Below are 72089 nucleotides of genomic sequence, written 5' to 3'. Positions count from 1 at the left end.
CCAGTTTGGCTCAGAGATTGTCATTCTGGTAGTAGTTAATCAACAAATCTTTTAGTTATAACTGAATTGAGTCTGTGGTCTTTTCCCAGGGATCACAAACTCCATAACACATAGTAGCTATAAAGTAAAGAATAGTCATACATAGTGCAACATTATCAAATTGGGCATGTAAGACATCTAGCAGGAATTGACTTGGTTGGGGAGCCCTTTAAGGCAGGAGCTGGAGTTCCCAATCCCGAGAGTCCCTGGTAGAATGGTGTATCCCCTCAGAGGGGCTTCTAAATAAAAGAATAATTAGCAACAGATATAGACAATCATTAAATCAGGAACTCACAGTATTCAGCAGAAACCAACCGGGGAAGTTGAGGCAGTCAGTTGAAGCTCCCAGTTGGGCTTTTCTGCCATGTATGAGCTTCCCATGGTTGAACATCCTGTCTCTTGTCCCCCTGTAGACATGTTTCTATCATGGGATAAACAATAGCAACGTCCAATGGGAATAGTTTCCCTTTTAGCTGCTCTCAAAAGTATGGTATTTTTATTCTTAGGCTATTCTCTTCCCTCCCCGTCAGAGTTAATAGGGTGCAGCCCATCTCCAGACATGGGGCCTCAAAGGACATTTTGAGTCAAATATGCTTGTGTATAAAATGAGTAGGGGCAGCCCTAGTTCTTGAGCCAGCTTTTCAGTGAGTTCAAACAGCACTTGATGATTTTCCAATACATTAAAAGGAGGGGAGGGAAGAAGAGGAGAGGAGAGGAGAGGAGAGGAGAGGTGGAGGAGGAGGAGAAGGAGGAAGAGGAGGAGGAGAGAAAGAGGTCATAGAGCTGAGGTTAATATATCCTACAGAATGGGTGTGCTATGAAACATCCTACAGAATGGGTGTGGTATGAAACGGAAAAGGAACAATATGTAACATTTCTTTTTTCTGACTGAAAACTCTTAATCATTCTTTTCCAGGTCAGGTTTGTAGAGGATATAGTCCAGGACAAATATGTAGAGGTCTAGCCCCCCAGAGACTCTCAAATATGGGAAAACTCATTAGTTTAGATTACAACCTGTGGAATTTGGTAGTTTCTTCTACCCTAATTTGTTCAGGGGCCAGGAAGAGAATAAATGTAAGAAAGGCGTGGCTATGAGGGTATGGGGGCGGGGTTGTGAATTCTTACTCAGGTGGAGGAAGGTAGAAGAGCCAGAAAATGTTCAAAGCACAAGAGGGGCCCAACTGTTGTATAGTCACAATAGTACACACACACACACACACACACACATACACACACACACACCATTCAAAACACAGTGATGGGATATTCTTCTTTCTGCTAAACAAATATCTTCCCTGCAAGACACACCTCAAAACTAAAACCATTAACTTTTACCCTGGAAATTTGGAAAAGAAACAAAAACAAAGCAATAAAAACTACATTTTGGGGAGTTAGTATTCTTTAAAGAGAGAAGTAAAGTAATATAAAAAGAGTTAGTCACTTAACATGGGAAACACACAGGGAGTCTGGTTCTTATATAGTATTGTGTTGATTTTGAATTTTTTTTTTAATGTTGGAGAGCAAGTAACAGCTGCCGACAGACATGAGATTGTGAACAGAACTTCAAAACTGAACCAACCTAGATACTTTAGAGCTATCTTAACTTTAAAAAAGAAATCAAAAGATACATTTCTCAAATGGAAATAAAAAATGGTTTGGAGTTTTGTTCCCACAGGAGATGAGAAGTTGTGGATTCCTTTAGGAATAATGTGGATCAGGTTTGATCAGGGAAGACCTTCTGAATCTTGACAGGTGATATATATATCAACAATGGTTACCACTGGTCTTCCCAAGACTTGGTAATTATCTCAGTTTTTCTTAGCAACCCTTAAAGATGCTTTGCCCACAGACAACAGGAAGCAGTCCAGAGAAAATGACGTCCACATTCCCAATAAATGGTGTGGGTAGCAATTGGTTATTTGGTGGGTTGTGGATATTTGTTATTTAGGGGAATATAGTATATTGATACAAATTTAAAGTTATTTTTGTTATACTGTATATATGTTTCTACTCTTGTTTAAGGTATTGTATCTTTGCAGTTCATTTAGAAGTGTAAGGTATAATACTAGTTTTTGAAAGCTACTAGTATAAATTATTTAGGATAATCAAGAAACATAGTAGTTAGTCATCTATGACAATTAAATTTATAGATGTGTTAGGTGTGTTTTCAAGATCATATATAGACATATTTCAGATAGATAAATGGTCTTCAAACACTTCAAAGACTTATAGAATATGGCATTTAAAATATTTTGTTAACTTAGGGCTTTTCATGACAATGAGACACATCTGCTCCTGGCAACACCAATTTGCTTCATAAAAGGATTATGGACATCAAAGAAACTCCATAGAAGTTTCTTTCTTTCATTATGGCAAGGTTGGCCATTTGGTTAAGAAACTGCTTTCACCTTGACTGCTTGACAGTATGCTGTATAAACTGGACTTGCAGGACCCACAGGAAAGTGACTGCTGAACTTTGCCAAAATAAAGTGGGACAGTCCTTCAGGGTTCCTGCTTCATGGAAGACTCTGCTAGACATTCTTCAGGACACAGAGGAAAGCTACTGATGAACTTTGCTAATACAAGGCAGGACAGTCTTCAAATTTCCTGCTTCACTGAAAAGTCTGCCAGATATTCTAGGCCTGTAGGCTGAAGATGGATGCCCCAACATTGCAGAGAAACTTTGGGTGTCTGTCCAGGCAGCCAGATGTCTCTGTTGTTAGGTAATATTAATTCCTTCTGGTGTCTTTGATGGAGTTAAAGACTATAATTAGAGTTACAGTTTTCCTTAGTTACTATAGAAAGTATATTAAGTATACAGCTTTAGAATCACTAAGATAGCTAGATAATGGAATATTTTCTCTGAATTTGATAAATACAAATGGACTGAATATTGTACATGTAATTCTTACTTGCTAACTGTTTTTGTTGTATATAGTTTTACATGTTTAAGTTAAAACCTTTCATTTTTATTTAGACAAAAGGGGGAAATGTTATAGAATATTATTTTAAGAAGTGGTACATTTATTTAATGCTGTGGAATATTTGTTTAATGATGCAAAGATGTGTTGCATTCTTTTATGTTGCATTTGTTTAACTCTGTGAAGCTGTGTTACTTTGCCTGTCTAAAACACCTGATTGGTCTAGTAAAGAGCTGAACAGCCAATAGCAAGGCAGGAGAAAGGATAGGAGGGCCTGACAGGCAGAGAGAATAAACAGAAGGAGAAAAAGAGGGATCAGGAAGCAAGAGAGATCTAGGAGCAAGAGAACAAGGAGAAGAGGACATTAGGGGCCAGCCACCCAGCCACCCAACCACCCAGCCACCCAGCCAGCTACCCACCCAGCCACTCAGCCAGCCATGGAGTAAGAGTGAAAGTATGATTACAGAAGTAAGAAAAGGAAGAAGCCCAGAGGCTAAAGGTAGATGGGATAATTTAAGTTAAGAAAAGCTGGCTAGAAATAAGCCAAGCTAAGGCCGGGCATTTATAAGTAAGCATAAGCCTCTGTGTATTTATTTGGGAGCTGAATGGCAGACCCCCCAAAGAGTAAAGAGTAAAGATCCCATAAAGTAAAAACAGCCACCAACAGGGAAGGGTATCAGTGGCAGAAGAAGCACCCACAGGACAGTCCAGAGATAGAGGCACAGAAGTGAGAATGTCCAGGACACATTCTGGAGAGAATAGTGATTTGTTCTGACCGGGTTCTAATAGGGAAGGGGTCAGATGAAGGTCCCAAATATCAGGCTGTTGGTGGGCAACATAGAGCCTTGATTATTTTTGAGTAGGGGAGGGCTGAATTGGAACTTGTTTTTAGTAAGAATCTGATGTCAGCTTGAGAATGCATTAGTATATGTTACTCTTCTCACCCTGCCTTCCCTTTTTCTCTTGATTAACTTCATGAATATGGCACATAGTACTGACTGGGTTAGGCACGTTTCTGTTGCCTGTGATAAAACAGTGTGACCGAGGTAGTACAGAGGTTTACTTTTGCCCTATAGTTTCAGAGAGTCAGAACCTATGAGGGAAGCAAGTGACAGGCATGGTGGCCGGGGCAGGAAGCTAAAGGTATCACATCTTGAACCTCAAGAGTGAAGCAGAGAGATCAAACAGGAAGTCAACAAGGCCTTTTACTCTCAACCCTCCAGCAAGGCTGCACCAGCTGAACCTCCCAAAACTGCCACCAACTGAGGACTAAATGTTCAAATGCACATTTATGATGCACATTTCTAAATCAAACCACCACACCAAAGAGAAGTATCTGTACCTCTCTCCATATGTGTATCTTATCCGTGTAGCCAGGAGAAGATTTATTATACAGTATTGTCTCTCACTATAAGAGACTGAGAAATACCAAGATTTAGTGTCTACAGGATAGAGATCCAGTCTACAGGGTAGAGATCCAGTGAGGCAGATTGGTGTAGTTAGAAGACCGGAGAGCTACAGAGATGATACTGTGAATTGTAGTCTGGGTCTTAGGGCCTGAGAACCATGAGAGCTAAAGGCAGCAAGCCAGAGTCCCAGCTTGAAAGCAAACTGAACCTTTTTCTTTCTGTCCCTTTCAAGCCCTCAGTGAATTAGATGAGGCCTGTGTGGTGGTTTGAAAGAAAATGCCCCCCAAAGGGAGTGGCACTATTGGGAGGGGTGGCTTTGTTGGTGTAGCTATGGCTTTGTTACAGGAAGAGTGTCACTGTGGAGGTGGTCTTTGATGTCTCATATGCTCAAACCCCACCCAGTATCTCAGACTTTCTGTTGCCTGAGAGTTAAGTTGTAAGAACTCTCAGCTCCAGCACCATGTCTGCCTGCATGCTGCATGTCCCATCATAATGATAATGGACTGAACTTCTGAACTATAAGCAAGCCCCAATTAAATGTTTTCCTTTGTAAGAGTTGCCATGGTCGTGGTGTCTCTTCACAGCAATAGAAACCCTAGCTAAGACAGCCTGCCACACTGAGGTGGGCCATCTACTCTACGCAGTCTGTGGATTCCAGTGTTAACCTCTTCCAGAAGCATAGACACAAGAGATCATGTGTAATCAGAAATCTGGGTGTTCTATGGCCTAGTCAAGTTGGTCAAGACTAGCTGTGTGGGAAGTTACCAACAGTTACTGTCATGGCGCTCCTTGGTGTAGTGCCATGAACTGACCCCCCCCCCCCCCCCGGAACAGTTGCATCTGGTACTGCTGGACACTGACCATCAAGTAAATTTAGGGTCATAGCAAGAGTCCTGCACTGGGGTTCAATGGCTTGTGTTCCTGGCCTGGCTCACCACGGTGGCCTCATGTCAATGTCTTTACCTCCTGGACACACCGTTTTCTCGTTCTTCCCGTGGGTGTAATCCCACCAGCTCTATCTTAAAGAGCTGTAGTGGGATCAAATGAGATGTACACACATGAATCAGTGTTCCCACTGTGAAACATCACATATACTTCACTTGGCTCCGGCATCTGTACTATGGAGGGGATTGCTACTGAACGCACATACTATTTACTACATAAAGAGTATTTTTAAAATATCTATCAAACCACTAGGAAAGCTTTAAGGAAAAAAGAAAGAAATGTAAATCAAAACTAGGTCGCAGCTTAGCTCGGGAGCTGGAGCTAGACGTTGGTGATGAAGCTATTGCCATGATTTCTCCTGCACTCAATTTGCTAAAACCAATTTCCCGTTCTTAACCCAAGCAGACAGCCATGTCCCCAAGGGGTTCATTAGCTCATTGTTCCGAGGCAATGTCCTTCCTGCTACCTGTTGGCAGCAGATGGGGAGGGCTCCACCTCACCTTTGTTGTTAATGCTGATAATCTTATTAAAAGCTAAAGAAATACACGTTCAGCTAACTTCTTGTATTACTAAAAACTGATTTACCGGCATCACATCAAATATTTACCTTGCCCTAAGCTACCAGTAATTACAAGTTGATATTGTTCAGGCTCAAACAAACATGGGGTAATGAATTTCTGCTAATTATTAGGCACTGATGAGAAATGTGATTTGCCCACTCCCAGAGCCATCGTGGGCAACTCGTCTCCCCGCATCGGGGACAACTTCAATTGATACGGATACATTCAAGTGCTGCCAGAAAGCACTTTGCCGGTGTCAACCAGAAGTAATTACCAGTGTGATTAAAACGGCTTAAAATGAAGATTTTTGGTTTGCAATAGTTATTTCTATGCAAATAGGCCACATTTTTCAACCGATGTGAGTGTCTTAATTAAAAACAGGCTAAAGTTTTAGAATAACAAGAGATTTAAAAAAAAAAACCCACCAAACCTCACACTATTAAAAATGATTCTGGTGTCAGCTGCAAATGAAAACCATCCCTCTCTTGCTGCATAGCTTACTGGGCTTTAAAAAAAGTTGCCTTGCAGATCGTTAATGAAGCATGCATTTCCCGTGGATTGCAGGTGTTTTGTGTGTTTCCTGTTTAACTGTGGGGAATGGAGTCAGTTTCTTTCTTTCCTAGGAAGGGGCAGGGGATGGCTTCTTCTCCTTCCATGGTTGATGCCGTCAAGGCACCCCCAAAAATGACTGACATTTTCACCCCTAACTTGGAAGGAGGGAGAAAGCAGTTCTTTTTGTCTGTCTGAAAGATACTTTAAACTATGAGTTTGTGTATGCGACTGTAGGTTTGTGCTTGTGAGTGCCGTGCCTAGTGAGGCCAGAAGAGGGAGCTGCAGTTGGAGTTACAGGTAGGTATGAGTCACCGATGCTGGGAACTGATTCCCGACCTCTGCAAAAACAGCATGAGCCTTTAACTCTGAGCCCTCTCTCCAGTCCTGAGGGTCCTCTTCTCTGTAGTAGATATTTCTTCTTTCTTAATGCTCTGGCTTAACCATACATAGGTTTTCCCAAAGCTACACTAGCGAACCGTTGATACTCTGTAACTCCTCAAGCCCAACCTGGGAAGTTAATTTCATGAAGGATGCAGGGAGCCCATGTTTTCTCTCCATCAATTTCTCCTCCCTTTGCGAATCTGTTCAATGTGGATCCTTGCAGTGGTTATTCCAGCTCAGCACCCATACTGTCTAAGGTTAACAGGCAGCGTCTTTATCATATCCAGGTATCTTCAGTGACTTCATCCAGGGGAGGAGCAGGGACAGATTCTAGCCATTGTCTCAAGGTGAGTAGGGAGAAGTCTATACTGGAGAGAAGTTCAAAGGGAAATATTTCTTCCCTCAGTTTGTGTTGCTGGATAGTTTTATATCAACTTGACACAAGCTAATGTCACCTGAGACATTGATTTGAACCTCAGTTGAGAAAATTCCTCCATAACATTTGGCTGTAGGGCATTTTCTTAATTAGTGACTGATGAGGGAGGGCTCAACCCATTGTGAGTGGTGCCATCCCTGGCCTGGTGGTCCTGGGTTCTACAAGAAAGCAGGCTGAGCAAGCCATGAGGAGTAAGTTACTAAGAAGTACCCCTCCATGGCCTCTACATCAGCTCCTACCTCCAGGTTCTTGCTCAGTTTGAGTTCCTGCCTTGACTTCCCTCAGTGGACTGTGACCTGGGATATGTAAGCCAAACAAGCCCTTTCCTCCCCAGATTGCTCTGGTCATGGTGTTTCGTCACAGCAGTAGAAACCTTAACTAGGACAGTCTGCTTCTCTTCCTCCTCTGTCCATGATCCCTGGGCAAACTCAGTGATCTCCACGGCTTCAGCTACCCTGTATATATGCTAATAGCCTCCCAAGCCGCTGTCTCTAGCCCAGGATGCCCTTGTAAGACCCCCCAGATTCATATTATGTATATTGCCAAACGTTTCCCAGTCCCCAAGCTCATCTCCCTCCCCTGGCCTTCCCTGGGACAATCATTAGATTGTTGGCGATCATAATCTTGACTACTACTAAGTCGGTTGCCAGAGGTGGACACTAGGACTCATCAACCATCATCCCCCGATCCTCTGAGTTCTGTTTCCCTTTCTAGCTCCCTCTCAGTTCTTGCCTCTCCTTCCCAACTGGTGCTCACTTACACCTGTGTTTCTGTGTGTCTTGTTGGACTAAGTCTCTGTCCTTTGCCCCCACACTTTCCCCTCTAGTGCTCCCATTACTTCTTTCCATTTGTCTTTTGGTCTCTTGCCTAAGTTTTTTTTTTCCCCCCATAGTTATTCATTGTCTACAGTTAAAGTTCAAGCTTCTAATCATGCTGTGGCGAACATCAAAATTGTGCCTCCTCTCCAGTTTTAGGAAAGGGTGTTTTCTCTCTGTTCCTGAAATCAGTCTTCAGGCAAGCTCCTGAATGGTAAGTGGGGTGTATGAGGTACCCCATGACCTGGCTCCTCCTTTCGCTTCTCTGGGGCTATCCCTTGCTGTGCATCTCATTTCTCAATCACGCTGCAGAACATACCAGTCCACGAGCATTTGGGGCTATGTATCTGTATTTGAGGGGCTCTGTCCTCCAAGAACGTTTCACACCTTCTGAATGCTTCAAGAACGTTGGTCTATCTAGCTAAAACGTACTCAGGCTATAACATATAATTTAAACATCACCTCCCACATTTTTTGTCTGTGTGTGTGTGTGTTTATGTTTGCATGAGTGTGTGTGTGTGTGTGTGTGTGTGTATGTGTGTGTGTGTGTGTGTGTGTGTGTACATGTATGTGTGGAGGCCAGGGATCAACATTAGGTGTCTTTCTTAATCTCTTATCTTTTGACACAGGGTCTGTCATTGAGCCTGGAGCTCACAGATTTGACTAGATCAGCTGAACAGTGAGCCACAGAGATTCTCCTGCCTCCTCTTCCCTTGTGCTGGGGTTACAGGAGTTTGCTGCTGTGGTGAACTGTGTGTGGATGCTTGGGATCCAAATCGGGTCCTTACGTTTATACAGCCAGTACTTTACCAACTGAACAAAATATTCCCAGCCCATTTCTTTCAGGGTTTTAGAAAATAATTCAAATACATGAAATATAATGGATCCAGTTGGAATCCTACTAAATTCCCTCTCTACCCATCGCCCTTACAGGAGCAGATATTTTCTTCCAGAACTCCATCTTACAAAATATAAAGCATTTAATTGTAGAGATAAAACTCTCAGAGCACCATCATGGTGCCAAATTCTGGAAGCCCCTTCAGAGAGTCCATGGATGTCTCTGCTCTTAATATATACCATCGTGATAATGGAGATGTCATAAAATAAATATGATATTTAATAACATAGATGGTGAATGCTTACAGTTCTGTATTTTAGCCAGTCCTAGAAGCCTCATAACTACGGGGGAAAAAATGAACAAAGGAGAAGGGTTTAGATGGCCCTAGACATCTGTCTGAGATTTAGGCACCATCCTCCAAAGAACGTTTGGGCGCATGAATTCACAATTAAACACACACAGATTGTAAACGCTGTAGAACAGCCTCTCCCCCACTCCTGTTTTACATTGCATGCTTCACAGCCTTGGAACAACTGGGCCCCAGCTGCTGCAGGGGGAAAGAGTCAAGTTTTTCACGGCATCTGAGACCCACACGGCATTCCAGACCCTCCACTTTCTCTCCTGTAGGTCTGCATTTTGCAATGGGATGTCCTAGATTACCGGAGCGTGGTGAAGACATCACAAGAGAAAGGCCAGGTGGGCACTTAGGGGTCTTTTCAGAGACCCCAGGGATTGAGTTTCAGTGACAGAGCCCTTGTTCAGGTGAGGTCAGGTGCATTCTGGGTGGAGGAGCTGCATACTCCAGCTCCTGTTCATTACTGCACTCCCCCATGCCTTCATGGTCTCTGGTTCCCAGCTGTGACTCTGCTGGCGTGCTGGGCTTTCCCCAGCCATCCCTCAGGGTCCCCTATGTGAGGGGAGCAGGCTCTGCTGGGACTTCATGACACTGGAGTTGGCTTCTGGAAAAAGGAAGTGGGAAGAGGGATGGAGAGTTCAGCTTTGGGGGGATTTTGAAGTGGATCCCTTCCCGGATTCCTGACTGCATTCCTGATCTTGCCATTTAAGGGTTCTCTTTGCTCCACCAACTCACGCTATCCCCTTCTGTATAATGCTTCTCACCCCAGGGCTCCATGAATCCTGTCTTCAAACGTACCTATGCTCTGAAACTACCCTCCCATTCTTCCTAGGAAGCCGCATCTGTTAGTGTTGGGGAAGACATAATGGGTCATGTTGTCAACCCACTAAAGTTTCACACCTAAGAAACCATTTATGTTTTTGATTTCCTTATGAGGTTAACAATAATGTAGCCATGAATTACAAATTCATCAGAAGGTTTTTTTAAAAATCAGATTAATGTTCCATTGATCAAAAAATTTCCCACATCTGTTAAGATAGTTATGAGGTATTTTTCCTTTAATTCATGAATATTACAAATTATATTTACGCATCTTCTAAAATGAAATGGCTCTTGCATACAGGGAAAGCTCTAACTTTATAAAATATTAGAAGACAATGTGAGGATCTTGTCTATTATTATTGTGCACAATGTAACTGTTGAGAAGTTGGGTACCAACCTTTCTTGTTCTGTTGTGTAAGATGAGGACTTTTTTCTGCTTTGGACATGCTGAATGTTTTCCAGAAGTGAGATTGTTCTGTCATCCCTGGCATTGAAGAATAGGCTGGGCCTACTCTGGGCCACTCTGGGTATGGCTGTAGCTGTCAAGCTGTTCCTACCTCCAAGTTATCCCATTTTACAAGGCAAACATTTTGACTCAGATTACTGAGTCAAGTAAGTGCCAAGAGAAAATGACTCTCCATCTTGTGTATAGATGTGCACAACCACTGTCTGCCAGTGCAGCAGGAGGCACACACTGATAATAACTTGCGTGTGCCAATAAATAATTATATCTATGATTATATAAACGCTCTGAGAAACACCAGGGCTATAAGCTTATCAGTCACACCAGATGTGACCCCCCTTACCTGGAGCACCCTAAGACTGAGACATGGCGGACAAACTCATCCATCACCTTGTCACTCATCATGAATCTGGCCTGGGAAGACGTCCATAGTGGAGGACCTCTGCCTCTGTCACCGTTTCTCTGGTCCTTGACAGGAAACCCGCTTTACCATGCCAGGGGCACTCCAAACAGTTCGTCAACCATTCTTCATAAAACTTTGGAGACTCGACTCACCCGTCTGTCCGCGAGTACTCTGCCGTCAGCTTGGTTGGACCTCTCTGAACTCTGCAGCCCTTTAACACGTTCTTAGCTGTCCGACTGCATCCTTTATTATTTCACTGTCGTATATTTTGTATCTCCTACTTCTTGACGGTATGCCATCTCCTCACAGGTAAAGCACCTTTTAAAATGAGAGTGTCATCCTTACAGCCTTTGGCAGGAACTCTCCCTCCAAGACTCTCACGGTCAGAGACCAGATGTGGGCAGCTGTAGAGGAGCAGTGGCCTGGGACAACTCATTTTTAACTTAGTGTCCTCAGCTCCTCCACGTAAAGTTCCTGTCTGGCTCTGATTTCACTGTGAGGACACCAGCGTGAAGGGACTTTGTCCTAGTGCAGAGGTAACGATGGTGGGGGAGAGCAGAGTCCTTCAAACCCAACCCCATTTGCCCTTTCACGGCTCTGCCAAAGCCACGCTACCTCTCAAGCACTGGTTAAAGGCAGCGGCACTCCCCCCTGCCAGGTCTTTAGAGGTTTTCCCTGTGTGACTCTCAAAATATTTGTTCTTAGAGGACAGGGCCCGCAGACGGGCTAGCACGTTGGCTCGCTAATTAATTTTTGCGCAGCTTTGATGTCTAACTCCAAGTGGGGCTTCCCAGAGTTGAAAAGGGCCCTAGGCTGACCTTCAAAAGCTACTTCTATAATAAAAATGAAAAAAAAATGACTAAGAAGATTTCGCTACTATTGTGTGTATATGTGTGTGTATATGTCTGTTTGTGTGTGTGCAGGTGTGTAGGCCAGAGGACAGTTTTTCAGTCATGATATTAGTTAAGTTTTATTGCTGTGATAAAACATAATGAGGAACAAGTTTCTTTTCTGGCTTATGGTTCCAGAGGAAGAGTCCATATGGGCAGAGAAGGCACCAGGTAGCCGGAACAGGAAGCCAAGAGACCACATCTTCTGAGGGGGCCAGGCAAAAATTATGACAGCCTGCTCAAATAACTCAGTTAAGAATTAGGCCTCAATTCTTGTCTCTTGAAATTGAGCAGGCTGTTTCTGAGGAAGCCACAAATGAAGAATAATCAGTCTCCAAAATCCAGACAACAAGGACAAGGAGGCCTGGAACATGTGGTCCAGGCCTCAGCCATAAAGAGCTCCAGGTGATAACCAAATAAAGGCAAAGCCTAGGACTTGTCCAGGCTTGCCCCCAAATGGGAAAACTGTAGCCCTGACCAGCCCTTAACTAGATTTAGCCAATTAGAACTTACGAACACGATTGCACTTGCTTAAGCCAATCATATCTAAAATGACCTAACTGCTGTAGGACCTCCCGATGGGCATGCTTAAATGGATCCCACAGGTCCCTCTCAGAGTCTTCGCCATCTTGCCTTTGTGTGGGATGGCAGGCCCCAGCATGCTGGAATAATAAATGCTCTTGTTGACTGCATACGCGGATGGTGGTCTTTTGTGGGACTTCTCCAGGACCCTTAACACTTCAACTGTAAGCACAAACTAGAGAAAATGAACTGGAATTGTAGCAAGGCTGCCAGCTCTCAAAGCCACCTCCCCCTTGCTGTGATAGACTTCCTCCAGCAAGGCTCCACCTCTTAAAGGCTCCACAACCTTCCCAAACAGCGCCACCTACTGGGGAATCAAGAGTTCAAACTCATGAGCCTATGGGGGACATTTCTCATTCAAACTGCCACGGTTGCTGTCCACTTCGTTTATTCTCTCACTGGCTCGGGGCTCACCAAGTAGGGTAGGCTAACTGGTCAGTGAGCCCCAGTGAGCCCCAGTGAGCCCCAGGGATCTGCCTGTCTTGGCTCCCCAGCACCAGGGTTATGGGTATAGTGGTGCCACCATGCCTGGCTCTTTTATGGGTTCTAGACATTGAACTCAGGTCCTCACACTCGTGCAGGGAGAACGCTTGACTTGCCAAGATGTCACCTCAGCCATAGATCTTAAACATTTTCTTTGGATGTAACAAACACGGAGATTCCAGTTTACAGTTAAGCTGGAGACCAAATAGCCAATCTAAGTGGGAGCCTGTTCTCTATCTGAGGTCTCTTCTTTTCCTTATCTGTGAGAGCCCTGCACCAGTCTGGTGAGAGTCTGGTACTCAGCCACACAATTAAGTCATCGGGATCTTCTTTTTTATTGAGCTTTGTTTGGTAGCACTTTAAAGAGAAACAGAGGCTCTCTATTTGTTACAGCTTCTTTGGGGGGGGGCTCCAAATGTTCCAAGAAAAGGATGTAAAATAAGGCAGTTAGTTTGGACCTAAATTTGCCTCCCACCCCACTCCGTCCATGTTTTTCTTTATCCATTGTCAAACAATTCTCTTAACCAAGGCCTTTCCTTGGTCTTTCTCTTCCATCTAGAAGTTATTTCTACCTGAGGCCTAGCCACTGGCTATTGGTTCTTGAAGCTTCTGGCAGAGTCCTTGGTCAGCATTGACTTAGTGTGGCACGTCACTGCGTTTCCCAGGAGGCTAGCGACCTCATGCCGGCTCCCATCCAAATGACCTAGCTCATAGACCTTTCCTGGATTTTCAGTGAATGTTTTGACCTCTAAGCAAGGGGTCAAGTTCAGTTATCCAAAGACAGAAAGTTTAAAAAAAAAAAAACAAACAAACTGCCAGGCATGGTGGCCCACACCTTTCATCCCAGCACTTGGGAGGCAGAGGCTGATGGATCTCTGGGTTCAAGGCCAGCCTGCTCTACAAAACGAGTCCCAGGACAGCCAGAGTGGTTCCGTAGAGAAACCTTGTCTCGGAATGAACAAACAAAAACAAAACAAACCCCAACCAAACAAACCAAAACATCAACACTGGTAAGTTTAAAAAATGGCAATTGTATGTTCTAGATCTGCATGGCCAGTTCGTGATTTCTGTACCTTGTGTTCTATACCAGTGACAGATCTGAGGCTTAGGGAAGCTGTGACAAGTCCCAGATGTATGTGCTAGAGAGTGATGTCTGGAGCGGTCAGATTCTTTTTTTAATCAAGGTTTTCTATGAGTAAAGGTCAAAACACTTAATGTGGATGGTACATCTAATTCTCCAGAAGATGAGAAAAATGCAAACCACTTTATAATCTCAAAGCTGCTGACCATGGACACTATACCTTGTTTATTTGCTAATAAAAGAAAAAGAAAAAAAAGGCTTGGGGAATTTAGGGGGGAAAGATGTGTTCCTTAGTCTCTTAACATACCTAAATATTTCAAGCATGAAATTTTAATAGGCAAATAACTTTTACATACTTTGTTTTCTATTTATGTACTTGAACAATGATTTTGTGCCTGTCCTAAATGTTTATCTTTATCCACAAATTTCAAGGTCTCCCTTTAAAAATTTCCCAGACTGTACATCCATGGTTCCAGAACTAACTTTCTTTATCAAGACTCCTTTATTTCAGCATTTTTAATTTAGGAAAATAATCTGATAAAAACCAGTTTAAGCTTCCTTTGGACCATGCACCGGTGTTTCTGCTTGACCACATGGGTCTCTTTAAGGGCCCACGTGTTGAATGGTGGGAAAGGCTTTGTGTGTGTAAAGATGTCACAGGTCCAGATGCATGAGTTACAGAGAGTCGCAGGAGGAGGGGCTTTGTGGCAGGATTCTCCAGTCAATGCACTAATGACATTTGGGGCCAGACAGCTGTTTGGGGTGGGGGCTGTCCTGTGTTTGGGCACACAGTGGGATGTTTAGTTGACATTATCCCTGGCTCTACTCAGAGATCAATAGATGCTCCAGTTAGAGCAACCAAAAATATCTGCTCACTGTCCTTGTGGGTATGGGTGTGTACATGTATTTCCTGCAGGTGTGCTGAGGGTAGTGGTGTAAGGTTTTTGAAAGCATGGGAAAAGCATCCTAAGGTCTCTTTTCCATGTTTCAATGCATCTCTTTTTTCAGTCACTTAACTTTCATGAGTATCAGTTTTTTTTTTTATGTGAAAATGAAGGTTCAATAATAGCAAAACAGCACAATTTTCTCTGAGAACTGAATCAGGTGAAATTTCATATAATATGCCTGTCAGTCATTGTGAATGTTTCTCCAGTTCTGAATTATCACTACACGGCAGTGTGACAATTGTATTATTAAGTGTGTGGTAAAACCTCTGCAGACGTGTTGCAGCTTCGTTATCCGTGTGGCTGGGTTCTCAGGACGTAAAGTAACGTGAGGAGTTAAAGTGAAAAAGACTCCACTATGAGCGGGCCACTAGTGGTGAGAAGGTAGACGTGAACTCAGAGTCCATCAAGGAGACCGTCAAGCAGTTTTAACTCCGGGTGTGTGCCAGCATGTGTAGATAGCAGGGAAGGGTGTCCTTGAAGACAAGGAGTGTGGTGGGGTACTGGTTTGGGGATAGGTCTTCCTGCTCTGCAAACCCAGAAACTCATTCTTAATGAAGACAACCATTTCACAAACTTTTCCACAGCTCATTTTCCAATCAACATATTTGGGGGGGAATTATTATAATATTTTATCAGTGTATGGAGCAAAATCTAGGAAATTTGAAACTTGCTTAGAATCGCAGGCCTGTGACAGGCTAAAGAGGCATTTGTGACTTACATAGTCTTTTGGCACTGTGCCCTGCAACCTACCCCTCTAATCATTATTAGGGGGCCATTAGACCCCAAGTGGCTAATTGGGTAAATAGAAATGCACATGAGACTGATTTGACTATTAGAAGATAAACTTACTAATCTGCAGTGAGAAAGAACTTCACAGGAATAGACCCTCGTTCCTTATCGGATTGGAAAGTTGCTCAAAATCAAAAGAGATTTTAGTTCATCTCAGGAGAAAATCCTTAAACTTTTCTCCAGAGGATCCTGCCTCAAGAGGCATTTAGCCTAATATTACCATATGAACTTTATTTAGGGGACTTGACCAGTTATTTACCATGTGGAGACTCTCTACCTGTTAGGAAAAGGGGCTTTGAATGGTTAAAAAATGCACTTCAGAGCTCAGATCTCAGGGAGATACATTTATTTTCTCGGGAGAAAGTTTCTGTAGTCTTACAGGAGCAATGAGATGGATTATCTCATTATAAAGAGTAAAGCCTGTATCTGTCTGTATCTATCTATCTATCTATCTATCTATCTATCTATCTATCTATCTATCTATCTATCTATCTATCTATCTATCTATCTATCTATCTATCTCAATTAAAAAGTGTTTGTAGGTCCAGTTAGATGTCTTGGAGGAGGATAAAAGTACCTGATGCAAAGTCTCTGAAATCCACAATGTTGGAAGGAGAGAATTGACTTCCCCAGGTTGTCCTCTGACTCCCACAATGCATGCCATGTAAATGTGGGTGCACACTGAAATAAAAAAGTATAAATGTGAAAAATGCTTATATACTACAAAATAAGTTACATACATGTTTATTCAACTTTGACCAACTAGTCAACAGCGATAGTTTGAGCAAATTCTAGGTTAACTGCTGTCTTTTATTGAAAAAAAATTATGAGACAAAATGTCATATAGCCCAGGCTAGCCTCACACTCATTACATAGCCAAGGCTGAGCTTGAATTTCTGATCCGACTGCCTCTGCCTCTCTCTCTATATATATAGATGTATAGGCATGTGACACCACACTGGTTTCTGTGGTGCTGGAGACCAAACCTAGGGCTTCATGCATGCTCAGCAAGCACTCTGCCAATTAACCTAGTCCCCCAGCTCCCACATCTGTTTTTTAAAGTAAAAATTTCAGACATTTATTGAGCTTTTATTAGTGAGAATAATTTAGCCATTATGCTCTGGAATAAGCCTGTTAAATATTTATAACTGGTGTTTTTTTCATTCTGACTGGTTGGTGACTATATTATACTGGTAAAATTTTAATATTTCTGGTTTCTGCCAGGTTCTGGGTGCTGTACTCAATGCTTTCATATAAGTTGTCAGCTGCCTCTCATGATGTTAAATTATATTTTATACTACAGTCCTGATGGCTAAAACTGGCACATTTGAAAGTTTATTTTCTACTCAGAATCTATGGTATTTTAAATATTAGAAGTCACATAAGAGGGTTGTTCTTGTGTGCTAACTTGGTTGTGCTAAGCTGTCCACATTGCTAGTCAGACTCTATTACTATTTCTGTGAGGGTGTCTCCAGAAGAGGTAGATTCCGGATTAGTGCATGAAGTAACGCAGATGCCCCTGCCTAGTGTAGGTAGATGTCAATGATATTGTTGGAGGACCTAATAGAATAAAAAATCAGGAGAAGAGTCTGTTGTGAATTATCTTTCTGTGTGAGCTGAGATATCTGTATTCTTTTGCGCTTAGAAAATACCGTTCCTGCTTAATGGGCTTTTAGGTTCAGATGAGAGTGTATATTACCAATTACCCAGTTCTCAGGCTTCAAACTTGGGACAGTTTGTGTTGTGAGACTTGCTGGCTGGCCTACATAACTTTGTGAGTGGATTTCTATATTCAAATCTCCTCTTGTAGATATCTCTATTTCTCTGTAGAGCCCTGAGTAGCACAGTGATATTCATGAATGCATGTATGTATGTGCATGCACGTATGTAAGATATTTGTGGGCATATAAAATTCATGATAGATTTAAATGAAGCCTAAAGATGAGAGACCCTCCAGAGAGATCAGTCTCATCCCTCTGACCACAGCAAGAGAAAGTTTGATATTTTTTATTTTATGTGGTGACCTACCTCGGTTCAGAATACTTGAGGGGTTGACATCCCCCTAGGAGGCCTATTAAGAATCATTTCTTGGCATCTAACTATATTTTATTCAAAGTGAATTCAAAGTATGTTGTAGAATTTACATCTTGAGCTCTGAGCGCTGGGAACAAGATTGACATCTGGTTGCACAAGAATTTCCCCCATCAATTTACAATGCAGAAGCTGTCCTCTAACTTAAATACAGTATTCAGAACAAGAAATCAGTCCGTAAGGATGATGAGGATGGGCGCACTGTGTATTGGAATTGTTTGACAGCCTTCCAATTTTCTCTGGAGACAAAACCACCTTTCTTACCAGCAAGGGAAGTTCCAGTGGGGACAGTAATGGCCACAGCTATATTTCAAATTAGAGTCAATAGAGATATTTTTCTCAAACCGAAGGTAAGGGTATACATTTGTTGATTTGGGTGGACCTCCTTCCCATATTATTTGAATGACTTGATTAGCCTTTCAAAACATGAAAGACAGGCGCAGTCTGGGAAATTGAAATAAGAAACCACAGTGTGACGGGAACAATGCCATTTAAACTTACGGAGCTGTCAGTCAGAGGAGAACACGTCTTCCTCAGCACAGTTTTCTGGGCTGAAGAAGGGACAGTTAGACGAAATAATTCTGGGTGTTCTTATCAACTTTTAATTATTTCATATAATGATTTATAAAGAGGATGTGTGAACACTCTAGAAAAAAGGGGTACACCAAGTAACACAAACGGCAATATTTGCTTCAGGGAAAACAGTAATAGTTTGAGGTACATCATTCCAGTTTTATTTCTGTGAACTCATGCTTATGGTGTTTGTATTTATGCATGCTTGCTTGCTTGTCTGAAGTGAAGTTATTCTATAAAATGTGTCTGTGATGGCCTCATTTAAATTCAATGTTCTAAAATCACTGAGTGTCAAGTCACAAAGGACAGGGATCCTGGAGAGAGAGGAACCACACCAAGTGAACGCTGGTTGCCATGGCTTCCTGCCTTCGGTGCTTGGTCAGACCCTTAGCTCACCTGTGGTGTTGCAGATGTACATGGAAATATGGCCATGTGCTAGTGGAGAGTGCAGGAGAAATGTCACTCTGCCGAATGGAGAAGGCCTTTCTTTCTCTGCTTGGCAGGGAGAGCAGAAACATGAAAGGTGTGCCCAAGGCCTTCATAGAGTGCATCTTTTCATGATCAAACTTAAAAAAAAAAAAAGGACTGCAAGGAATATTTGCAAAAGCTAGTCGAGGCACAAGAAGACTCATGCTGGAACACTTTCATACCTCTGTTTCAGGAACTGATAGAACAGGGAAATTAAAAAGAAGTGAGATAGAAAGGGTGTGAATGACCCAGTAATGCATTTTCATACAGCTGGTATTTGCAACGAACAGGTTAAGGGTAACATTCTTCTCAAGTGCTCATGAGGTTTCCATGTCACCATGGCCAGCGAGGATGGTACCAGGCATTGTCACAGGGAGTGTTTATTGAGTACCGACTGTGGCTCAGGCATTGGGTCGTGGCGGTGTGGTCTGTGCCCTATGAGTTAAGGTAAATACAGTTATTAAAGAGACTAACTTCTAGAGGCCTCATAGCACCACAGTTTAAAACATTTAGAGAAAATGTTCCATTTTGCAGAAATTGTATAAAAATCTGGCATCGAATGTCTTCCACGTTCTTAAGCAAATGGTCCTTTCCCCATTGGCTACTTTATATTTTACCCCATGCTCTTCTGTGTTCAGCTTCCTTATGTCTCTGTGGACAGGAGTGATTTTTATCTCATCTGTTTTGGCTCTCGTACTTCTTAGCTAATAATCACCAGAGTAGAAGAGACCGACTGTGTGCATGCTTCTTTTATCTTGTCTCCGGTGAAATGCCTGTGGTTCACCTCTAAATGCTTCAAGGGTCCTATCTGGGCCAGCTGCTTTTCTTGGTGCCATGGATTTAACATTGTACATGCGTTGAGCATGCCTAAACCGATGCCTTCAAAGGTACATATGATCAGTATCTACTCAGTGATCATTGTAGACAGCTGGATGCCTGTCAGGTGCATCAGCCTGAACATCCCAATGAAATGCTCGATACCCACTTCCTGCCCTACGCCTCGAAATCGTTTCTCTTCTGCTCCACTCCATCTTCACTAGAGGAAACCCACCAATGTCCATCCAGATTCTCTGCCCAAAGACCCAGTGGCCATTTTTGTCTCTTTCTTCACATCCCATGGACAATGAGTCAGTAGATTTATTGCTCAGAGAGCAAAGGCCAGGCCTGGCTGATCAAAGAGGAAAGCTGCATGTCATTCAGAAATCTGGAGGTTGGATTTAGAAAGAAAGAAAATGAAGAACGCAGAGAGCTTCATGCTGCAAAGAAGGGAGTCCATTCCTTATATCTTGAAGATCACGTGCAACCACTATTTACCGCATGGCCGTCCAAACACTGAATATCAGTCAAGCACCCTGAGGTGAGCCGGTTTGTCCCCAGGCACTCCCACCAGGGTGGCTGCCTCACTTTGGGCCCTGAGTCAATGGAAGCAAGCAAACACAAATGGAGACCCCAGAAACCACAAGCCGAAATCCAATTTCCCTCTTTTACTTGACATTCTCGGGTATTTTGTCCCAGCCATGGAAAGCCGACAACAGGCTAGATCTTGAACATAGAAGTCATGGATTTGCTCCATTCTGCAGGCATCTCTCTTCCTGCTCTAATTTATGTTGCTGGTCAGCTGTGGGTCTGGAACCACCTTTCCTAGTATTGTGGAAAAATTCTTTACGTCCTTCCCATGTTAGGATTCTTACTTTCCAAACTCCATCACACCATTTTTCATTTTGGCGAAGTGTATATTTTAATATCCTCTTAAATTTAGTGCATGAAAGACTCTCTCTCTCTCTCTACCTACCTATCATCTATCTATCTATCTATCTATCTATCTATCTATCTATCTATCTACTATCTATCTATCTACTATCTATCTATCTATCTATCTATCTATCTATCTACCTACCTACCTACCTATCTATCTATCTATCTATCTATCTATCTATCTATCTATCCCAAAGAAGTAGGATCTAATGCCAGTGGAGGAATGGACTTGCCAGCAAGAGTAAGGACAAGCGGGCAAAGAGCAAACGCTTCCTTCTTCCGTGTCCTTTGTATAGGCTGCCACCTGTATAGACAGCTAGATACTTAGGATAAATAAGTGAGAGAAAGATAGGTGATAATAGACAGACAGACAGATAGGCAGGTCGTTTATGGGCAGACTTCTCTGATGCTGCTTTAAATTAGCTGCCATGTATATATGTTCCAAGTTTCTGAAGTATTTTCTTGTTCTCTGATACTTCTTTCTACAGTATTTTTTCCACTAGTAGAAAAAATATTTTCTATTATTTAGCTGAAACTATACATTATATATACCCTAAAACAATTTTTCTTTCTCCTGAATTGTTTCTTAATCAATCCCCCTCCCCCCCCCATATTTTACTTTTCTGTGTTACTATAATAGAATTTCTTTAACTTTGGACTATTTGTGTCTGAGATATCTCATCCTCACCTTAATGCTGTGTTGGTCATTCTTGTGTGTTAGTCCTCCAACAGTACCTGGCACGAAGGGTTAAAAATATTTGTTTCATAGGTGTAGAAACCTTATGACTTAAAAATGTTTAATAACATTCACATACTATATAACTCACCCAGTTAGCACATAGGATTTTGTGTCTTCAGGTCTATTCACAGGGGCATCCAATCATCATTGCAATTGGGTTTGGAACATTTTCTTCATCCCCAAAAGAAACCCTGCCCCCATTAGCGGTCACACACCTACCCGCCCACCTCCCCCAGCCTAGGACAACTATTCGATTTGACTATTCTGGGTATTTCATACACGTGACATTAGATCATATTTAAAACTTGCTTCTTTTATTTAACATGACATTTTTGCTTTGTTTTGTTTTTTCTTTTTTGAGACAGAGTCTCACTATATAGCTCTGGCTATCTCAGAATTCACTTTGTAGATCAGGCTGGCCTTGAGGTCACAGAGATGCACCTGCTTTTGCCTCCTGAGTGCTGGGATTAAAGGTGTGCGCCACCACACTGGATTGTTTAACAACACGCTTTCAAAGTTCGTGAAAGTTGTGGCATGAATTAGCACTTCATTCCTTTGTACGAGTGTGTGTGTGTGCGTGTGCATGTGTGTGTGTGTGTGTGTGTGTGTGTGTGTGTGTGTGTGTGTGTAAGTGCATGTACAGAGGCCAGAGGTCAAGCCTAGGTGTTGTTCCTCAGGTGATATCTACCTTGTTTTTTGAGATAGAGTCTTTTCCCAGCTTGGAATCCTCTCAGTAGGCTAGACCAGTGTTAGGACTGCAAGTGTGTGCAACTATACCTGGCTTTTTACATGGGTCTGAAGACCAAACTCAGGTTCTCAGAAGTACTTACTGACTGAGAAATCTCCTCAGCCCCGTAGGTCACTCTTTTTATAATGGCCTTATAATGATCCATTGCACAACTATCTTACATTTCATTTATCCTTTTATTATTAAATAATGGAAATTTGGCTCGTTTCCACTTTTTGGCTGTGATGTTGCTGTATATGTTTTTGTACAGATATGATTTGATTCCCCTTGGGTATTTAGCCAATGGAATAATTGCTGGGCCATCTAGTTACTTTCTGCTAAAAATTTCTTGGAACTGTGACCCTTTCCCAAAGCGGTCTGACCATTTTGTATCTCTACCAATCACACGTGAGGGGTCACGTTCCTCCGTATTCTCTTTTTCCATACTTGTTACTGTTTGCCTTTTTGGCTGTAGCCATGCTGGCCTATGTAGAGTGGTTCCTCATTGTGGAAATGTGTCTCTTGGTGTGCATTTGCACGTGTGTGTGCACACATACACACAACCAGAGGTTGACTTTAGTTATCTTCATGTATTGCTCTTTGTCTCACTGAACCTGGAGCTCGCTAAATTGGCTTTCCAGCAAGCCGTGGGGATCTGTCTGCCTCTGTCCTCTTCCCCACTGTGGTAGGAATTCCAGATGTGTGCCACCATGCTGTGAGTGTGGGGATCCACACTCAAGCTCTCGTGCCTGTGCAGCAAACATTTTACCCACTGAAGCCTCTCTCCAGCCTGGCTTGTGTGTTAATCTACATATACATTGCTAGTCCTTGCTGGCTGCTGTGACCTGGAAGACTGAAGGAGATGGCTTCTTTAGAGATGGCAAACACAAGGCATTTGGTGGCAGCTGCTTTGTGTGTGTGTGTGTGTGTGTGTGTGTGTGTGTGTGTGTGTGTGTGTGTGTGTGTGTCTTCACATATATGGGTCTGTATGCCACTGTGGAGGCTAGAGGTCAACCCAGCTAATCTTTTGAGGCAGGGTCTCTCACTGGGACTTGAGGCTTGCTGATTCAGTGAGGTGGGCTGACTGCAGCCATCCTCCTGTCTCTACCTCCCTATCATGGGATTGCAATTGCATGCCACCACACCTGGATTTTTACTTGGGTACCAAGGATCAAATTCAGGGCCTCGGGTTTGTGTGGCACAGGCTTCATCAGCGGAGGCATCGCCTCAGCCCCTCCTGTAGCTTCCTGGTGAGCTTTCAACCTGGTGGCACTCAGCATGTCCTTACAGAGTGAATACTGACTAAACTTGCTTTTCATTAGGAAACCAACATTTTTATAACTCTGGTTTCCTTTGTATCTATTATGGAAACTGTAAGTCTGAAAATGACTAATTATAAAAATTGTAAAGCTATGACATTTTACCACATCTCCTGTGATATCTTCTGGCATCGCAATTTCATCATGGTTCGGATGTGTCTCTGGGAGTTCACTTGGCTCCAACCCGTCGATTCTTAGTGTCTGTGTGGAAAATACACTTCAAGTGCAACTCACTGGTTTACAAGATATTGAACACAATTTACCTGTAAACACAGAGCATCATATGGCGTCAGGAGGAAGTCAGTCTCTCTGGCCTGTGGTCTGTTAGCACCAACAGGAAGGATAATCTGTGAATGACATTTTACTCAGCGAATTTCAGTCGGAAGTCTCTGTGGTGCAGCAAAAAGAGGATTGGTGAGGAGAGACATCGTGATGTTGAGTCCCATCATCCTTTCCAGAAAGTGCAAGGGCTGCATGAGAGGATTTCAAAGACCTCTTACAGCTTTAACAGGCTGTACGATATAAGGACCAAGGTCCCTGTATTAAGTTTTGATTTTTTTGTTACAAGTTAAGATCTTTTGTTTTAATAATTTATTTTTCTACTTTTTAAACAGATTTATAAAAATAGTATGGAAGGTAAAACCCGACTCTGACTCTCCAGCACAGCCCAGCAAAGCAAGTGTGACCTATTCGAGGCTTTCCACTCATCTGATCATTGGCCATAGTTGTCCCACACAGCTTTATCCTTTAAGTCACTGGGTGGGCTGCTGGTCAACAGAGTGGAGCCCACCTGAATAATTTACCCTGGTTGCTATTTTTTTTTTTTTTTTTTTTTTTTGGTTTTTCGAGACAGGGTTTCTCTGTGTAGCTTTGCGCCTTTCCTGGAACTCACTTGGTAGCCCATGCTGACCTCGAACTCACAGAGATCCGCCTGGCTCTGCCTCCCGAGTGCTGGGATTAAAGGCATGTGCCACCACCACCCGGCGGTTGCTATTTTTATGGTATAATACAATAAACAGTTCTTTCCTGTGGATGGAATCATGGGTGTATTTGCTTCATCTGGGAATGAAAGGTGAGGAATGCTAATAAAGTGGACCACTTATTTGTGCTCACAGGCTGGAGTCCTGTGGAAGAGCAGAGCGGCTGGCCGTTCTTCTGATATAGTGGTGTTTTCCGGTTCCCGTTGGAAACTTTCCCCTGACAATGTGACCTCTGTTGCAGGAGCTCCTGGGATGTTTTCAGCCACCTGCCCCTTTCCTCTATGTCAGGCTAAGAGGATTAGCATCAGGGTGGTTTTCTGGTCTGCAGCTGTGTTTTCTGAAGCTACTAATTATACTTTACTTTGCCCCCGAGGGAGTGCCTGGTCTTTGGCTTGGCAAATGACAGTGAATTTGTCGGAATGTCTGGATGTTCACGTAAACAAGACTAAAGCTCTGTCTCCACACTGATAAGAGTCCCCGAAGAAGGTGGCATTCAGCAGAACATGAGACTCTTGGGAGAAATGCTTGCTGGTGACCATTTACATGTTGGTGCTTTAAGCGAGGGTAATTCTGTGCTCAGGACAGAGGTAGTGTGTTTGAATTTCCACGACAATTCTTAAGGCATTAAAACATTCTAGAGTGATTTAGTTCTGGGCATTTTTAAAAGAAGCCAAGACACAGTAAGGTTCTTAGTAGAGACACTGGAGGCCCCCATGTCACAGTCAGAGGGACCTGGGAGACTGAAGGGGACAGAAGCCTGCAAGGGTCAATTAAAGGACAACATGGCACCAGACTGGGTATCTGGAATGAGTAAAGATGATGAACACCGGATGTCTAGGAAAGTACCAACAAGTAGCTCATATACATGCATAATTGTGAATTACATCATTATTTAACTAGGAATCATGTGACAAAATGCCACCTTTGTGTGAGTCTGTACAACTATACCTCTAAAACTAGACGAGGCATTTGTGTGTGTTCGAGTGTGCGCCCACCTGCGTGCTGGTGTGAACAAACTATGCCACATCTACCTACAGTACCTCACGCAGTCCTCAACCTCTCCGCTTCCTGTGACTCTCCTTTGGTTTGGCATTTGGACTTCTCATCAGTGTGGTCCATCCAAAGCTGGGCCTATTCACATTCATGACTCCAGGACCCACAGTCTCTGTTCTAAACAGAATTATTGTTCCCATCAAGGTGAATATTCTCCCCCCGGAGAGCCTCTGTCCCATATCAATGACTCCTGTGACTGCTTGTCTCTGGATTTTCTTCCACGGACAGCAGCATGTCTGCTCTTGACCGTGTTCTTCAGCCTCTCTCTATATATCCATGGGTTTCAGTCCCATGACATCTTGTGTGTGTGTGTGTGTGTGTGTGTGTGTGTGTGTGTGTGTGTGTATAGATAAATAATGTAAAACAATGTCTTTAGTTTGATATAGGAAATGCGCTGACTTTATCACATGTAACAAGGATACCAGAGAATGGTCATAAATGTGGCCATTTCATTTTGAAAAATGGCACCTAAGTTAGGTTGCCATAGATACATAATAAAAGGCAGAACATGGAGCCATAGAACAGGAAGGGTCTTGTGTGAGGCACAGAAGTACATGCGGCTAGAGAGGCTATGTAAGGAGTGTAGAATTCCTCATCTTGTCCCTAGAGAGGGAAGCCCATTTGCCTCACTTCCAACTGTCGCCAAGAACATGAAACAATGCCTGAATCTCCTTTAGTTCCTAGGTCCTTGTTTGACAAACTGCAGAGGAGCCTGTGAGAAAAGTGGGAAGGAGTACTCCCTGTGTGCATCGCTGTTCTGGGAGCACATGAAGGAATTGAGAGGGAGAAAGCATTCAACAGCATTACTTTGCCTTGAAGCCCTAGCTTGGGCAGAGCACAGAGGATCTGTGCCCTATACCCTTCTCTGTGGTGGCTCAGCAGTCAGTCAAGTACCTCAGAAACCAAGTTGTTCCAAACAGCTAAACCCGACTGCTACTCCCAGGAAGGATTAATGCTGCTCTCTCAGGACTATGGCTAGTTCTAGAGATACAATTATTATTATTATTATTATTATTATTGTTGTTGTTGTTATTTAAATTAAACCTGTCCCTAGAATTTCTCTGGCTTCTGCCTTGCAGGTGATTATTCTTGGGTGGACATCTACCATGGCGATACTTTGTGTTATGAGGTCTCAACAGAGCTGGACAGACAGATGCCAATGCTGTGTTCTCAAACACCCACTTGTTCTTTACAAAGTACCCAGCCCTGTGTATTTTGTTACAGTCACAGAAGATAGACTGACGTGGGAGAATTTGTGACTCCCATTTTCTGAATGCAGTAGAAGGTTGGGTACTTGGTCTTTATTTCCACCTCAAGTTCTAGGTGATAATAGAATCCTCCAGAAGGTCCACTGGGCTAAGTTCTTTGTCTACCATTTCATTTATTCCCCACACAGTAGGTGCTCCGAGCCCCCCCCCTCCCCCCCCCCGTCTTGAAGGTAAGAACGTGGACAAGAACGGTTGGGCCTTGCTGAGGGATCATACTGCCCGTGGCTGTATATTCTAATTGGCGTCTGTCAGACTTGAAACCATGTTAAATCACTACTGTGCACGCTGCCTGTGAGGACATCGGGTCCCCAAGAAGCCTGTAGTAGTTTCCTTCCCTTCCAGTTAGCCCTTATCTTCTGCAGGGGAGTGTGCGGCAGGACACAGAATGGCTGGGTGAGCAGATGTCTCCCCATCTTCAGTATCCACCGGTCACCCCCATTAGCGGGTCCCCGGCCACCAGCACTTCTTTTAGCGCTCTAATTTCTTTATTGCTCTGTTGATTCAACGTTGGAGGTGTCGCTGATAAACTCTCCTAAGAGATCGAGGAGTGAAAAAATAACTTCTCTGGGTGTTGAGTGGAACTTCAAATTTGGGGCAAAAGCTAATAAGAGGAGAGAGAATGGGAGGGTTGGTCAGTGGAGACAAGAACATAATCACATTCGGGATGGTGGTGCACATCTTTAATCCCAGCCCTCAGGAGGCAGAGGCAGGAGGATCTCTGTGAGTTCAAGTCCAGCGAGGTCTACAAAGGGAGTTACAGGACAGCCAGGGATGCACCAGGAAACCTTGTCTTTTATCGATGGCTTTGTTATTACCTGGCCTCTCAGGGTTTTTTTTGGACAAGGTATTTGGGAGAGGTATCATGATCCCTCCTGGAGCGTCTGGGTGTGTTTATTTTTTTCTTCTGTCTTAACAGTCTTGTTACTAGGAAGGCCACATGGTGTAGTGAAATGACTGTGGTCTTTAGTATCAGACTAAATATCAGCTTCAATTCAGTCAAGTCAGAATGTCATTCTGGGCCTTTGTAAGGTGGAGAGGGATGAAGTCCTTGCCTGTGGCTATGTGATGGCACAATTCTTAAAAGTGACCAAGAAACTCTAGCCAGTCCTGTTCCATGAGAATTTCTTTCTTCCTAATTGGAACTAATATCTAATCTAAAACGTGAGAAATTGGAACTGGAGAGATGGCTCAGTGGTTAAGAGCACTGGCTGCTTTTCCTGAGGACCTGGGTTCAATTCCCAGCACCCTCATGGCAGCTCACAACTGTTGTAACTCCAGTTCTAGGGGATCTGATACCCTCTTCTGGTCTCTGTGGGCCAGGCACAAATGTGATGTGTAGACTTACATGCAGGCAAAGCACCCATACACATAAACCAGAACGTTAATGTATGTGAGAAATTCACCTGGTATAACCTAAGTCAGAACAATTAACAATGATCTTGCTGTTTTCAAATGGTATCTAACTTTTCTTATTGATAAATATATAAATGTTTAATGTGAAGTGTTTTTAAATGTAAAAATATAGAAAAATCCTCTCTTCACTTAGTCTAAAGATCTGTCATTGCACAAAGGGAAAACAGTGGAGTTGGCTGGCTGAGCTGAGTGACAGCAGCATGATTGGGGACACTGTGCAAGGCGGACACACATTCTCAGTCAGGAGGAAGCACCTCACTTTAATTCAGGAAAGACTGATTGCCTATCATTTATTCCAGGCTTAAATTACTTTTGCTTCGAACTGTACAATAGGAAGATGGTGGAAAACCGTTCATGGGGGAACAGGGCAGGCATGCGATCTCTACTAGTGTGCACTGAGAGCTAGCTCTCCTTTGGGTTACCCATGGGACTGAGATGGGGCATGCCTTATGCTTTCTGGGTCATGGCAGGACTTAGATAAAGTGAGAATTGTATACAGTTTTCATGTGCTAACACAGGCGTGGATACACACCCCTAACACATACACTGTGACTGATTGATAGATGCTAGTCTCAATATTTTTTTTTTTCTTATAGAGGAAACAGAATCAATGAAGGTAGAAAGATTAGAACACAGGGCTGGAGAGATGGCCCAGTTCAGAGCATTTGGTGCTCTTGTACAGGGCCTGGGTTTAGTTTCACATGGCAGCTCACAATCACCTGTAACTCCAGATCCAGGAGATCTGATGCCCTCTTCTGACTTCCATGGGCACCAGGCACACACATGGTGCACATACTTACATGTAGGCAAAACACTCATGAATTATAAACTAAAAATAATGAATCTTTTAAAAAAGAAAGACAAGAAAATACACGGGCATTGGGAAATATATTTAGAGAAGAATATGCCATGGTTTTGTAAATAAAAAGTGTTTTGAGGTAGATTTAGAGGCAGAAGTTTCCAGGTTTACCAACTGCACACCCCCAGACTCTGGATGTACCGCTCTTCATACCCTGAGGCTCCTGGTCCAGATGCTGGGAGAGAAGTCATCGTAAGTCAATCCCATGTCTGCCTTGTTTGCTTTCTTGCCTTGGTAGACCCCTCGTGCTCTGTACCGGCTATGGGGTCTAGTGGCCGGCTTGTCCCCGTGGCCGGCTTGTCCCAGCGGCTGGCTTATTGCGCCAACATTGGCCATATTAGTGATGCAGTGTCTTGGGTGTTTGGTTATGGAAAAGCTATCTCAAAGAACTACTCGTGTGTGGCAGGCCACTCAGGGAGGCAGCTTTCTGTCCCTCAGCCTGCATTATCTTGGGGCCATTTCAGGGAAATGCTTGGCTTCCTCCTGGGAGGAAGTCACAGTCACAGTGGGTGACACATTTTTCTTCCAGTTGCAGGAGAGTGGCTGTTCATTCCTTAAGTGAAGCTGATCATCTGCCTGGGTCTGGGCTTCCCTTCTGTGGCTTCAGCATGCAGAGCGCAATCCTTGGAGCCTGCTGGCGGGAGGGAAGGAAACAGCCTGGAATGGCACCTGTCACCTTAAATATCCCATAGTAATGGATAGCCAGAGTGCATCTTGAGTTGGAGACCTATTTGATATTTGAGAGATTTTAGCATATGAGTGTTTCCTAGCTCTTTGTCTTGGCGGACTGAGGTGATGAATGCTAAGTGATGTCTAAGGTGATAAGATGGGCACAATTGAGTGAGTGTGGTTTCCCTGACAGGGGACTTTTAAAAGGATTTGAAAAGCATGATCTGTTTCTCCAGCGGACACCTCGGCTCTTTGTCTTTCTCTCTATCTGACAAATAAGAGTGCCCCCTCCAAAGCGCTCTCTGGGGAAGGCTCCTGCTGTGCACAGCAATGGCCACGGCTTCTGTTTAAGATTCTGTTTTCTTTTTAAATGAAGTAGCCTTTGGAGCTACTTCTCTGTGAAAACTGAAAAATTGTGTTTGGAAGACGTTTCCTTCTTTTAAAAACGCCTTTCCCTTCCCCCAAAAGTGAAATTTGTTATTCTGAAAAGAAATGATTTTCAAGTTCCACTAAAGATATTGTGGTGTCTGTAAATCCTTTGACACCCTTCCTGGAGGTTAGAATCTCTAATTTGCCTGGAAATTCTGTTGATGAATTTAAGGATCTTGGTGGCAAGCTTTGGAGGCACCAACTAGGTTGATGGTGTGTGTGTGTGTGTGTGTGTGTGTGTGTGTGTGTGTGTGTGTGTGTGTACCTGTGGGATGTATGTCCTGTATGGGCATGTGTGTGTGCAAGTGTGCCTATGTGCACACATGGAAGTCAGAGGAGGATGTCAGGTGTCCTTTCCTGTCACCTTCTACTTTATTCCCTTGAGACAGGGTCTCTCACTGAACTTAGAGCTAGGCTGGCAGTCAAAAGCTACAGCAATCCCCCTGTCTCTACTCTTCTCAGCACGGGGGTTACGGGCATGTGTGCAACCATGCCTGACTTTCTACATGAGTGCTGAAAGAGGGCCACTGATCATTTTCGGTCTAACAGTAATACCTGTCAGCTTGAGTACTTTTCCCAGTTATAACCTGTCTATTGTCTTTCAGGTTAGGGAGAATACTATAAGATGCTATTTTAGTTTGTTGCTTCCGAGTGGGGCAAATGAGATCCCGAGGGCTCACTGTTCATTGTTTTTCCTGATTATTATTATTTATTCCACTCTGTGCATACCCTGCAAAGAGAAAAAAAAAACATTTTTATGATGTTTTCCCAAGAAAGCTATAACATATCTCTGGGAAATTTTATATATTCATTAATTCACCAAAAACTTATTGAGGATTTCTGTTTTGCTAGGGACTGTATTAGTGCTGGGACAAGGAAGGAGTTGGACCAAAAATTGATACATAAAATCGGGTATAGGTTGTAAAACAAACAATACAAACAGGCATCTCTTATGAGCTAGTAGGGGAAGTGCGACCCCCATGCCCTCAGCACGTCACAGTTACACCGACATGGAAATGAGTCCAACTATTTGCTCACTCCATCACATTTTGATGGAGAGTTATCCAGAAGAGGCGGTCATCTGTGACGTTTACTATTGTGCGTCAACTTGAGAGGGTCTAGAATCGCCTAGGCAACAACTCTGACATTCTGTGCAAGAGTTTCTAGATTAGGCCAATAGAGGTGGGAAGACCTACCCACCTCCCCAGAGGCTGGGGACCAGGACTGAGCGAGAGGAGAAAGCAAATGGAGCGCCAGTATTCATCGCTTTCTGCCTCCTGACTGCAGGTGCAACATGACCCGCCATCTTGCTCCCTTGGCTATGCTTTCCCTGCCGTATTGGACCATACCCTCAAACTGTGAGCCCCAAACCAGTTTTTCTGTCCTTAGATGCTTTTGTCACGCATTTTTGCCACAGTCATACGACAATTAGCACCACAACCTTCTGATTCACCCTTGTCAGTTGATTATGAAGACGAAGCCACATGTCTACATTCACATAAAGACCAAAGCAAAGTTTCTGACGCTGAGTCAGAGACGTTTCTGCCTTCCCAGAAGCATCCTTTCCTAATTCCACTCCACACATGCTCATATTCAAGATTTATTACACGCCTTAACTTGCTAGCATTTCTCAAGGACCTTGGCAACCCCAAAATTACATTAGAAGTTGGGGACTGTCTGAGTGAGTTAACACAGAGCAACCACAGTTAGCCCAGTCTCATTTCAAACATCTTGTGACTCCCCATTTCCTTTCTTCCTCCTCCTCCTCCTCCTCTTCTTCTTTCTTCCAGTCTTATATCTGTATCTTGATAAGAAGATTAAAGATGCCAGTTTTAGGGCCTGCCAGCCTGGCTGCTGAAACCAATTATTTTACAGTGTACAGATAATATAAATGGGGAAGCAGGTTTGGCGAGGAGAGCGCCAGGCACTTCTGTAAGCGTTGATATGAAGGGGTAGAGGGTGTGTCAAGAGGAACAGGTGTTTATGTATGCGCTGATGTTCTCGATCAGCTTCAAGTTTGTGCCTTTAATTAAAAAAAAAAATCAGCCCAAGATTATTTCCGGTCTAGAAGTGATCTTTTTCATTGAGCGGTTTTGCTGGATTCTCCATCTTCAACTCCTTCCCAGTACAGCCATCACAGTCGGATGCTGGACTAATGTGTGTGAAATAGATTTCTGGGGACCAAAATACCTCGATATCCAGGGAAATATAGTTTCTCGATATGCATGTTTCCCCAAATCCAACAAAAGACCTGTGTATTTAAATATGTATAAGGTAGCTTTAAGAACACACCACAGAAGTAGAAAGGGAGAAATTGATACATTTATTAATGTTATGTTATATGGGATTTCTAGTCACAGATAAAAATGACTGCCGCTATGATAACTTCTATGATAACTGCCAAAATAAGTAACTAGCTTTGTTTAAGAGACAGTTCTCTCCTTTAGCATGTATGCTCTCAGTCTTTTGGAACTACAAAAAGACAACGTGTGAACTAAAATCATTAACATCATCAATTCAATTCCAATTCTTGTGTGCTGAAGTGATCTCCCCGCTTTGTCTTGTAAAGGGGACCATCACTCTCTAATGCTGTTGCTGGTAGCATGTAAAGCAGATCTTACTGGAACACATGGAATTAACACCAGCTTGCAGTTTGAGACTTTTCTGTTATAAGACCTACTTTCCTTCCATGGTCCCAAGAAAGTGGCTGTTCTAATGAAAGCAAAGGGGCGTTCAGATCATATCATCAGATCGTTGGTTACGGAGGCTGTGATGGGTAGTTTTAATCATTAACTTGACACAACCTAGAGTCACCTGGGAAGAGGGATTACCTACATCTGATTGACCCGTGGGCATGCCTGATTGCCTTAATTGATGTGAAAAGATACACCCCAAAGGGGGGCAGTAGCTTCCGGTAGTGCCCAGAGACAATGACATGGAAGGAAAAAGTTTTATTTTTTGGTGGTGGTGTTTGTTTGTTTCTTTCTTTTTGCATGCCAGCTTTCACCCTTTCTTTAGGCCTCCAGTGTATACTGAAAACCAGCAGCATCCCAGGAATCCACAGGTCTTTGCTGTCACATCGGAAGTGCTGAGATACCCAGTCTGACGGACTGAGCAACAGCTGGGTTCTCAACCTCTCCAGTGTGAGAGAGCCATGCTGGGCTATTCCAACGGTCTCATAAAAGCCAACTTAATAAACTCTTTTACATACATAAATTATAGCCGTTCTGTCAGTTCTGTTCTTGTAGAGAACCCTGAGTCACACAGAGGCCTTTCATTTTTCTATCTTAACTCAAGTTGTCTTCACAGGCCAGAGTGTAGAGTCAAGTGTCTGTGGCAGGGGGAGGTCTCTGCCCAGCTTAAGTCTGTGTCCAGTTTTTCCATTCTCACACTGTGGTGGTTTGGATAGGAATGGCCCCCATAGACTCATGTGTTTGAATGCTTGGCCCATAGGGTGTGGCACTATTGGGAGGTGTGGCCTTGTTGGAGGAAGTGTGTCATTGTGGAGGTGGACTTTGAGGTCTCATATGTTCAAGCCATGCCCAGTGTGGCACACAGTCTTCTGCTGCTGCCTGTAGGTCAAGATGTAGAACTCTCAGCTCCTCCTCCAGCACCATGTCTGCCTGCATGCCGCCATGTCCCACCATGGTGATAATGGACTGAACCTCTGAAACTGTAAGCCAGCCCCAATTAAATGTTTTCTTTATAAGAGTTGCTGTGGTCATGGTGTCTCTTCACAGCAATAGGAACCCTAACTAAGACCACCACTTTCTCCTGTTCTTTTTTTTTTTTTTTTTTTACCAAATACTTCCTGGATTAGTAGAACAAAGAAGGAAAAAACAGGAGTATTAACCCATGGCCTTTCTTACTCTTGGTTTTTCTGGCATGCAGAAACCCAGCAGGGGACATGTGAAATCAGTTATCACTAGAGAAAGGTTTACAGTACATTTCTGAGACTGATTTCTGTCAAGACAACCAGCTAAATATGTGTATCTGACACTGCATACTTGATATTTTGGAGAAATAAATACTGAAAGCAATCACATTTCGCTTGAGTCAACCCCTGTCTTGTTCATGTGTCTATCAGGCTCCTAGGGATGCAAGCACAGTCCAGGGATGACCAAGATCTGCCTTGGGCCTCAGTCGGGCCATCTGGATGACCTTGGGGAGTTTGCTATAAACTCTTACAACAGCGCTGAATTCCAAGAGTGAGTTTGCTCCTGACTGTGTTCGAGTACACAGCTGCTTCCATGACAAGCAAGTAGGTGACGCTCCACATTGAGGACAAGCTAGCTAGTGATCCCGAAATGGCTGGTGCTTCCTGCCAACTATTGCATGAAAACAAATCCACGATATGCTTAGAAGCACATTAAGCATGCGATGTTTAAAATGCTAAACTGTCTTGTGAGAGTCAAACAGTGGCAGAAATGTTCGTAAACTATTAATGTCTCATCTTCTTGAAGTGAAATTTGTTGATGGGATTATTTGAATCTGTCTGCTATTACAGAAAACATGCTAGTGAGCAAGTGCTTTTCAAGAGTCCACAAAAATGTTTCAAAACTTAAATCCCTTTGCTGTCCTTCAAATAAAACTAAAGACACTTACCCTGGAAACTGAAATTATTTAATATTGAAGTTAAATGCTATTAGAATGTAATATTATAGTAACTAGTCTACTGTAGCTCAATCCACAGAGTTGTGAGTAATTTCATGGCTCTTTTGAAGATGGTTGATATATTATGGGGATGGTACCTGCAAAGTCAGAGATTTTAGATCATTTAAAGGCCTTAAACATGTGTGTGTGTGTGTGTGTGTGTGTGTGTGTGTGTGTGTGTGTGTGTGTGCAGGGTGTTGGAGGTATGGGATATGGGACAAGGAGCAGAGGAGATTTTGTGTGTGTGGAAACTTCTTGAAAAATCTGTAGCCCAAGTTAAAAGTTCCTGTGTTCAATGTGATCATTTCTGGGATGCTAATAAGCGGTTTTTCCGATTGTGCTTCTAAAGATGCAATTGTTTACGTCTGCACATAGACTGCAACTTAACTCGGAAATGACACACGGCATCAAGTAGAAGTTGTGACAGACAGCTCAAACGAATCTCAGGATTGACAGTCATCGTTCCCTGAACAATGCCTTAGGAAATCTATTCTTAATGGCCCTAATGAACATGTGTGTGCTCCTGGGGAGAGAACTGAGCATGTAGAAGTGGAAATCCACAAAGCGAACAAAGAGTTGCCGTGTTAAATTATCCTTTGCTTTACGATGTGAGGTTTCTTTCTTATTTTGGGCAGGCCCTTGCCATGTAGGCCAGGCTGGCCTTCACACTCGGGGTCTTTGGTCCTTTTGCCTCAGCCTTCACTAGTCTGAGCTGCATGTGCCTCTAGTCCCAGCTGAGAGGCTGAAAATGAAGTCTTCTGAAGGAATGCACATGTCCAGAGCATCTCTTTAAGAGGTGGCTGCTAATTTAGAGAGCCCTAGAGCTGAAACAAAATATGTGTAAAACCCAACCCTTTAGCTTCCAAATGAAGCCCACTGTCACCCATCCCCCATCCCCCATCCCCCACTCACCCTTCAGCTCGTCTCATTTCAAGGCTCTTGAACAATCAGTTGCCTGATCCAGAAATCTGTCTGCCTTGACTCCCAGATCATCTTATCTTGCACAATTATCTGCTAATTCTATTTCTGGTGCCGCCTCTCCTCTTGTCTTACAAAAACTGTTGAATGAGATTATTTTGCTGTTTTGCCCATGGGGGGAGTTTTACAGTGACTGAGAACGGTCTAAGACTCACTCAGCAGCTCATCTTCATCTCTGAAGCTTTCTTGTAATGGAGGTTATTCAGACTGGGGACCAAGGTGGAGACGTTAGCAAGAGCAAGAGTAGTATTTGGAAAGAGCAGACAGGCTAGCATTTCCCAAGGCCCAGCTGTGAGTGTAGCTTTTCAGTAGATGCTTATGAACACGACTTATTGTTTTCATGCAATTTTGAGACATAAATAATATCCATTTTGCCGGCGAGAAGGTAACTGAGACCTTCCATGTGCCCTCTTGAACACACTTAACCTGGGCCCCTAAACTCAGCTGAGGCAAAACTTCTTCCACAGGTAAAAAAAAGATGGATAAAAGAAAACATTCAAACACAATAATCCCAGCCAAAGGTTTAAGACAGGAAGAGGAGAACCAGAGGGTAATAGGATTAGGGGGTGAATGTTAGTGATAAGAAGATCTCGGAGATGGGGGAGACAGACGTCTCACTTGGCAACTGACCGAACACGGGCAAATGGCTGTGTGATCAGCAGAGGGTGAAGCTGGACTTGGGACCTAGCTGAGTCAGTCTCTTTATACCATCTTCCCTTCCCTTCATTTCCTGGCAAGGAAATTTACGTTTAAGACTGAAGTCTTTTTTCTTTCAGTCCTCCCCTCCGAAGGCTTTTCCATTAGCACGTCCCTTTAACCAGTTAATGTAGATGGCAAGAATTAACAGAACATACTCTTCTAGTTGGTCATAGTTCCATTAACAAAGAGCGCTACTTCAGCATAAGGCATTTGAAAGTGACCGCTTGCTTTAATTTATAAATGTTTCCGGTTTCCTTCTCAAGGTAGCTTGCATTTCAAAAAAGGGCCTTGAAGAGTCTGAAAGAGGTAGCAATTCCTTATACTGAGTGGATTGTCAATGGAAACTGGAAGTACAGGTTAACTCTACGAGGGTCCAGCTGAAGCTGGTAGACAGGGTGTGTCCTATACAGCTGTGGCGCGGAACTGTTTTACGAAAACACTCAGGCTTATGACCACTGATGACACCATCAGAGCTGAGAACTTACTACAGCAGAATTCACACGGCATAGTCCTAGGCAAAAGTAGATGATATAAAAAATGATTTAGCTTGCCAGGCAGTGGTGGCGCACGCCTTTAATCCCAGCACTTGGAAGGCAGAGCCAGGCAGATCTCTGTGAGTTCGAGGCCAGCCTGGGCTACAGAGTGAGTTCCAGGACAGGCTCCAAAGCTGCACAGAGAAACCCTGTCTCGAAAAACCAAAAAAAAAAAAAAAAAAAAAAAAAAGTAGCTTACAATAAATGCGCAAAAATGGGCTGATTTGGCACCTACACTTAGCTTAGGCGCTCAGATTAAGTGTGTCAAAAAGGATGTGCCCACATAGAAGATTCTTGACCATTTGCAGAAAGTTGAATTAGGGGAAAATCCACCTCCCCTGTCAGTCAGTGATGTGGTGAGTCTGGAGGTCTGTGTCATCTCTGTCATTAAGTCAACAGACAAAGGTGACTCAGGTCCAGAGGACATTGAATTCTGGTTCCCTTTCTGTTGGCAGACGGGGTTAAAACGAACTTTCCCGGGCCCCTTAGTGCTCAAATCCCAACACACACCAAGATCCAAATTTGTTCCGACAGTTCTCCCTAGCTTAGAAAGAGAAAGATAATAACTCATTTCCTTCCATATTCATGAAGATGAATGTCATAACAGTGCTCAGTGTTCACATTCGCTTTCTTTATGAATTGCAAGCCCAGAACTTGGGCTCTGCTGTCTTCACAGAAAAACAAATGACTTTCATGCATAATGAGGCTGCTATCGTGCTAATCTGTCTTGTATAAACAAAGCCTCTAAGGTATAGCAGTCATTCTTAACTACACATTTGTTTGGATTTTCTGACGTTCAACTGTAGTTGTCTAAGAGAGGCTTATGCTTTCATAATTCCGGAAAGAGACATTGATTTGTTACTGTTGCTTTCCTGGAGAAGACTCCGTCTATTAGCCAAACCACAGTCGAACAGAATCACCTTAAATGATATAAATAGGTATTGCGAAGGAGGCAAAATTTCAACTGCCCATTAAAACATGTGCCTCTTTCTAGTTAATTTGGTTTATATGCTAATTAGGACACGAGGTCAAAAATCCATCCTGTAACCTCAGGGAAGAGCTAAGAACTGCCACGGTGACAGGGCAAGCTGCAAAACCTGAGCATTGACCACGAAACACGTCTCCCCGCCCCCCATCTGGTCTCTCTGCTTGATCACTGCAGCTTTCCATTGGAGGGGAAAATGGTAAACCTCAACCCCACGTAGCCCTGTTGACACTGAAGAAATTTTACTCATGAGCCACAAGACCTGATCCATAAGAAAGCAGATCAGGGAAACAGAGACAAAAAGCCAGAGATTCACAGAGCAAACTCAAGTGCCTGGAGCACGGAGTCTCTTTCGCTTTTCCTCTCCCACGCCATTTTCTATGAACATTAGTAATAGTTTATAGTTTACCAAAGACCTCTTGGCGTCACTTTGCCTGACTAGACACCATCCCTGCTACTTACCAAGAGAATCTACTCACCCTGATTGTTTTCTGTGATGCCACATGTGATACAGTTCCTTGAAATTGATCTCAAGAACATTTGTTGAGGACTTTACAGTGCGTCATCACAACCTGACCACACAGAGTCACTGTCTTAGTCAGACACTAAAAAAAGACCAAAAAGCAAACAACAACAACAACCACCCTGCTGTGACTAAATACCTGAGAGAAATACTTAGGGAGGAAGGGTTTATTCTGGCTCATGATTGGAGAGATTCCAGTCCATTATCTGTGACTCCATTGGTTCTGGGTCTGTGAGTAGACAGAACATTCTGGATGTGGAAGCATGTGGAGGGCATTGCTCACTTCATGGTGAAGGAGGAAACAGAACAAATCGGTAACAGCAAGGGGACAGGGTGAGAGAGCCCCTGAGGACATGTTCCCATCTTCATAGTCTCTCTAAGCAGGCCCACTGTTCTACCAACTCCAATAGTCTGTTCAGAGTTTGAATGCACCAGTGGACTAAATAATGATTAGGTTAGAGCCTCCAGGCTCTAATCATCTCTCAAAATGGCCTCCTGACACTTAGAGTTGTGCATTACTGAGCTCCTATGCAATTCTCAGTCAAGTTGACAGCCAACGCTAGTTTTCTAAATTGCTGAGTCTTTACAGTGGGCTCAGGAAAGAAGCACTATTATTGTTTTTATGTCCCAGTTAGAGAGCTTAGGTCACCATGTAAAATCTGAGTGCCAGGAATGGGTTACTGTGGGAGGCCAGCTCCCACCTTTTGAAGGGTTCTTATGAGAGAGGGATAAGAAAATATTAGATAGAAAGAGAGACCTAGTTGACAAGAAGAAAGACAGAAATACAGGATAGCTTCAGGAGGGTCTGGATCACTACCCAATGTCCTCTTCCGTTTATTCAAAAGGACTTTTTATAACATGCCAAGGGGCGGGGCAAAAGACCTTCCCCTTGCAAGATCAAAGCATACTATACAGCCAAGTGTAGACCCTCCCAAACACCTGGTAACCACGCCCATGGTCAAATCATCCCCTTATGCAGCCCTGCTGGGTAAAGCAAGCTCAAATTCTTGGAACCTGAGTAATTTCTCACTAGGAAACGTCTGTGGATCTCCACAGGTGACATCCATTTTAAAGATGGAGGAACTAGAATCCAGAGAGGTGAAGAAATATTTTCAAATCCACACAAGCAGTGAAGGGGTGGGCCCTGGATTCCAACAAGGCTGACTTAAAATTCTTCCTTCTGCCACTCGGCTGGTGATGCAGCTCTTGGCTTTGAGCTTGGGTCATCTGACATGACGATGTAGACTCTTTTCCGTTTTGGTCACCTAACTTTTGGTTGAATTTTTTGACTTATAGATCCCTGGTGTATTTTGATCCATTTCTAGATTATTCTCTTGCTTTGGTGACTTAGCTTTTCTCTGAAGTGAAACATAAAAGCAGTAAGTTTCACCTTTTCCCTTAGCTTATTACTCTTTGGCCCCAAGTGTGGGAGAGAGGAAGTTCAACAGGGATCTGGTCATTCTTATTGTTTGGGTTTGAGTGCTGGTAGAGCATGCTTTCAGAGCTGAGACAAGTGACTTAAGACTGAGGAGAGGATCGCTGTTTCTATCAACTCTATGTCTGCTAAAGGTGCCATGAGGGCAGGGTGCTACTTCAGTTTCGCTACCGTTGCCACATGGCAAAATTGGACTGCTCGATGCAGTCACGCAGAATGAACAAACTAGTCACTACGTAGAGTCAGCAGAGGTAGAATTTGATTCCAAATCCCCAGTCAGCCATCACTTCCGGTGTATGGTTGGTCAAACCTCATCCAGGGATCTAGTCTTTTTTCGTACCTGTATCCTCAGTATGTAGTTCAGTGCCTGGCATTGCGTTGACTGAGGAATGCTTGTTGACTGGATAAACAACTATATATATGAAACAGGCCATTTGGCACATATTGGTAGGCTCCACAGGAAGTGTGCCCAGTATTGTGTGGCTTGGACACAAGCCTTTTGCATACAGATGTCGACTAGCATCTTCTAACCTCACTTTTCAAGACTTTCCTTCCATTACTATGGACATCACAAAGCAGGTGCTTAAGATCTTTGCAAGCATTTTGACAAATTCAACTACAAAATTTTCAGCGAATACTGAAGATTTTTGATTTGACTTCAGGAAATAAAAGTCTTGGTATAAAAACATGAGTGAATAATTGCAGTATATTATCTTGAAGGTCTCTATTCAAATATAAAAATATTTTTATTCTCTTGGTTTCTAATGTTGAGATTATTACATTCCATGTTAGTTTATCACCAGACATTTTTCAGTTAATTCATCTTGCATCATGAATTTGGAAGATGAAATGACATGCTTACATATGAAGCTTAATCTTATATATGACAATGAGTTTGGATAAACAAAGGCAATTGAAATGCCCCTATAATCTGCATACCTAAGTTTAATTTTTTTTCTGCATCTCACTGAAGCTTTCTAGAGAGTATCTGGCAAGCATAGTGGACTGACTCAGATATTCCCTTTCTAGTCCCTGTTCCCCTTCCCACAAAGTCTTGGCCTTCAAAGCAATGGCCAAGAGCATGGGAGTGTGAGCCACAGGGAAAGCAGAGATTAACTCACACATTTCCCAGTCAGCTTTTAGAATCTCTATCTGAGTCACAAATGGTACTGGGCATCAACTCTGTGTTTGTTCTTAAAGCCATAAAACTCATATATTTTTTTTTTACTTTAAAAAATAATCCAATAAAGAATAAACTCTTACTATTTTTAGTCCCAAATACTCTTCCCTCTATCCAGAGAAATGAAATAACCAGGCCATATATTTTATTTCTGTGTCACACCTGGGGTGAATATATTCATCATTTCTGACCCTTTTTATACCTTTTTACAAAAATGAGAACTGGTTCTGATTCATTGCTTGCACATGCGTTGGAAATGAACTGCTGCACCAGGAAAAATTATACAAAGTAACGAGCATCTGAGGTCACATTGTTTTTGTGTGTATTGACATTTGCCTGCATGTATGTAGGTGTAGCACATGTGTGCAGAGTCCTTGGAGAGTGCCCAGGAGAGAGGATCAGATCCCTGGGATTGGAGTTACAGAGAATTGTGAGCTCCCTTGAGGGTACTGGGGCTTCTGCAAGAGCAGAGAGCACTCTTAACTGCTGAGCCATCTCCCAGCCCTATCTGTTCTTACTTTTTTTCTGAAGGAGGATCTGCTTTTCTCTTGGCCTAAGACTGGAACCATTTGGCTGAGTGAAGGTGGGGAGAGGGATGGCAGAATCAAAGATCCAGACAGCCCAACTCGCTCTATATTAAAAAAGACTACAGAGGTGTAACACAAATTGCTAATTGGTCTTATTAATAAAAAAAAAAAACTGGAGCCAGATATTGGGGTGAAAGCTGAAAGATCAGAGGGATAAAACAAACCAGCCACAAGTTCTTACTGCTAGGAAATCTCAGCCCAAGAGAGAGCTACTTCCTGTATACTCATGCCTATATACCATTCTGTGCCCTGCCATCTTACTTCTGCTCTCTGCCCAGCTACATCACTTCCTCTTCCTGCCCAGCTCTATCACTTCCTGTCTGTCTGTACAGACCTCCAGACCTCTATGGTGCTGAGATTAATGATGTGTGCCACCACACCTGGCTCTGTTCTCAGTGTGGCCTTGAACTCACTGAGATCCAGATGAATCTCTGCCTCCCAATATGCTAGGATTAAAGGCGTGTGCTACCACTGCCTGAGCTCTCTGTTTAATATAGTGGCTGGCTTTTTCCTTAGATCCCCAGGCAAGCTCTTTTTGTTAGAGCACAAATAAAATATCACCACACAGAGGAGTGTGTATGTGGGCAGGAGAGAAGATGGACATGCAGAAGCAAGAAAGTGAGGAGACTGGGGTGGGGACCAGATGGAGAGAGAATAATACATAGACTCTGAGAGGTACAGGCAGTCCAGTTCTCCATCACTTTCAATATTAAACACAGAGGGGGCAGCATTAATAAGGGTGTGGCTGTTCCCACAAGAATGAAATATACAGACTTCATGACTGTTTCTCATGCATGTCTTCTATGTAGTACATCTTTACATTCGTTCTCAATTTCCCTGTCATGACATAAACAAGTGTTAGACATGCTTTTATAACACAAGGTCTTATTGAGAATGGGATTTAAATTTTAAATGTCTTGAAGTGTCTCAGAAACTTCAAAAAATTATATATTTATAAAGATTATATGCATGTGTGTGTGTGTGTGCTTTGCCTACATGTAAGTTTGTTCACTGTTTGTGGGCCTGGTACTTGAGGAGGCCACTAGAGAACATTGGATCCCCTGAAACTCCATCTCCTCAGAAACTCTTATGTATAATTTCTCCTTTAATATATTTATATATTCACAAATGTTTAGAAGTTGACAAGGCTCCATTGGGAAAATCAATCAAGTCAGGTCTGCACCAAGTAATAATTACACAAGGTTAATATGATTTGGACATGTGCCAGTGTGGATTTATTTTTCTTTTTCATCATTAGAAACAGAGACTCTATATCCTTTGCTTTGGTTCTCAAAAAAATCTGCCCTTATATCATTATCTCCTTAATTTTTAGTTATGATTTTTGTGTTAGTTTTGTCTCTCTTGCTGTGATAAAGATCATGAGCAAGAGCAACTCAGGAGAGGGCTCATCCATCTTACATTCCCAAGTCCATCACTGAGGGAAGTCAGGGCAGGAACCCGGAGGCAGGAACCGAAGCAGGAACCATAGAGGAATTCTGCCTACAGGCTTGCTCTTTCTGCTTTCTTAGAGAACCCAGGACCACCAGCCCAGTGGTGGCACCATCCATGGTGAGCCTGATCTTCCCACATCAACCACTAATTAAGAGAAACATACCATAGGCTTCTCCACAGGCCAATCCAGTGGGGGCATGCTCTCACTTGAGGTTCCTTCTTCTCAAATGATTCTAGCCTGTGTCAAGTTTTGACATAAAAGCTAACCAGAACAAATTTTTAAACATAGATATTTTTGTACTTTCTGTTGCCTGTTTTTTTTTTGTTTTTTGTTTTTTTTTTGGTAGCTTTCTATGTGGTGAGGTAGCATTTGTCTAGTGCGTGGCATAGAGTTTGTATACAGCAGAAGCAATGTCTGTGGACTAGTGGCACTCTCTGCTTGTAGGGGCAATATGATAACTGTGTGTGTGTGTGTGTGTGTGTGTGTGTGTGTGTGTGTGTGTGTGTTTGTGTGCGCGTGCCTATGCATGTGTGTGTGTGTGTGCCAACTTGGTGAAGCTTAGCTTTATTGAATGTGAAATGTCTCCCTATAGGAACATGTGCTTGGACATGCGGAGATCCAGTTGATACCATTGTTTTTGGAGGTTGTGGAATCTTTAGGAGGAAGGGCCCAGGTGGAGAGAGTGGGCCATTGGAGGTATGTAGGCATGAGGCTTGATGGTTATAGTCTGGTCCAGTGGCCATTAGACCTCTTTGCTTCCTGAATGCTGATGGGTGTAGCTAACCTCCACACACTCCCAGCGCTACGGATGTGAGCTGCTCCCACTCCATGCCTTCTCTACCATGACAGACTGTACCCTCTAAAAATCACAGAGATCCACTTGCCTCTTCCTCCTAAGTGCTGGGAATAAAGGTGTGCTCCACCACACCTGGCTATGACTCTTGAAATGCTGAAGGTCTGAAAAAGACGTTAAAGTGTAAATTTAATAAACACATGGGCTCTGGATAAGCTAGTATACCTTGGGACTTCAGTATTTTACTTTTTATTTCAAACATTTTCTCCCTGTTTAATTTTGTCTTCTCTCTTTTTTTTTTTTTTTTGACCAGAGGAAACTAGCCAAACAATTTGACTACATTTGTACTAGTTTCCCTCATGTGTCAATACAGGAAGGGATTAGCCATGGATGGAGAAAGGGCTGATCTCTGAGAGTTACAAACAGCTCCTTCCCAGACTGGGTGAAAGCTCAGAGGTAAGGGCAGGCCCAGGAGAACATCCACCACACACTCTTATCTGTGGGGTCAGTCAATGGTCTCTCAGCTATTTGCTTGATCTGAGAGGGGTCAAGGATATGGAGAATGGAATCAGGTGAAGTGGAAAGTAATGCATGAATGGAGGAGTGGAAGAAATATAAATAGGAAAAACACCTCTTCTTTCCTACTTCCCCATCTTCTCTCTTCCTCTTCCCTTCATTCCTCTTTATGGATCTTTCTTTTCTTCCCACAATTTGTCTTTTCTTGTACATGCATCCATTACAGCGATAAGGTGGGTCATGAGAAATGCTTCATTGATAGGGTATCAGAGACTGGGAAGGCCCAGGAGTGGTTAGGGTGTGGGGTGGGGGTGGGGCGATGGACATGTGAGGAAGTAGATAGCTTGGTCTTGCGCTGATAGGAGGTTGGGCTAATGCTATCCAGTTTCCTCTATTTCCACTCTTTTCTCTTTCATGGAAGATAAACTTAATAGTTAACCCTTGTGCCACTGTGACCAAATACCAGGTGGACACAAATAAAGGGAGGTAAGTTTTTCTTTTCCTCTCCACTACTTCAGAGGGTTCTGGTGCATCATGGGGGAGTTCGTGGTGGTGGGAACCTGTTGAGGAGGATTCTTGTATAATGGAGTAGGTCATTAGGAAGAGAAAATGGCCAGAGCCAGAGTCAAGCTATAACCTTCTAAGGCTTGCTCCTAATGATTCTTTTGGTTAGCCCCTGCCCACCTCCTGAGTAGGTCAGTTTCCCAGAATGATGCCACTACTTGGGGAACAAGCATTCAGAACACAAGCCATTGAGGGACATTGAAGATTCAAGCAAGAACACTGTTGTTATGAATACGTCTTTCCTCATTGGAAAGACGGGTCGGACCACAGTGGAACTCAGACTGAAAGTGGGTGGTGTTGTCTGTCTTACAGACCCATGCCAAAGGGCAAGAGAAACCCAAGGCACAAAGTTGTCTTGATCCAGGATGGGGAGTCCTGTCCATGGTGCTGAAGAAAGTGTCTCTTTATGGTCAGACCAGTAGATGGGCTTGGAGTTGGGGCTCAGGATCCAGCCTCTTGGTTGTGTGACTAACGGAAAGGTTTGTAAGTTTTACTTGATAGACTGATTGAACAGGAGAGTCCCTGAAAGGTGTCTTAGTTTACTTAGTCCCAATCTTACAGCATCTGCTCTATAAAAGCACAGTAAATAGAGAAACGAGAGGTGTCGAGATGACCGAGACCTCTTTTGTACACCTATTTAGTTTAGCTAGTAGCAAAGAATGGTTCTGGGTAGCATTATGCTACAGAGATTAAAGGGATTATTAAAATATTCTTCTTTGGATGTGGCAGAGGTTTGTAACACTTTTAAATTATAGTCAAGAACGAAAACAGGCATGTTGTACAGGTAACACTGTATGAAATACACGGTACAAAATGTTCTAGGATTAATCTGTGTTTTACCTGAGGATGCCAAATGATGGATCAATTTTATCATGCACCCCAAAATTATGGTTAATCATGAAAAGGTCACATGTTCCGTTGCCTTACGAGGGAAATTTTATTTTAGCTCTAAGGCATTTCTAAGCTTTGTGAGTGATTGGTGGAAGGTATAGTCTTTTGTACCACAGAGGACTTCTGGCTAGAATTATGGCTCCCATCAACAAAAACACAAGGGGAATAATTTTGTTTCAATGGTTACATCCTAAGGGTAAATGGGTCAGTGATTAAACTGAAAACACAAAGCCTGGAGTAACCCTGGATAAGTATATTCCTGGTGGCTGACCACACTTGTTTTCCTCAGACATTCACTGCTGAATTAAGATATACTGATCACAGTAAGGTGATTGACTACACCATGAGGGTTTTTTTCACTATAAAAGTACCCTCTGCAAAGGAGGCTTTATATTGATCTATCTTTCTAAATTGAAATATTATACAGAGGGCAAAAGGATTAGATGATAGATGTATCGAGTAATTTGATGGCAAGGGAAAAAAATCCCATAGATCAGCAGCGATGAGCTTCCATAGCAAAAACGCAATAATAACAAAAACAATGCTCTGCAAAGCTGTCAGCGTATATTTGAATTGGAATAGCTCTTCACGCTGAAAATAATGCAAACATTATGAATGTTTGCTGAAAGTAATTGTTCTGACCTGATAATCCTGACCAATTGGCAAAAATGATGATTTATGCTTTGGCTGGTAAAAAGCAGACTCTACTCCAGGAAGTTAGAGAGGTCCTCAGAGTAATAGAACTCTCTCTGACGCCTGTTCATTTCTAATACCCTTGGAAGTTCTTTTAGCTCTGGCCTCTCTGGCATTCTGTATTTTTATGCCAGATTTATGCTGACCTAAACTGATGCGGATTGCACCTTTCTTGCATCTGGTTGAGAAGCAATGCCACACCCGACAGATGTGGCTGACAGATGTGGGTAGGCTTCACAGGTGTCACTGTACACTATACCTCATGTGTGTTCTGTAGAACACTGTTCCCAGCAAGTGACATGGTTGTGACTGTATTGAAATCAGAGCAGATGTGATAATCGGCACAAGGTCACGTGGTAGTAACATTCAGCTGTGTCTTCTACCTGAGGTTTTTGGTAGCTTGCTAGCTTTGTTAGGATTCCCTGGAAAAATCGATTCTGTAGTAAACCCGACACTTGCAGGGTAGGTAGACAGCCCACTGCTGTAGGCATGTTGGTGTCATGTGAGCATGACAGCAGGCTGCTGGCAGGATTCCCTCTCTTTTGGGTTGTACTTTTCTTGGGACTTTCAGTGAGTGATATGAGACCCACTCACATAGAGGGCAGTCAGTTCAGTGCATTGATTTTAATGCCGACTGCATCTAATGATAAGATTCAAGTGACATCTACATGTGTTTGAGCTAATGCCAGGCTATGGCAGCCTAGATAATTTGACACACAGCATCAATCACTCGGCCGCTGGAAGGTGACATTTAGAGTGGAGAGGTAGGAGTGAGGGGACCGGGCAGAGTACCCAAGGGTGAGGGGTGCAAGGTTGTGTATTATCTCACTCTTGCTTTACTGTTGGCATTTGGAGGTCGTTTCCCGTCAACCGGTCAGAGACCTCTAACAGCCCACTTATCACTTGCTGTACTCATGGTGTTCAGATGATGGCGAATGCTTTTCTTTTTAATCCTTTACTGTTTTCACAGAAGGCCAAGTCTCTCTACACATAGAAGGGAGAGATGGCTTACCTCATGTTGCTTGTTGAGTGAAGGAATGTGTGACTGCTCCTTTTGTTCACTTATTGCGTTTAGACATCTGCAGATCTCTGGTCTAAGCACTTGTTCCCAACTTTCCCCTCAGGGATCGATCACCCCTGCTTCTCTGTTGCCTTCTGTTGTATGATAACACAATGACCAGCAGCAACTTGGGGATGGAAGGGTTTATTTCAGCTTACAGCTTAGTCATCAGGAAGGGAAGTCAACTCAGGAACTCAAGTCAGGAACCGAAGCTGAGGGGCGAGAGGAACGCTGCTCTCTGGCTTGCTTGGTCTGTGTTCTTAGACAACCTCAGACCACCTGCTAAGGGGTGGCACCTCCCACAGTGGACTGGGCCCTCCTACACCACCATTAATCAAGAAAATGCACTGGCAGCCTAAAGGCCAGTCTGATGGAGGCAATTCCTCAACTGATACTCTTCCTCCCAGATGACTCTAGTTTGTGTCAAGTTGACCCCCCCAAAAAAATCTATCTAGCACATTCTATGTATGACTCCCAAGACCTTGTTCTTCAGAACTTATTTCTTTTTCAAGGGTCAGACCTAACATGAATTGCATTTTCTACTGCTTACTGTATGTCCTCAACAATTCTTTCAAACTCAACATGTCTGACATGAAATTAATTTTCTTGCTTAAGTCAGAAGACCCTTCTCCTTTGTTGTGTATCTGACAGTTCACGATCCTACCTATGCTTTTATTAATTCAACCTAGACCTTTTTAAAATCATCATCTCTGCTTCCTGTACCCAGTGAACCAAGAAATCACATTCCTTTGGCCTCCTTACGATCTCTCGATTCAATCCATCTTTGTAGTCCCCTGCATGCTGCCCTACTTCAGAATCGGATCTCTAAGTTGTTATTTGAAGTACATCTTAAAATCCCCATGGCCATGTCATTCTTTACCCCATTCATCAGATGTGTGGGGGAGAGTCTCCTGAGTCTCTGTGTGTTCCCACAGAGCCCGGCCTCCCAGGGTGAGGCATACGTACCTCACGTTTGAGGGCTGACATTTTGGAATATTCTGTAGATGGAGGTGCTTTGCACCTGATTCAGTTATGACCTAATTGGGCTTGGTGAGAGCTATTTAATATTCTGGAAGGAATTCCTTCAGGTCCCTTCTTTCCCATAATGAATTTTTTAAGGGCAACATTCAAAATCAAGGTCAGCTCACAAAGGCATCATTTGCCTTATGGTACCAGATGGAGCTTCTATGCCAATCTTATTCAGAGTTAAAAAGTTTTTGTTTCATGTAAAAACTAGCTGTAATAGATACCATTAAAAATTGCACTACATATAATACAAAGAATCCTAGTGACATTCGCTCCCACAGCAGAACCCAATAGACACCATGGATATCTGCTGTGGTGTTTCTGAGGCACTCGGTAGAACAGGAGGCATTTCTAGCCCACCAGAGAGCTGTCCTTAGCCCTGTGATGTGCAATCCTTTGTCTGCTTTTCTCCTTTTTAAGGCTATTATACACTACATGTGGTATATTTTAGCCCAGGCCAAACATCAAGTCTTCAAAGTGATTGGCATTGCAGAAATGTGTGTTTTTGCCTAGTTGAGTGTAGAGCTAGCGGCAGCCCCTTCCTTCTTGTCTGATGGAAAGAGATTTGGCTTTTCTTTTCTTTTTTAAATATTTGGATATCTGAAAACAGAAACTCAAGAGTAGGTAAGAAGCATTTTTGCTTCTGTTTTTGCTTTTGACAAAGGAAGGAAGGAAGGATTCTGAGCAGCAGAGTGAGGATAGTTTCCTTGCTGCAGGATTTGGTTTTGAGTATGGGAGGCGTAGAAGGACCAGAACATCTGTGTCATCTTCAATAAAGACTCGGTCGTCTCTAAGTGAGATGGGGGGGGGGGGCAGCAGGTCGTCATGTCTGCCTTTACTGGGGGGCATCCTATAGCACATCTCAGATGTACTAGATTTACATAATTGCTGCCACCTGTCCTTTTGAGGCTGCGTTGTGTACAGTAGGGAGGATCTCTAGTGCTTTATGTAAGTCCAGTATGAACTTGCTTCTGTGTGATAATGATTAGGAAAAAAATCAACTGTGTCTGCAGAAGGCTTTGCCTTCCCCATGTGATTGACAGTTTCAGAACCTGCAGTTTCGCAAGGCTTAAGATTTCTTTTAAAAATTATTTGTGTGTGTGTGTGTGTGTGTGTGTGTGTGTGTGTGTGTGTGTGTGTGTGTTGTTATGTGTCGGTGTGGTGTGTGACACGACACGTATGTGGAGGTCAGAGGAGCATTTTATGGAGTCAATTATCCCCTTAAACTTTTACATTGCTTCTGAGGCTTGAATGGAGTTTACCAGGTTTGGGGCAGAAAATGTCTTTACCTGCTAAGCCATCTCACCAGCCCTAGGTAAGACTTCTGTTCTCATGATACACCCAAAGCTAGGATAGTATTCTCTCTCTCCCTCTCTCTAATACACATGAAGGCAGTAGTATTTACACTGGATTTTAAGCCCTTCTCTAAATATTCTAGTAAGAGTAACACCAAACAGTCTCTTCCCTTTGGTACTCTCCAGAGAAGATGAGGTAAATGAGGATGAAAAAATAAAGGCGAGCATCTATAATAGCCACATAAATTAATCTTTTTTTCCCCCTGAATCTTTACTACTAACAGAATCAGATTGTTTTCTATATGTTGAATTTCGGCAACCATGAGTTCACATCTTGTTCTGTTGATAATCTGCTGAGAATGCTAATCTCTCTGAGGATACTAATTAGAATAATAATTAACACTTACACCAACGCTCTCCACTCCTTGGGGCATGCTTCTCTTTTGTACACCCCCTCTCCTCAGATGTCCCTGTAGCTTTGATCTTGATGCTCGGGACTCTGGGTTGATCCTGCAGGTAACAGACCGCGCCTCCTGTGTGGTTGTGTAGCTCATTCTACTTTTCATTTCTTCTCAGCGAGAAGCTTTTAGGTTTGTATGTAAATCTTGATGTCTGTTGGCTTTCTAATTAGTCAGCTTATGCTTTTATCTTTTAATCCTTTCCTTGGGTTGATTTTGTGCTTCCAACCTGGCTTTGGCATTCACTGTTTATTCCAACTCCCAGGGAAGAATGATGATTTTTAATTTTTTTTTTCTGGTACATCCATTTTTCTCAAAGTCCGGATTGAAAAATATTAACACCACCGAAAATAGCAACATGCAGTAGAATGTAGACTTTCCAAGTATATTAATGATAAGAGAGTGCCTCAAAGTAGTGGTGGAGGAAACAGGAGAGGCAGGTTGGGGATGTGTGCAGCTCTGGAAGTGCTTGGTTGGGCTCCTTACTCTGCCTGGATGGATTATTTGGGTCCTGGATCTGTTAGTTTCTTGGAGGTTGAGGGGTGTGGCCCAGTCATGGACCAGTTTGTACACAGAGTGGGATGGGTATAGACAGTCTCTCTGGTTCCTTGTGGGATACCAGAAGTTCCCACAGCAGTGCCCAGCAGTAGGGAATTCAGTATCCCTTTGAGAAACTTGTTCATGTTTTCTAAGACAATAAACAAAAGAAAACAAAGCAAAACAAAAACAAAACCCACTCTCCATTTCCTTCGAATGAACCATCTCCAGAACACCTCTTTGGTTTAGTAAAACTTCATTTGGGTACAAGAGAAATATGGGAGTGTTTTTCCTCTGTCTATACTGACTTTGTTTCAAAGCTGATTTTACTAGTTTAAGCCTTAGATGCTAGGGAGAAAGCATTAGAAATGGGGAACATGTAGAGAATGTCCACCTTGTAGGACATACTCAAAGTAGGGGTTCAGCTGTCAAGCTTTGTTAAACTTTCTCCCCAAATGACCCTCACTCCCCAAGCAGAACAGTGACTGTGCTACATGCTACCCTTTTTCAGCAGAACACAATGCAGCCAACACAGGATCTGTGGGCATTTCAGTATATTCAGCCCTTCAGTTTTTGTAAACAATGTTTAACTAGGGCTCCTTGGGTTATTCCTTGTCTCCCTGGGGTCACACTGAAAAGGAAGGAAAACTACAAGTTCTTTAACACAAACATGTTAATTTTCATTTGGTCCTTCGAATTAATAAAAACAATAATGGGTTAATTGGCATAGAGCTTAAAGAGATGGGGTGCAGTGGGAGGAAAGGAGACTGACATGGGGTGCCTCCTGGATGCTAAGTGCTGGTCTACAGTTTCATCAATGTTTGTATGATATCTCGGTCACTACAACAGGCAGAAAGAAGGCAGGCTGGTGGTATTCATGCCACAGTTCTTCACTCTGTTACCGTGTGACTGTGCAGCGCTCTTCCACGTGACTCTCTTGCGAGGTGTGAATGAATGCAAACACATAGGATGCAAGCAAGGACTTGAAAAGAGAAGATTACCTTTAAAAATAAGCATTTTATTAATGTGTGTGTACATGTGTGTATGCATGCATGTGGGTACCGGAAGTTGTGAGCTACCCAATGTGGTTGCTGGGAACTGAACTCTAGCCCTGTGGAAGGAGTAGTATGCCATCTCTCTAGCTCCAGAATGTTCTCTTTCAACATCTTTGCCATATCAAAAGAATGATCTCAGGCAACCTAGCTAGAGGATGGAGACTCATGAATCAGGACAAAATTCCCTGTGTTGTGCGAGCCTCTTAGTTCAGGCAACAGAAAAACAAACCTCAGCAGAGACAACTCACATGCTTGAGCAGCTATGCTTCAGGCGCAAGTGGGCATATTGAAGCTTGACTGCTCTTAGCCCCAACTACCTGACTCCCATGTGTTTAGCTGACTTAGGAGCTAAATCCATGTTAGCTGTCTACCATTGAAGGTTCGTGGCCATTTGCTACGCAACAGTGGTGGTTCAACACTGCAAAGTTTATGTTGTTAATCCTCCTTTGCAGACGGAGAAGCCAAGGCTTTAAAAGATTCATTAATACACCTTAGGCCGAGATTTGACCAAGGCCTTCTGATGTCCTTGATTTACATCCTATGTCAACTACAGCCAGTAAAACCAACAAGAATTTTATTAGTTTATTTATATGACAGAGACTTGCTGTGTAATCTTAGCTGGTCTGGAACTCATGGTTTTCCTATCTTAATCTCCTAGGTGCTAAAATTAAAGGCATTCACCACCATGCCTGGGTTTTATTTTCTATGTGTGTGCATATGTGTGTCATGATGGCTATTCTTGGTTGTCAACTTGACTATGTCTGGAATGAACCATGATATAGAAATGGAGGGCACACTTGTGACCCGGATCTTGAGGTTGGAAGACAATATGCCTTTGATCTAGATCTTGAGGTGGGAAGGCACACCTTCAATCTGGGCCACACCTTTTATTGGAAACATATATTAGGACAATGGAAGAAGGAAGGGGTGTTCTTCACCTGCTTGCCCTCACCTCCATCAGCACATTTATTCCTTCACTGGCATTGGAGCCTACTTCTTCGGGATTCCAACATATACAGAAGACCAGCTGAGACACCCAGCCTTGTGGGACTGAGCAGCTACTAGATTTTTGGACTTTGCATTCATAACTAGCCATTGTTGGACTGTAGCCTGTAAGTCATTCCAATAAATTCATATATATATATATATATTTCATCCATTCATATAATAATTCATTCATTTTGTAACTTCTGTGGCTCTGTTCCTGACTAAAACGTGTGCACACATATGTGTGTATGCATGTGTACATGCCCATGTGTACTCACGCTGCTCAAATGCAGGGCCTCGTGCTGTGTAAACATTGCTATGGAGCTGCATCTTCAACCCAAGATTATCTGTAAAACAATAGGCGTGGCTTTCCCTGCCTCTAACGCTGAGCCTTTAAAAACACAGCCAGACGGGAACAGGAAAATAGAAGTGACTGTTCTTAGAGGAGAGCAAAGCCATTAAAAACTGGGTGCATTTCTTCCATTTACTAAGTTTGCATCTCCTTTCACTTATTTTAAGCTGAAATTGCGCCTCACTCAAGAATTCACTCCCTTCCACTTCCGTGGTAGAAGCCATGAAAACTGCATGGAAAACATAAAAAAGAACTCTTACCTTACTTAGGCGGAGAAAATAAGATATTATGTGGTTTTTCTCTGCAGCTGTAAATGAGCAGATTAAGCATAAGTAGGACACTGAGCATACCTCCATTTCCCCGACACAAAAATAGTGCGTTTGACCATTTTTTTTATGTTTTAGTACATTTTTGTCAACAATCTTTTATTATATATAAAAACCCTCTCTCTATTGCTTATAGAAGTTTTAAAATCATTTCACAGCTGAGTGAAACCCTAAACAGAGCTATCTTAGTGTAATGAAGCAGAAAGCGATCGTATCTTAACAAGACTGGTATATGGTGACAAACAGCTCATAAAAACCCCATCTGCTACAAAAATGCCTCTATTTAACTTCCCTTAGCATCTAAATAGTGTACTTCCCATTGCTCTTCAGAAACAACAGAGGGAAATAAAAAGCCTTCCCCCACATCAAATTGTCCTCTGACAAGCAAAGCACTCTGTTGCTAATGCGCTGATAAAGTCCCTCCCAGGACCACCGGGGTCTGGTGGGCCTTCCCAGGGCACGTGGAGTTTGGGCTACCCCCTTCTCCCTTCCGAGAGGGTCACATCATAATGCGACAGCATTTCTGATGTAGCATCAAAGAGTGGTTTTGTGTTCTGTTATGCGTAGCTTTAGAGTTTGTTTAGTAGAAACAAAAGTCTAGAGTTAGACTCCTTGGCTCTGTGAACAGTTGGTGAACATGTTCTGGGTTAACAGGGCCGTTGCTGATGTCTTCCACATTTGGTTTTATATGATTCTGTGCATGTGTATTTATTTTCTTTGCATGGCTTCTTCAAAGTGTTTTTTTTCTCACTAATTTAATTTATTTATCTTGGCCAAATAACCTTTTGTTTTGAAACAGTTAAGTTCAAATGACTTGATGAAAATTTCAGTTCATAATTTTAATATATTTTGTCTAAAACCAGACCATTCACTTTTTTGTGGATTGTTTTTGTGTGTCTGTGTATATAGTACGTGTGTGTGTGTGTGTGTGTGTGTGTGTGTGTGTGTGTGTGTGTGTGTGTGTAAGCCAGAGGTCAGTGCTGGGTAAGCTTTCTCAACTTCTCTCCACCTTGTTTTGTGAGATGGAATTTCACATTGAACCTGGAACTGGCTGAGGCTGGGTGGCTGCTGAGCACCAGAGATTGCCTATTCTCATCTCTCTAGTACCAGGATTACAGATATACACTGCCATGCCCGGCTGTTATGTGGATGCTGAGAATCCAAACTCAGGTTCTCATGCTTGTATGGCAAACACCTTACCTTCTGAGCCATCTCCCCAACTCCTGGATCATTATATTATACAGAAAATAAATGGACCAGAACATTCAACAACTCTTTAAAATGCCATATTGCTACAGGTAATCTAGTACCACTTTTAAAGCACACACATAATCTTTAGTGAAAAAAAAAAAAAACAACAAAAAACAAACTTCTTCCAATAGGGTATAGAAATCCATTACTTCCTGGCTTATTTTGTTTTTAGGATATGGGAAATTTTCTTGCTATGAGACAATAAAAGCTGATATTTAGATACATTTAACCCTCAAGTAAAATGGTACGGAATTTTCCGGTCTCTTGAAGAGGCCCTTAAAGGACCTGCTGTGATTCAGTTCCCGTTTCATACCACCTTCATACCAGGCAGGACTTTATCGTAAAGCATCTGGCACGTGTGCTTACCATCATGATTTCAATAGTCATTGAGTAGTTACCGTGCCCCTGACTCTTGTGTGACGTCATGATCCTTAGAGGAGCTCCGTGAGGCGGGACTACGACCTTTCGTAACACAGGCGGGGCGTGTGCGCTAACGAGAGGTTGACATTGCGCAGATGATGGTCAGGTTCCATTCTCAAGCTTTTTATTAAGTTGCCACGTACAGTGTGTGGGGGCGGGTGGTGGTGGTGGTGTCTACAACAGAGAGGGTGCTGAACTCTGAGTCCGTGCTTGGGTTTATTCTACCAATAGCTGTTGTAACTCTGGGCATGGGACACTGACGGGATGGTGGGACCTAAGTAAGAGTGGTCAAACTCATGGATCTGTGATCTGAATACACATTATCATGTGAAAGCATGTATCCAGGAGGGTAGGAAATCAACAATGTGTGCTACATCCGTCAACTAAAGCACTCCGATTCTTTGCTTGCTTGAAATATTTAAATGTGACTCTACTGTTTGGATATCCAAGTAGTTCACCATTTTTCTGTTGATGGACATTTAGGTTGTTTCTGATATTTTGGCTATTCTGAATAAAGATACTAAGAACATTGTTGTAGACGTTTTTTTGTGGTCACGTGCATGCATTTCCCTTAGGATTATAAACAGGTGTGATGTTTATGGAGTCAACAAGACCTGAGTTGACTACTGTGTGTCCTGCACGGTTTGAAGTTTAGCAGTAAAAATGCTAAATGAACTTGAATCGTATCTGCTCTCATGAAGCTTATCCAATGTTAGAGACAGCCCATTAACAAGCATGGTGAAGGGAATAGCCAGCAAACGATGATAAAGACGAGTGGATGATGGCAACGAGGTACTGAGAGGGGCCTTCTGAGGGGACTCGGAACTGGGACCACCCCCCTCCCCCAAAGGGATGGGGGTGCTAGTCCCATGAATGGAGTGTAGGCAAAGGAGATGGTACAGTGCAATGTAATAGTGTACAAGCAATCTTCACTAGTGATCTGTAAAAAGTCCATCTAGGGAAGGTCATTAGATAGCACGTAGCTCATGTCTTTTCCCTGTGTGCAGGGATAACCTGAGGACGCATTCTCAGTCCCAGTGGGGCTAGAGAGAAAAACAGCCTCTGGCTTTCTTTCATGGCGCCGGTGCAGCCATCACTGTGGCCTGGTTTTTGTCACTTGCTGTAGTGGGTAGCTGTTCCAGCTTTGACCTGGAAGTACCACCCCCATTGAGGCTTCGGTGACTGTCACACCTACAAGGTGGGGCTGAGAGAAGAGGCCTTAAGACCTGAGATCCGAATGTGTTGGCTCTCTTGGTTCCTGGATTCTGGACGCTGGAGGTAGACCGAGCAGAGTTCTCCAGAGAACACCGCCAAACTGCGCTACACCTTTCCCGGACCCTGCAACCTACCTATCCCTTCATTTGTAAGTTACCCCACAAAATAAACCTCCCTTTTAACTACGTGGAGTGGCCTTAATACTACAACCAATAACTTGCCAGGTGCCAGGTGCGGCAGTAGCCACATCAGTTCACGTTTACTCCTGCAAGATCATGTGGTAAAAGCATCGCCCTATTTTTTTAGTTATAGGAGAATGAAGCCTTGGACAGGCTTCTTGCTTCATCCATAGTTGTGGAAAATGATGGAGCCTGAATTTGATTTCAGTTCTGTTCAACCTCAGAGTCTGGGCCTTTAACTATAGAGCTACATGATCATGTGACTGTGTTTTCTAATCTTTAGAAGTTGTTTTATACATTTTTGTATACGACTAAGCAAAAAATGCACCTAGAAATGGTTATTATAATAAAATTTTAAATCAAGTGATAGAATTTTGAATCAAGTTAACAACTGAGATAGAGAAGGGAATATAAAATGCAGACTCATTAAAACGACTTTTAAAGGACAGCTTTCAGCTACTAAATAGTCCAAAGAAGCTAAGCTATAAAATATGAGCATATTGATTCTCACTGTGTTGTACATTATTGATGCCAAGTCTTGTATTATCCTTGTTACAATACTTAGCTGGTAACATGTAAAAATAAATGTTATATACACTGGAAAAGAGACGAAATGGTTTGGCGACCACAGCCTGAACACAGGTGGGAAGCCGGGTAGAGGTGACAGGGCTCATTAAAAATAATGAGAAAGGCCAGAGGACAATTCTCCAAGGGTTGTCACTTACCAGCATGCGCTCTGTAATTCCACATGCGAATGTGTCTTGTTTTCTCTAGATAAGTAAGAAAGGAGGCTGGATCTTGGCCAACCGCTCAGATGTCTATTAAATATTGTTTCTTCTTCGGCAAGAGCCTTTAGTTGATCTTGTGGACTTCAGCTACTTAGGTGTGATCTTGGAGAAAAGAACCAACAGGTTGGACTCTCCTTAGACTCCATGCCAGTTCTCTGAAGCAGAAGGTATCTCAGGCCGGGGATGTTGAAAACAAGACACATGTAAATACCCGCAATCCCTGTGGATGCTCATGTAGCAAGAGCACAGGCTGCTTCATGCCGTGTTTGTGGGGACGTGTGTGATGTGTCTTGACAGATTTCTTCTCCCCCTTTTCATCCTCAGTTGTCCCCATTCTTTCCTCCTCCTTTTGTGGTATGCGAAGGCATATCACTTTAATGTCCTTTGTAATGAACACAAGTTCCTTCGATATTAAAACCATTCTTTTTAGGAAGCAAGTAAAATGAGAATTCTCTCCACATTCCCCCTTCCTGTCTGCTGCCCCCTCCCATTCTCCTCTGACTCCCATCCGGTTGCCGTTTGAGAAGACCGCTTTGGAGATGCTCTGCCATTCTTTATGTTTATGGCCTTCTCTGGTGGCATAAAGATAAAGACAGACACAGTTCAGGTTCTACAGCCCAGGCCTAATGTGTTAGAGGTGAAAGGAGCTGAGCAGCACATTGGCGTCTCTTGCTGGTCCCCAGAGCTACGGTCTCATTATACCGCAATGACCTCAGACTGTGTTGCTGCCAAACTCGCACAAGCAAGGCAGAAAAATATTAAAGTAGGTAAAATATGTTCATTTCATGGGATCATGGATTGGCTTCTTCTTTTTGTTTTCTTTTTTCTTTTTGTTTTGTTTGTTTTTGTTTTTCGAGACAGGGTTTCTCTGTGTAGCTTTGGTGCCTTTCCTGGAACTCACTCTGTAGTCCAGGCTGGCCTCGAACTCACAGAGATCCGCCTGGCTCTGCCTCCCGAGTGCTGGGATTAAAGGTGTGCCCCACCACCGCCCTGCCGGATGTGGCTTCTTGAATTCGCAAAGGAAAAGGGTTTGCCATGGTAGCAGTGGTCTTGCAAGGCAACAGCGGGTGTTTCAGATGAGGGTGGAGATGAACACAAGAACACACTGTGTTAATAAAAATCACTGTCTGCCCTTGTCATTTCTCTTCCAGAGAGGAAGGAGTATGGAATGAGTAGACACATTCTGACCTTCATAAATAAGGTGTTCTGTGTGGGCTAAATTATCATTCTCTCCAGTCTTAGGGACTTTGGGGCCTCTGGACGTGGCACCCAGCACAAATTCATGTTCACTTAGGGTAAAGTAGATACAAATGGATCATGGTAAGACCATCAGAAAGATGTTTATAAAGACTTGTGTTGAGCTCTATCATGAAGCAATGGCGTTCAAAACAAAAAAAGACAAGACAAAAAACAGCCTTCCTAGGAATGTTTAATAGCTGTAGACTCCGAGTGAATTAAATAAGCAGGTGGTAATAAGATCTTTTTATTACCTTTCCTTATCTCTTGGTGTTCCAGGTAAGGTTTTTTGTTAATTGTCTCTGTTACTAGCAAAGAAACACACTATAGTGTGGTGATATATTGTGTACCCCAACATATAGTGTACCCTAATAGTGTACTCTAATAAAGTTAGCTGGGGATCAGAGGACAGAGCCAGCCAGTAGATTAGACATAGAGGCCAGATAGTGGTGGCATACACACCTTTAATCCTATCACCGGAGGTGCCATTGTCTGAACTTTTTTGCCCATTTGGAAATCTGTCTTATCTGCAATCTTAGGCAGAGTTCACTACAGGAACAGAACTGCTGGAAGAGCATCAGTGGCCACATGCCTGCTGGAGACATTGAGGACCTAGAGGATGCTCTGTTGAAGAAGCTGGCTGTGGTGGCAGCATTAATGTAGTACTGACAGCGTTGAAGCTTCCTGGAGAGTTGCTGGTACTGAGCTTGTGTTGGAAGGCTGGGAAAGCTGGACTCAGACATCAGCGGAGCCTGGTAGCAGGCATGTAAATGGTGTCTCAGAAAGATGTTGCTGACATAGGACTATATAACCTTTCTCTGGCTTTCTTTCTCATCTGGGACACTGATGGAATGTGCCGCACATATTGAGGGGCAGGTCGGTGGGAGGTGGGTCAAGACCAAAGGTCCTGTAGATGGAAGAAGGAGCGATATGCTGTTCCCTGTCAGAGTCTTGCTTGGCAAGACCAACAGTGGACTGGCACCAGGGATGGGGATGGGGGTAAGACCAGGGCCTGGGGCTTGGTAGTTCCCTGTAAAGCGGTGGTCAGATGTTCCAGACCTGCGATGTAAAATGCTTTGAACCAGAAAGTACCTTGCAAAACTAGGGGAACAGAGCTGCTCTGAGGCCATTGCGCTATCTGATGATCTTCACTGGCTTCTTTTCTGTTCCCCCATTTGAGGGGTACAAGGAACTGGAGTGCTAAAAGACTTGCTGGCTTGGACCATCAACCCTTGTAGCCCTCCAGACCCTAGCTTTCTACTGTTTATTTTTCTCATCCCCATCATCCCCCTGGAGTCCCAGCATGAACCCAGAAAAAAACCACTGGTATTTTCCTTTCCTTTTTAGTCTGTCCACCACACAGCAGTCCTGTCTGGAAATGTCCCAGACACACACCGATCCTGCCTGGAAATGCCCCAGACACACACTGATCCTGTCTGGAAATGCCCCAGACACACACCGATCCTGTCTGGAAATGCCCCAGACACACACTGATCCTGTCTGGAAATGCCCCAGACACACACTGATCCTGTCTGGAAATGCCCCAGACACACACTGATCCTGTCTGGAAATGCCCCAGACACACACTGATCCTGTCTGGAAATGCCCCAGACACACACTGATCCTGTCTGGAAATGCCCCAGACACACACTGATCTTGTCTGGAAATGCCCCAGACACACACTGATCCTGTCTGGAAATGCCCCAGACACACACTGATCTTGTCTGGAAATGCCCCAGACACACACTGATCCTGTCTGGAAATGTCCCAGATACACACTGATCCTGTCTGGAAATGCCCCAGACACACACTGATCCTGTCTGGAAATGTCCCAGATACATAGGTCCATTTCCTCAGTCCTAGGGCACTCTTAATCCAATCAAACAACTGACAACTGAGGCTATTCTGTTTGAAGATTTTTCTAACTCTGAAAATAGGAGGAGTTTACACATCCCTTTTACCAAAAGGTGGGACAGAGCAGAGGCCAGGCCGCTGAATAGAAGAAGACTCCCTCCTGCAGACATGCAGCCACACTCCAAAAACCTGACACACAAATACGAATCAGTGTCTCATCTCTATTTCAGTATACATGCAAGCGATGGAAACTTTCCTTAGTAATATCTTCATAAATAGGGTGTACATACAAACGCAGTTACAGAGACTTCTAACACCGGGTAGGTAAGGCCAAGTCCCAGGTACTAGGCTGTGAGTTTTGACACAGGCTCATAAATGACAGAGGTTCAGCAAAATCTAAGAGAAGAGGAGGAGGAGGAGGAGGAGGAGGAGGAGGAGGAGGAGGAGGAGGAGGAGGAGGAAGAAAAACCCCACATCATTTCATCATGGAGATATTTTGTATGAGACAGCCGGATAAGAATTTTCATGGCCTCAAAAATAGACACTAGTTATACTAGCATTCCTTTATATATTGCTCATAATCTATTGTGTTTAGTTTTGTATGGATTAACTGTGTAATAGATGTTTAAGATACGCATTCTGTGTTGGTTTGGCTTTTCCCAAGTTGGCTTTCTGTTGTTTTCAGGTAATTCCTAGAGGATTGGGGAAGGCTTGGCATACCTCTAAATGGATCCCGAGGCTGGCTACTATGACTTAACAGGAAGTGAAGTTGCAAAGTGAACACGTCTATGGAGAGAATGGATGTGTCACAGAGAGAACAAGGTGAGTGGAGTGTCTGTGGCCTTGTCTTTGGCTAGCTTGGTGACTTCTATAAGTTTTACCTTCATCAACTGAAAAATGGAGAAGAGGTGATGACCCCTGTCTTGTGCAGCCATTGGCAGATCAGTGATGGAAGTGGTTGACGCAGGATCTGCATGTAGCAAATGTTCTGTATATTGTTATCCTTTAGGTTTTACACAAAGACATGATTATAGTAACTCATGAGACATAATAATGAGAAAATAGATTTTGAGTAAAAGCTTTGGCTGTCAAGCTTGGTGGAGTGCGTAGATGATTGATTCATTGATACCACATGCATAATAAAGCAATTGTAAATACCTCAACACAAAGTCATAGTAGGTACTTTGTTTACTAGGTACAATGCCTAACCTGTGTAGTTTATCTAGCACAAACTCTAGGGTAGTGTTCAGATGACTTTAGGGAAGCATGGCATCTACATTATAGGATGATCTTGCCTCAATTGTACTGTCCTTGACTCTCTTCAGAAGACATCCGTGGCATTCTGAACAGTTCTGGACTTGGGGCACATTTAATATGTCATATTAAATCAGGTTGATAGAATTTGTAGAAGGTCTGGATACCCTCTGAGAAATGTTTGAAGGAAGTGGGGACTGAATGGAGCAGAGACAAAAAGGAAACTTGATTTTTATCTCAAGGGTTGCAGGGCTGATCACGCAAAACCTGCCTGTGTGCAGTGGTTGGAAACAGAAGTAGATACGGCTCGGGGTGAAGGGGATAACCACTGGAGACACCCTGAGTCCAGGGTGTCCTGCATTGGTTGATTCCTGTTCCTAGAAGATTTTCTTATCTATGCAGAGGGGACTGGTTTTTCTTTGAGTTGGAGTTCTCGAGAAGTTGCTAAGCAATTCCAATCTTTTGACTCTAACACTCAATAGACTTTCTATTAAGACAAAGAAGCAGTCACGGGGCAGTTACATCTTACTGTTTCCTGTGGCTAATTTCTGTACAAGGGGACATGCTTCTGAATTTGTTTTTAGAACTTGGAGTCTCTTGATCAAGGAGACTCTAAATAGCTGGGAGAAAATGGCCAGATAGCAGGAGACTCTAAGCATTAGGTGCCCAGAATAGAATCAAGGAACTGGAGGAAAATGGCTCTTCTTTCCTCATTGTGCCCTTGGGATAGCACTAGCCTTTGTCACTTGGACTTCAGAAGTCAACAGTCAAGAGCATTCATGATGCTAGGACTGAACATCTTCACACTGACATAGAAAGGGCTCTCGGAAGTCATCTAGCCCATTCTCTAACGTTAACAACCACGAGGCATATTCCAGTTAGAAAAATGGCGGGGCATTGGGGGAAGACATCTTGTCTCTGTCTTGCCTGGAGACAAGGAGGAGAGTGATTGAAGAGCAATAGGCCTTTTGGTAATAGTTCTGGAGAGTTCCAACAAACTTCCATCAAGACACTTAGGCTCTTCAAGTGGATGTAGTAATAGTCCCCAACATACAGGTTATCACACATTACAGTCATACACAACAAAGAATCTGGTGCAGATCCCACTGCACCATAACCCCCCAGTGAGTGCCCCTCACAATGAGCTTCAATGGTTCATTTTCTTGCTATGTTCTGGGGAGACTGGTCAACAGCTTTCACATAATTTCAAGTACTTATCATTATTACTAAGAATTGATTAATTACCTGGAGGGGAATTAATTCACAATCTGAAATCTTTTTAAATTTTGATCCATTTTTTTTTAGCCCATTTGGAGTTTTCTAAGTTACCAGTATCTTTTGTTTAAAACTATTTATTTTTATATGTATGGGTGTTTTGTCTGCATGTATGTCTGTGTACCATATGCATGCAGTGCCCATGGAAGCCAGAAAAGGGTGTTAGATCCCCTTGGACTAGTGTTACAGATGATTGTGAGCTTCTATGGAGATGCTGGGAATTGAACCTGGGTCCTTTGAAAGAGCAGTCAGTGCTGCTGAGCCATCTCTCCAGCCTGTTACTGGCATCTTTATTAAATTATAGTTCTCTAAATGGTGAAAGGATTAAGTAGCATTTATCTACAGCATGATTTCTCTGGAGTGAACTTCCATATTTAGAGTTAGGCTGCACAAAACAATAAAGAAAAAGCATAAATTCAATTATAAATTACTACAACTACAATAAACAGATATCCTGATAATTAGTCTTGGAAGCCCAAGAATAAAGTACCTTGGGAAGTTCGTCAATCCTTGAACACTTACTTGACAAATCAGAGAGGAGAGCTTTGGCTGGCCTTAATAAACATAAAAATGTTATATCATGGACACTGGTCCTTATAAGACTAAGAGAAATGGAGTCCACTATATTCTATTTACATTTATGTTGAACATTGGAACTATCCTCTCAGTAATGTGAGTTAATTCTTGTAAATGTTATATAGCAACTGTTGGTTTGCCCACACTCTCATGGTATACTCTATGACAGAGAAATGTGTTTTAAAACTGTCTTAGCTAGGGCTTCTATTGCTGTGATGAAACACCATGACCAAAAGCAAGTTGGGGAGGAAAGGGTTTATTTGCCTTACACGTCCACATTGTTGTTCATCACTGAAGGAAGTCAGGGCAGGAACTCAAACAGAGCTGGAACCTGGAGGCAGGAGCTGATCCAGAGGCCATGAAGGGATGCTGCTTACTGGCTTGCTCCTCATGGCTTGCTCAGCCTGCTTTCTTATAGAACCCAGGACCATCAGCCTAGGGACCTCACCACCCACCATGGGCTGGGCCCTCCCCTATCGGTCTCTAATTAAGAAAATGCCTTACAGACAGATCTGATGGAGGCGTTTTCTCAGTCATCCTTTCAGATGACTCTAGCTGGTGTCATTGACACAAAAACAGCCAGGACAACAACTGAATGGAAAATGTAACAACAGTTAAAGATTGCATCATGTTTTATTTTTAAAACATTTGATGGGTGTAACACAATTTCTAACCTTTCACCAAAAAAAAAAGGATAAAATAATTATCATGCCTAATTGAAACCCTCTATGATCAAGCAGCAATATGAGGAATTAAAGACGAAAACTGAGTCTATCATACAATTTCACACCCGGAATTACTTGGTGCAGGTCATTAATATTTATAACTAAACCGTTCTTTGATGTGCATTAATAACCTACCTTGGGATTTCACAAAGAATTATTCATACATATTCTGGAAAAGGGGAAGGAGCCACAATTAAATCACAGTAATTAACATGGGTGTTGGGTTGGGATTGGAAGGAATCACAAATTCTTGCTGAACAGGCTCACTTCTCCACGAGCCTCAGAAGGCCGAGATTCAGCAAACAGAAGGTGAGATGCCAGAGTAGTAACTTCTGCAAAAACAGACTCTCCAAAACCTGCGATTGCAATGAGCTTGAACTTGGTATTGGTGGAACATCTATATCCATTTGTTAGATTTTTAAAACTACATGTTTGTTATAGAGCACAGTGTTAATTTCTCTAGTGAGTTCAAAGCATCAGGCCAGCCAGGTCCCATCACTGTTTCACTCCTTAGCTGATTTTAAAAATGAAAAAAATTAGAGAGCACATAATGTTTCATCTCTTTAAGAAATAAAATAACTTATTTTAATATTTAATCTTCACGATAGTTAGGGCTCCTTTAATCTGCAGGCAAAGCAGTTTTGTCAAGTCTAAATTTATTAATAATTTAATTTTTCTTCAAGACTTGAAAGCCTGCACTGTGTGCTGGGCCACGGGGCTTGTATTAGTTAACTTTTAGGTTGCTTTGATAAAACACCACGTCCAAAAGCAACTTACAGAGAGAAGGGTTTATTTGGGTTTATGGTTCCAGAGGGATATGGGTATCATCATGTCAGGGAGAGCATGGCAGCAAGTGGCCAGCACGGAGGCGGGAGCAAGAAGCTGAGTGCTCACGCCTCAACCGTCAACAGGAAGCAGAGAGGGCGAACAAGAAGTGGTGCATGGCTTTTCATCTCGAAGTCTCCTCCCAGTGACACACTTCTTCCATCAAGGCTGTACCACCTAAACCTCCCCAAACAGCACCACCTGCTGGGGGACTAAATGTTTAAATGCCCCAGACTACGAGGCCATTACTCTCTCAAACCATCCCCGGGAGTCGATGGAAATGTATCATCAGCATTCACCCTGTAAATTAATGTTGGAGTTTCGACCTGTGGCATTAGTATTTTTTTTAAGACTTTTTCTTTTTTTAAAATTTATTCTTCTCTCCTACGTTACAGCCTTTAGAATGATATCTACTTATTTATATTTTAGTTGTTGAGACAAAGTCTGGCTGTGTAATCCAGGCCGATCTTGAATTCTTGGTCCTCCAGAGTCCTGGGATAAAGATGTGGGTCAACACATCTGGCTTCTAGCTGTGTGGTCAGATGATAACCCAGTGGTTCAAGTGCTTCTGGATCCAGGGTTTCCCTCCTCCTTTTCTCACTTCGGAGGGTGAGGCTGGCCCATCCTGCAATCATCTGATCCCGATGCCTTAGCGTCTCCTTTCTTTCCATTCCTCACCCTGAAACAAAGGCTTCTGTGACCTCAGTGGCTATGAAAAACGTCCATTTCCCTATTACTGCTTTAGTCTGAACCGTTATTACCTCACAGGCATTTTTATAAAATGTATATGACACATTGGCCATATTCCCTCACACACCCCAGATCTCATCTTTTTCTCCATTCCCCCGTCCTGTTACTCCCCTTTGTTCCCAGAGACAGTTTCATATCATCACATAATTTTAATGTGAGTCATCATAATTATGTTCTGGAAAAATCCATACTTCTTCAAGGTTCTGTCTTCTACCTTTGCCATACACATGCCCATGCAGTCAGCCATTTCTACAGAGAAGTCCTCTATCAGGTGGGTTTGGGTCATTGTCTGTGTATTGTGAATGTTTGCATCCTTCCAAAACTCAGGTGGAAACCAAATCCACATTCATGTAGTACTAAGACGTGGGAGTCTTAGCAGATATTTGAGCCATGAGGGTAGATCCCTCATTAGTAGGACTTGTGTCCTTCTACAGATCTGAGGAGCCTGCCTGCTCCTTCCACCCTGTGAAGACACATCAAGAAGCTGCAACCTCTTTGAAGAGAGAGGCAGCCCTGAGCAGACACCAGCTCTTCTAGGGATTTGATCTTGTGCTTTGCAGCCTTCAAAACTGTGAGAAACACATTTTTTTTTTGTTGCCTACAAATTGCCCAGTAGGATTGTTGTAATAGCCTGAATGGATCAAGACATTCCCCCCATGGAAACTCAGGACCAGAGCAGCCATTGCACACCCATCATGTTTCAAGGGCTTTGCTATGTGGAGACATCACTGTGATCCAGGCTAGCCAACGTCCTGCCCTTACGGACCCTGGAGTCTGGTAAGGATGCAATCAACATGGAGAACATGAGCTGTAACTGAAGCAGGATGATGTGCTATGGAATCTAAATCAGCATTGGTCTTGGGGGGAGTCCGGGAGAGCTGCCGGGAAAAAGCAGCATCAAGATTGGAGCGGTAAGACCTGTGTGAACACATAGAGATCTGGAGGTGGGGGGAAGCACCCCAAGAGGAAAGAACTGGGGGATGCTTACTGTGGCCTGACACAAAGTGTGAGTGAGGAGTTTGGGTAAGTCTGAGGCAGTATCGGTTATGGGGTACCTCAGAGCCCTGAATGTTTTTAAGAAGTAGAAAGCATCAGAGGGGTTTTAAGGTGGTGATGGCATAATTATCTTTGTCTTAAAACTCTCTGAGATAAGCTGGTTGGAGATGGAGTTTTGTGAATTTTCCATTTTCTTGGGTATCACTCGGGTATATATTCTCCTTAATTTCATTCAGCCATTTCTTTGTATCTTCTTTAAACTCCTTGGAGTCTTTGTTGAAGTTTGTGATTGTTCTTTTAAATTCTGGGTCCTGAGATTCATCTAGGTAATTTTCATTGGCAAAACTTTCCAGGGGATTGGTGAGTTTTAGAGATGGGATACTGGCTTTATCTTTCACATTGTTTGTATTTCTGTGATGAGATCTGGGCATGTGGACTTCTTTCATTAGCTCTGTGTCTGATATGGACAGAACAGGTTGGGGCAGAAGAGAAGATGTGCAGGTAGGTTGGACCTATAGGTTGGAAATGACCTGGGTCAATGGTTCTCAACCTGTGGGTCTTGACCATTTGGAAGTCCAATGATCCTTTCACAGGGGTCGCCTAGGACCATCAGGAAGCACAAATATTTACATTATGATCCATAACAGTAGCAAAATTACAGTTATAAAGTAGCAATGAAATAATTTTATGGTTGGGGGTCACCACAACATTAGGAGCTGTATTAAAGGGTCACAACATTAGGAAGGTTGAGAATCACTAACTTAGTTGGAAAAGGAGATTGGGTTAGTGTGTAAGATGCTCATCCTGGTCCGAACCTGGGGTGTAGGGGTAGATCTGGCTTGGTGGAGAAGTTGGAAGTGGTGTGGGGGGCCAGTGGGTTGTGGGGTAGGCAGGTTGGTCCTGGCAGAATCCTAGAGGATTCCTGCATAGGCAGGGGTGGCCAGACTAGGCTTGGACCCTCAAAGCAGCTAGGTCTGGCAGGTTGGGAAGGGTGTATGGGGGGAAGTTTGGGCAGACTTGCCAGGCTAGGCACTGCAGAAGGATATGCAGAATTTGCCTGGGGAGGGGTTGGAAGTATGAATTTTCTGTTGAGTAATAGGCCAGATACCAGGGTAGAACAATTGGGTAAGTATTATCCCCAGATAAATCATACAGCGTCATCATTTGCTGTCATTGTGTGTGGTTAGCAGGGTTCACGAAAGCAGAGCCATCATGTAGTCCTTCAAAGGAAACAGGAAAGGAGGAAGGAGGAAAAAAGAACTATATGGAGCAAAAGGAGACATAATTGGTTAAAATATGAAATCTGGCTCACGGCTGTGGCTGAGATCTCAGTTTCAACTGTTTCAGAACAAGGTCATAGTAGTCTGAACATGTATATGACCACTACTTAATTATGTTCATAAAGGTTAGTCGCACTCACTAATTGAAATATCAAGGCAAGCTATCTCCAACTGAGAGCTTTCCTACAATGGCTCTGCATTTTGTAATCCGCACATCTGTCCCCAAGCCACTGTTTTTCGATGGTGGCATATAGAGATATCGGTGGCAGGGTGAGGGATTTGGCTACTAGAGGCTAGTGGTGATGATGGCCACACCCAACATGGTATCAGGTTCCAAAGGGGTGCAAAGGGCAGAAACTAATTCTTAAGGAGTTAAAGTGGGAGTTAAAATTCCATTGTGGCTTTGTAGTTACGGGGGACTGTATGCAGGGTTTGTAGTTACGGGGGACTGTATGCAGGGTTTGTAGTTACGGGGGACTGTATGCAGGGTTCAGCCCTGCCTCGACTGGCCCCTCCTTGCTCTTTTTCTAGTCCTCCCATTTGGGATGAGAATGTGTGCTCTGTTTCACTACTGTTTGTTAGAAGTATCTAAGTTCAGTCTGAATTTTTTCAGGACTCACAGCTAAGTGATTTCTTTCAGTCTCAGAGAAGTCTTTGAACTTGGACTTTGGAGACATTCTAGCCCTGCTAAGACTGTTAGGGATGGACTAAAAACTGTTTCTTTTTTTAAAATTGTGACATAGATATAAGCTTTCAAGGATCAGGGCTGAATAAAGTGAGGTGGATCTGGAATATCCCTCAAAGGTTTATGAATTAATGGCTTGGATGTGGGTAGATGAGTTTTTGGAAAATGATTGAATCGCGAGGAACCTAAATTCATCCATTGAAGGATTAATTTGGTGGCTTTATTGGGAAAGCAATGGGGACTAGGGAGGACATGGAGAGGAGTTGAAGAAGGGGGTCAGTGGGACATGCTCTTGGAAGGTACATCGTATTCCTGGCCTTTTCTCTCTGCCTTTGCTTCCTGGCTGCCACAAAGTGAGCAGCTCTCCCTCAGCCCCATGCATTTCTGCCATGATGTTTCTGCATCACCACAGACCTCAAGCAGCAGAGCCTGGAAGCCACGGACTAAATTCCTAGAAACTCTGAACCCAAATAGCCCATTTCTTCTTTAAGTTGCTTAGGCAAACTTTGTCACAGGAATGAAAACTTGACCAACAATTGTACTTGGTTTTATTGTGTCTCAAAGACACCCCAATTTTTGAAAATTGAAGGTTGGTGGCAATCCTTCATTGAACAAGTTTATTGGCACTATTTTTTTTCTAACAGCTAAGATGATTGTTTTTCAGAAATAAATTATTCTTAAATTAAGATATATCTATTGGGCCGTAGACCTAATTCTATTGAAACTATAGTATAAATACAACTTTTGTGGCTGCTGGAAATTTTATTTACTTATTTCAATATCACTTTACCTTAAAGTATTGGAACACAGTATTTTTGAGGCATGCCTGTGTTTGAAAGCCTGTTGTTGCTCTTGCATGTTTAATGTTCCAGTCCTACGTTGATGGATAGGACTATCCAAATTTCCCTGGCAAGGAAAACAAGGTTCATAACGTGTCAGGCACCTGTTACAATCACACAACTGTGAATGGTGGTATGTAGCTAGAGATGTGTATGTTTGAGTGTGTGTGTGTGTGTGTGTGTGTGTGTGTGTGTGTGTGTGTGTGTGTGCATGCGTGTGAAGGCCAGATATGCCATCCTTCAATAGCTGTCCACCTTGGTTTTGGAGACAGAGTTTCTCAATGGGACCTGTGGCTCACTGATTTGGCCAGACTGGCTGGCACCAGGGATCTTCCTTTCTCCGACTCCCAAACCATGGGATTACAAGGTCATCCCACCATGCCTCGCTTTTTAAAAGTGTAGATGCTGTGGGGTCCAACTCAGGACCTCAATCTTCTAGGCAAGCACTTAACCTTCTGAGCCATCTCTCTCTGTCCAGCCCTCAGGTCCCGTCTTCTTCACCTGCATCCTGGGGGAATTCAGTCTCTATTGTTTTATGTTGATCAGCACTGGTGAACTCTACTCAGATCAACCACAGTTGTTGATGAAATGGTCTTGAAATAGAAACAGAGAGAAAATCACTTTGTGAAGCATATATATATATATCAAGAGGGTGAAACATTCTACTGAGGTGATCATCCAAATAAGAGCATTAAAAAAAAATCAATTTTAATGGAAAATTTCCAAACATGCAATTTTGTCATTTTCTGCTTAATTTATTCTTTTGTCTGTGGCGACGCCGTGCCCAGTAGATAGAAGGCTTTTAGTGACCATCTATTGCATTATCACCATGAACAACTGCTCTCACACGGGGAGGGGCTTCCTGATGGTGTCTGTCAGCTCCTGCCTCTGCCTGAGTTCCTGGGGGCTTCTGTGGCTTTATTTGCCGAGTTGTTCTGGATTCATCCTTGTCACGCTGTCATCCGCCATGTTTGAGCCTTTAGAATATTATTCCCCTCTCCCCTGATCATTTGCCATTTCTATTCTGTGGTCCCGGGAGTCAAATATTTCAGTTATTTGAATTCAAGAAATTAATTTATTTCTTCTACTTTTTTTTTTAAAAAAAAAATTATGATTGCTTTTCTAGCAGTGAAAGGGAGAATTTAAATTGTGTGCCTAAGTGTTAGGATGGCTGGTGCAGAAACAGACGCTCAAATTGGATCTTGGCGGGTAGACTCTCTGTGCTTGCTTAGTATTCTGGGCCTGGTTTCTCCTCAAGGCTGAAAGTTATGGGACTAGACTGTGAGATCAACTTAACCCTGTATTATCCCTGTATTAAGACTGTTGCCATATTTTAATCAGAGACTTACATTCCTGGCAGACCCCGCCTCTGCGAGTCACCAGTTTTCAACTCTATTGCTGCGTCTGATTGCTCATGTAATATTAAACTGCAGTTGAACCTTTGTTTCTCGAAATATGAATGAATTCCTTAAATGAGGATTTCAAGAACTGATGAACTATGGAAAGTTGTTTCTTTATAACTACTGAAAAATGGAAATAATGAATAATTATGCTTTTAAAATAGATACAAACAATTAGTAGTTAATGTATTCATGCATTTTATTTTGTTTATTGATGTTCTCATTTGCGGTCTAATATACATCACAAGCACAATGCTAAAATTGCCCTCTTAATTTTTTAAATTCTTTCTTTTATTTTTGAGATTATAATGTTTCCATCAACTCCTTTTCTTTCCTCCCTTCAAACCTTCCCATACACCTCTCCATGCTGTCTTTCAAATTCACGGCCTCTTTTTTTTTCATGGATTATTGTTACATATATATTTATGTATATGTGTATATATATGTATATGTATATATATATTTCTAAATGTAACCTGCTCAGTCTTGTTTACTGTTACTTGTGTGTAGATAAGACACCAACAGTCCTATGCAGCTCTGATGCCTATGAGCTACCACAAGAATCAACATGGAACAATAACCTTAAGGGTGCATTAGAGACACCCACTCTTTGGTGGTAATCAGCAGCTTTCCAATTGGACTTAAGGCCTGCTCAACAAGCGGGATGTCATGCCTGGTGCTGGACACTTAGCCAACTACCCAGGGCAAGTGAAGTCTTGAAGGGTCTTGAAGGAGAACCTACAACCACCACTTTGCCAAGCCAGCATAATCCCCAATGACATTCTAAACATTTGTCCTTGTACCTACACATAATTGCAGTCCTTACCCCTCATCAAGGAAGCGTCTCTTTGCAACCGACAGAAATTATTACAGAAAACCACAACTAATCAAAATGCAGAGTTGTGGAG

This window comes from Peromyscus californicus, unplaced genomic scaffold (assembly GCF_007827085.1).
Source record: "Peromyscus californicus insignis strain IS unplaced genomic scaffold, ASM782708v3 Scaffold_24__1_contigs__length_46423439, whole genome shotgun sequence".
In the NCBI taxonomy this organism is placed as follows: domain Eukaryota; kingdom Metazoa; phylum Chordata; class Mammalia; order Rodentia; family Cricetidae; genus Peromyscus; species Peromyscus californicus.
This window is presented reverse-complemented; position numbering follows the sequence as displayed.